At 56.5% G+C, this 70,019-nt stretch overlaps 1 protein-coding gene and 3 pseudogenes across 1 annotated transcript; 3 read left to right on the forward strand and 1 right to left on the reverse strand.

Annotated features, from left to right (window-relative positions):
* Nucleotides 1–7,549: 7,549 nt before the first annotated feature.
* Nucleotides 7,550–12,070, reverse strand: LOC136571070 (Fc receptor-like protein 3; annotated as a pseudogene).
* A 2,590-nt stretch (nt 12,071–14,660) lies between these two features.
* On the forward strand, nt 14,661–31,352 carry LOC136571073 (Fc receptor-like protein 2; annotated as a pseudogene).
* A 2,749-nt stretch (nt 31,353–34,101) lies between these two features.
* LOC136571074 (Fc receptor-like protein 3) lies at nt 34,102–46,522 on the forward strand (annotated as a pseudogene).
* A 3,711-nt stretch (nt 46,523–50,233) lies between these two features.
* LOC136571075 (Fc receptor-like protein 6) lies at nt 50,234–57,094 on the forward strand. Its single transcript, XM_066571449.1, has 12 exons — nt 50,234–50,372; nt 52,139–52,206; nt 53,410–53,491; nt 54,002–54,022; nt 54,111–54,341; nt 54,602–54,868; nt 54,958–55,236; nt 55,917–56,201; nt 56,283–56,369; nt 56,722–56,743; nt 56,830–56,909; nt 56,994–57,094. The coding sequence occupies exons 1-12, from the start codon at nt 50,234–50,236 to the stop codon at nt 57,092–57,094; spliced, it is 1,662 nt and encodes a 553-aa protein (XP_066427546.1).
* The last annotated feature ends 12,925 nt before the right edge of the window (nt 57,095–70,019 follow it).

Consider the following 70,019-nt stretch of genomic DNA (forward strand, 5'->3'; position numbering starts at 1 on the left):
GGAGGGGGTGACACCAGGGGATATTAAGGGACTTTGGGGGGAGGTCAGGGAGGGGCAGGGAGAGCCCAGTGAGGGAAAAGAGGTGCAGAGCTGGGGGGGAGGGCTTGGATAGGTACCCCAAGGAAGGATGGGGGGTTTAGTGAGGGGACACATGGAGAGGGAGATGGGAGGATCCCAGTGCGGGTATGGAGACCCAGAGAGGGTATGGTGGGACTTGGGGACAGTGGGGAAACAGCAGAGAGGGGTGGGGTTGACTCAGAGACGGGTGAATGGACCCAGGGAGGGATGGGGGACCCGGGCAGTAATGGAGGTGCCCAGGAAGGGGACCCAAGTATGCTGTGGGGGCTCCCCGTTCCCATCCCTGCACTCACTGCACACCGTGATGCAGAGCTGGGCACTCCTCTTCCACACGGCCCCCCTCTCAGAGTGCACCTGGCAGCTGTAATTCCCCGAGTGGGAGACCCCCACGGCGGGCACCAGCAGCTGCAGGGACCCCTGCGGGCCCCCCACCACCTGCCCGTCCCGGTAGAACACGTGCAGGAGGGGGGCTCGGGGCCGCAGGGGGCTGGGGGTGCTGAGGCAGCTGAGAGTCAGAGGGGACCCCTGGATGGTCTCGGGGGGAACCTCCAGCACCGGCACAGGGAAGAGCTCAGGGAAGGAGAAGGTGGGGGGATTTGTGAGCCCAAGTCACTAGGGAGGGGCTGTGGGGGTGTCGAGGTCGGGGCTGTGGGGTGCTCACCGTGCACTGTCACTGTCACTGCTGCCGACTTCTCCCATCCCCGTGATACTGTGGATTTCACCCAGCCCCCGCAGCTGTAGCGGCCACTGTGTTGCAGGTGCAAAGGGGACAGGACAGCTCGGTCCTATCGCGGAGCTCCTGCAGTTTCTTCTCCTCGTGGTAGAAGGACACTGAGCTGATCGGGTTGTCCCGCCAGCGCCGGCAGTGCAGTGTCACCGTGTCCCCCTCCAGCAGCGCCCACATCGGCACCTGCAGCACCAATGGGGCTGCGGGACACGGGGGTCCTGTTACACCAAGGGGACCTGGCAGGTCCCAATGCCACCACAACCCCCATATTGGCTCACACGCAGCACACCAGGGATCCCTAATTCCACAAACAGGGTCTGCCGGCACTGGGATGCTCTGGGATGTCCCCAGAGCAGGGGACGGGCTCTGGTCACACAGGAGGTGACCCATGGAGCGGAGTCCACCCAGAGCCCTCGGGGTCCCCGTGGGTGCCAGCCTGGGGACACCTAAACACCCCTCACCATTTGAGACTCTAACGGGGTGGCTGAGCCCAGTGCTGGGTCTGTCACACGTATAGGTGCCTCTCTCAGTGACAGTGAGGCGGTCCTGTCCCTCCTGCCCCCAGCACTGCCCGTCCTTGTACCAGGTGGTGGCACCATCAGTCCTGAACCCTGGCAGGTCAGTGTCACCCGGTCCCACAGCACCACCGGCCTCCAGGGGGGCTCCACCAGGAGCTGGCTGGTCTGGGCACCTGCGGGTGACAGGGGACACCAGCCTGCCAGGGCCAGTGCGGGGCTGGGGACAGCGTGGTGGGGCCATGGCATCCCCTGAGGACTCACCAGCGAGGCCAAGGGTCTGGGCTGGAAGGGAGAAGGGACAGGGCTGGGTAGGGGTGGCACTGCAGGGACAGTGGTGCATGGGGGCACGGGGTGTGGGGGCTGTCCCTGAACCGTCCCCCTGGGGAAATTGGTGTGGCACAGATGTCTCAACAGGGACACTGTGCTAGCACAGGTCTCCCCCGCCAGCCCCACGGCCTCTGTCCCCATGGCTCATCCACATTGTGCTTGTCCTCTTCTCCCTGTCCCTGCATCCCTGCATCCCTGTGTCCCTGTCCCCACAGCTGCCCCAGCCCCAGATGCCTCTCCCCACATTCCTATCCCTCCAGCCCTGTGCCCCCTCTCCTATCCCCACGGCCACCCCATGGCCCCGGTCACTTCATGCACTGGCTCTCGTGACATTGGGGACCTCAGGGGACCCCACAGCCCCCCTGTGCCACCTCCCCACTGTTCTCTGCCTCACCAGCGCCCATCCCAGGGGTGTCAGGCCTGTGCCAGGGGCACTCACCCCACAGGAGCAGCGCCACCATCCCGGTGATCCCAGTGTCCCCAGCCATGTGCACTGGCTGTAACTCGCTGCTGGGGGTGTCTGTCCCCCGTGTGGTGCCTCTTTGGCCAAAGGGGAAGGAAGCGAGGTCACGTCTCGTCCCTGTGTAGGTGGCACCTGGTGGGGGCAGGGTGGCCACAAGCAGGGGACAGACTGTGGGCAGGGTGGGGACAGGATGGGGTCAAGGCTGTCCCTGGGTTGGTGGGACATGGGCTTCCCAGGATCAGGGGGGCTCAGGGGGTTTGGGGAGCCAGGGAAGGGTGTCCAGGGGAATGGGGGGTTCCAGGAATGGGGTCCCTGGGGAATGGGGGTCATGAGGAGGGGGAGTCACAGGGGATGGAGGTGCCATGTGAATGGGGGTCCCCAGGGCTGGGGGGACTCAGGGATGGGAGTCCCTGAACAATGTGGGCTCCAGGGATTTGGTATTATGGTTTTGGTTTGCTAATTTGAGATATTTCAGTTAATGCATTAAATAGTGTAGTGGGTTTAGTGTTGGTTAATTTTTAGTGCATTTATCAGAATGTATTTATTTCTTTTTTGTTTTGACATGAGGCTAGGAGAAAGGTAAAGTAGATTTAAAACTTTAAAAGGGTATATCGAAAAATTTATTAATTGTAATAAATTGTAATAGTAATAAATCCCTCATCAGGGGATGGGTGTACCAGGGATGGGGTGCAGGGGGAATGGAGGGACATGGGAGAATTAAGGTCCTGGGGCAAAGGGGAATTTCAGGGGATGGAATGAATGGGAGAGGGTTCCTTGGGAATGGGGTCGTGGGCCATGGAGATCCTGGGCAATGGCGGCCCCGGGATCAGGGTCCCAGGGAAGGGGAGACAGAAGGAAAGGGGGTCCCATGGTCAGCTACCCAGGGGAATGAGTTTGCCAGGGATGGACAGTGACGGGATGTGCATGTGGGTCACAGCTCCTTCCTGGGTGCCTCAGATTTTGGGGTGACCCAGGGGCTAGCCCTGCCTGCTGGATTGCCTGTGATCTGGCGGGGCAGCAAGAGGGGATTCAGAGGTGCTCTGAGTCTGTGCCCTCCAACCCCCAGGGGCATTTTCCGTTCTTCATTTCCATTTCCTCCCTTTGATACCTCAAATTCCCAAACTCACAGTTCATCCCTTGATGATCCTGGGGAGCTCCTGAGCAGGGAACAGCTTGGGAGAAGCCCAGAGTGGGGGAAGCAGGGGTGAGGGGTCTGCAGGGAGCGCTGGGGAGGCTGTGAGGGATGGGGGTGTCTGACAGTGCCCCCCAACGCTTTCACTTTGTCTCTCATGCAGCAGAAGGAAGAGGCCGTTTGTGCTGAGTGTCACATGGCTGGGGGGGGCAGGTTCTGTCCTGGGGGGGCACATCCAGGGGGCTCCTGTCCTGGGGGGATCCTGTCCCGGGGGGACACATCCTGGACAAGGGGAGGGGCACCTGTCCTGGAGGATGGCAGCTCCGGGGGGGGAGGGGGCGGGAGTTCCAGACTTCTCCATTCTTGCTCGTCCCCTCCAGGATCTGAGCCAGCGAGAGCAGCTGGGGAATGGAGCCCAGGGCAGGAAGGAGCTCCCAAACTCCTGCTCCTTGAAGCCAGTGGCCATCCAAGGGTGGGGCCCAGCCATGGCCCAGCCCCACTGCACAGGGATGGCCATTGCCCAGCCCTGCTCTGCCCAGCCCCAAGTGGCAGCCAGGACATGAGGGTCCCCCCCTGCCCCCTTGGCTTTGATTCTGGCAGCTTTAGAGCTGCTGCAGAGGTGAGAATTCTGTGAGGGAAAAGGCCCTGTCTGTGGTTGGTTTGCTCAGCTCTGCGAGAAGCACAAACCCAAAGGGAGCCCAAGCAGTGGCTCTGAGAGGGCCTTTGATGGTTTTCAGAGCAGGGCTGGCTGGAAACCACCCCTGCAGGGGCAGCTGAGAGGGAACCAGCCTAGAAATACAGCAGTTGATTATCTTGTCCCTTTTCCCAAGGGACTGAGTGAAATCCAGAACTACTGCAAATCCCACACTGATCTGCTCAAAAACCTGACCTGGACCTCCTTCTTGAACAAAACCAGCAGCCTTTTGGAACCTCCCAGAAAGAATGTTTAAGTTCTGTTGTTGCATGCGTCCCTGCCAATTAATAATTAGCACTGACTCCATGATTCCAGAAGGCTGATCTATCGCTTTAATGTACTGTAGTTATTAAGAAACTCATTGCCCTTGGACACAGTCCTATACAGCTTTAACCTAATTGGTCCTTGGAATTAAAACACCATCACCAGTGGCCAATTAAGAAATCACCCACTGGGAAACAAATCTCCATAACACATTTCACATGTTCACAACAATGGGTGCAGCAAGTGAAGATAAGAATTGTTTCTCATTCTTTTCACTGATCTTCTCACAGCCTTCACCAGGACAAGGCCTGGGAAAGTTGTGCTTGCTGCTCTCTGTGACCAGAGAGTGGCTGCCACAGGGTTCTGGCTCAGCTGCCAGGCAAGAGGGAAAAGTGTGGAAATATCGAGCAGGGGCTGTGGGGAATGACCCTATCTGGATTCCAGGTGTCCCCAGAGCTGCTCCATCCCTGCCCTCCTCACCTGCACAGGGCACAGGGAATAGTCAGGGCTCTGCCCCGTCCCTGCCCCGCCCCTTCCAGGGTCCCCCTCCACTTCCCGGAGCTGTGGGGTCCTTACCCTGGCAACGCTCGGTCCCGACACATCGCGACAGTGGCTTTGGACACGCTGCCACAGTCGGTTCGGACACCCCGGGACCGTCCCGGCACTCGCAGCGCGATGGCAGCTGGGCCCCTTCCCGGTGCTCCGGGACCACCATTGCGGTCCCTCCTTTCCGCAGACCCCACCGCAGGGTCTCTGCTCCCCCCTGTCCTGGGGTCTCCCCTCCGCCGTTTCGCTCCCTCCATGCTCGGGGCTCCCCAGTGGGGTCCCGGTCCCTCCATCCCGGCCCCTCCCACCCGCTGCCCCCCGGCCCCTCCGGCCGCGCCCCCCGACAGCCCCGGGGCCGGCACCGGCAGAGGCTGCCGAGCTCCTGCAGGATGAGACGATCTTGGGGCAGCACCGGCTGTGCGGGGCCCGGCTCCCTCACGCTGTCCTTGCCCGCAGCACTCGGGCTCCAGCAGCCCCGGGCTGCTCCTTCAGGATGTGCTGACTGCTCCCGGAGCGCTGCCCTTTGTCAGGAACGAGCCTGGGAGCACCCGAATCACCCCCAAGGCCTGGGCCAGGACCTCCTGTGAGGCTGTGCCCGACCCCTGAGGGGTTTGGGAGCCCGATGGGTGTCACTGCTCTGTCCCAAAATCTGGGAGGAGCAGGAATGGCAAGTGGTGCCCCACCATGGTCCAGCTCCGTGGGGCTCACCTGAGAACCCTGCAGAATTCCCGGTGCTCCTGCTCCACCTGCATGTCCAGGTGCTGTTCCCATGGGTCCCCTGCTCCCGCCGCTCCCACCTCAGCCGCTGCTCCAGCTCAGCTTTCCCTGCCAGCCAGCAGGAAGCAGCGGCCACATGGCACAGGCACTGAATCATCCCCAGCACCAGCAAAAACCTTCCGGGCAGCCAAAAAAGCTCCTTATGGGCAGAGCTGGCAGCATCTGACCCCCAAATTGTGTCTAATGCTGCCTTGTGTTGCCCAAAATCCTCAGGAGTGGCAGCAGGGCCGAGTTTTTGTGCACAGGGATGCTTTAGGAGCACGGCTGAACTTTAGGAACCCCAGCCCTAATTATAACACCTCCTTAAGGGTCTGCAGCTCCCAGAGCAGAACAGGGGCATTGGCCCAACCTGCTCCAATTTTGCCCCATTTTGCCCTCCCAAGGTACTGCTTCCAGCCTGGGCTGTCCCTGTGCCCCAGCTGCAGCTGCAGAGCCCTTGGGGCTGTGGCTCTGCTCTCTTCTTCTTCCTCCTCCTCCCCCTGTGGCTTCTGTGTCGGGACCAGCAGTGGCCCAGGAAGAGCAGGAACTCCAAACGTGCTCTGGAACCCCCTGAGCTCCTCAACATCCCAGAGGAATTCTACATTCCCAGAGCTGCTGTGCCAGGGCTGTAGGAGGAAAGGAGAGTGAAAAACTGAGGGTTAGCAGGAATTATGGCATAAAGCCACCAGAGCTGCTGCTGTTGAGACCTGCCTGGGTCAGGCGCTGCCTTCCTCCCATTCGAGATCATGGAGAGCGGTCACGGGTGATGCGCAAGGCGTGTGCCTGGCCCCGGGACACTGCTACGCTGCCAGTGGGCACTGGGATCCAACCTGCTGCCTTGGCGGCTCCTGCCCGCTGCCGGTGGTGGTGCCGGGACCGACTGGTGGCCGTGAGTTTGCAAAAGGAGCGATTTGCCCTCCTCCCTCCCGGCCGAGGCCGCCATGGCCCCTGAGGGGATGGAGCTGGAGCGGGGCGCCCCCTGCTGGCCAGGAGTGCTCCCTGCAGCGGCCCCTGCTGGTCGTGATCATAACTGCACCAAAGGCTAAAAAGCAGAAGGGAAAATCCTGGTTTTGTGTTGTTTGTTCTCTTCTATTTTATAAATATCCTCATAAATAACAGTTATTAATTTTCATACTCTTTTGCCTGGAGGCCCCATCATTTTTGAAATAAAAATACTTTAAAGATGGGTCTTCTTATTCCAGCAATGTTCCTACTTTCCTTGGTAGATATTTCTCTTGTAAACCAAGACACTTAACAGCTCCTGGGTTTCAGTGGGGATGGGACAGACCCCCCAAATGAAGAGAGGATCAAGGACTTGGCCATCTCATGCTCTGGCTTTTAAGCCAGTTCGGCCACCAAGGATCCTCTCCCCGGGTGGCACTTCTGATCACGTGGCCACTCAGGAGCTGGCTTTGGCAGAGCCTCAAACTGTCCCCAGTGTGCCATGGCTGATGCAATTATGGACAGATGGGGCCCTGTCTCACCAAAAGCATGGCCTGACCCACCCCTGCCACACACAGCTGTTCCAAAATGTCTTTGGACATCAAACTTTTCCTGTCTCTGACACCACACCCTGTGCCATGGCCTGGTCCCGACTGCCCTGGCAAAGGGGGAGGCTCTGGAACCGCCACAGGGATTTTGTGAGATCCTCGTGTGGGGAACACGGCAGAGGAGGGGTTTGGGACAGGGAACAAGAGAATCCAGAGCCTCCTGAAGGCTGCTTTGGCTATCAGAGCAAGGAAGGTCCACGGCCCCTGCCAGGTTTTTCTGGTGGAGGAAACATGCTGGGGGAATCATCTGGGATTTGGCTCTGTTGTGGGAGCTTCCCAGGAAATCATTCCTTTGTGAACCTCTGGACTCTCAACCTTGCTGTTGCTGTTGGTTTTATTCTCTCTGGTTGTTGTTTCAGGAAATTGTTCTTCTCTCAGCCCTTTGGGATCTTTGTGCCCCCATGGGGAGGGAGAGGGGCAGTTTTTAGTGGCAGCACACACACGAGTGGGTACCCATGGGTGGGGACCCCCAGTGCCCCCAGTTCCCCCCCGTGTCATGGCACAATCTCATTGATGTCACTGGACTCCTGTGGTCTCCCGTGGGGTCCCTGCAGCTCCGCATAGGTCACCTGAGGTGCCTGAGGGACAGTGATGCGGGGGAGCCCTGCAAGAGACACTGGTTGTGGAGACCAAGGTGGGGGAGTGACACCAGTGGGTGACGTGTCACTGTCCCCCCCCATCCACAGTACTCACGCTGTGCCTGTTTGGTGCTCATAACGTGGGTGTACAGCACCTCCCCCTCCTGTGGAAGGGCCAGGGGCTCGGGGGGGGGCCTGTGGGGATAAAGGGGATGTGGGAGGGGATGGAGAGTTGTGGGGTGGGGTGGGGGAGTAATGGCTGGACGGCCCTACTCACCTTTCCTGGTGCTTCCTGGCAGCTGCAAAGAAAGAGGGGAGGGGTGACTGTAGGGTCCCCAGGGCCCTGATGCCTCTCAGGATTCCTGACCCCTACAGGACCCTCAATTTCCCTCAGGAGCCCCAAGCATCTCTGGAGCCCCCCAGAACTCATGAAGCTCCCCGGTGCCCCCAACCAACTCAGCATCCAGAACCTAAAGCACACCAGGGAGAGAGACCCCCCCCAGAAGTCCCCAGGGCCCCTGAAAGAACTCCCAACATTCATGCAGGACCCTACAGCACCTCCCCAAACCCTACAGGACCCCCAGCCAAGGTCACAATTCTGGGGCTGTGGGTTCCACCCTATTGCTCCCCAACTCTGGGGGCCTCTACAGCTCCCTGGGACCCCCTGTCCCCCATTGTCACCCACCCACACGGTGCCACGGGTGCCAGGCCATAATGACACCCACGAACAGAAGCAGGAAGAAAAGGGTCCAACCGACCCCTGTGGCCACTGCAAGAAACAGAGGGGGACACATCAGAATCACCCATCACCCTAGGGGTCCTGCATTCCCAGATGACCCTGTGTAACCTTACCTGTATCCCTGTGTCTCCATGGTGTTGCCTTCAGTGTCAGCTCTGGGCTAAGTGCCTGGTGCCCATCCAGCTGGTTGGTGGCCACACACTGGTAGGTGCCTGAATGTCCTTCATCAAAGGCCCCGAGTTTCAGGAGGGGACCCTGGGCCACCTCCTGCCCGTTGTGCAGCCAGGTGAAGTTGACAGGGGCTGAGCCCACCTGCACTGAGCAGTGCAGGGTCATGGAGTCACCTGGGTGCAACTGGTGTAACAGGGGAATGAGGGTGATGGTGGCATTGGCCAGAGGCACTGGGGAGACACAGACAGGGCTGAGGCTGGAGGGAGGTGCTGGCAGCCAGTGTGGAGGGATAGGGATGGGGGGATGGGTGTGATGGGGGATGTCAGGGATGGGGTCACACCACGGAGGGGTGAGGGGACAGAGGGCAGAGGCAGGGGGAACCCAAGAAAGGTGTCTACGGGACATGAAGGTAGCCAGGTATGGGAGCCGTGGAGGCTGTGGGGGCTCCCCATGCCCATCCCCGCACTCACTGCACACTGTGACGCAGAGCCGGGCGCTGCTCTTCCGCACGGACCCCCCTCAGAGCGGACCTGGCAGCTGTAATTCCTCGAGTGGGAGACCCCCACGGCGGGCACCAGCAGCTGCAGACACCTCTACAGGCCCCCCACCACCTGCCCATCCCAGTAGAACACGTGCAGGAGGGGGGCTCGGGGCAGCAGGGGGCTGAGGGTGCTGAAGCAGCTGAGAGTCAGGGGGGACCCCATGGTGGGTTTGAGGGGACCCTCCAGCACCGGCACCCAGACGAGCTTAGGGCAGGAGATGGGGGACTGTGGGCACAGTGACCCCGAGTCCCTGGGGAAGCGCTGTGGGGCTGTCGGGGTGGTGGCTGTGAGGTGCTAACCGTGCACTGTCACTGTCACCGGCATTGATTCCTCCCATACACTGTTGTTCACCCAGGCCTTGCAGAGGTAGCGGCCACTGTGGTTCAGCTGCAGAGGGGACAGGGACAGCTCCGTCCCATTGTGGAGCCCTCTAAGTTCTGTCTCCTCGCGGTAGAAGAACACCGAAGTGACCAACTTGTCCTGCCTGTACCGGCAGCGCAGTGTCAGCGTTTCTCCCTCCAGCATTGCCTGCGCTGGCACCTGCAGCACCACCTGGTCTGTGGAGCAGAGGGGTGCCGTCACATCACAGGGGTCTGGAGGGTCTTGATGTCACCGGGACCCCAATATTGGGTCACAGACAGTGAACCAGGCTTCCCCAATTTCAGCACAAGGGTCCCACAACACTAGGATGCTCTGGGATGTCCCTGTGTGTAGGGCATGGGCTCTGGTCACACTAGAGGGTGACCCATGGGGTGGAGCCCACCAGAGTCCTTGGGGTTCCCGTGGGTGCCAGGCTGGGGACACAAAATGTCCTCACCGTTTGAGACGTTCACGGGGCAGCTGAGCCTACTGCCAGATCTGTCACATGTGTAGGTGCCACTCTCAGTGACAGTGAAGTTGTTGCCTCTCTCCTGCCCCCAGCGCTGCCCATCCTTGTACCAGGTGGTGGCACTGGCGGTCCCCAAGCCTTGGCAGATCAGTGTCACCCGGTCCCACAGCACCGCCGGCCTCCAGGAGGGCTCCACCAGGAGCTGGGTGGTCTGGGCACCTGTGGGTGACAGGGGACACCAGCCTGCCAGGGCCAGTGTGGGGCTGGGGACAGCGGGGTGGGGCCATGGCATCCCCTGAGGACTCACCAGCGAGGCCAAGGGTCTGGGCTGGAAGGGAGAAGGGACAGGGCTGGGTGAGGGTCATGGGGACCCTGTGGACACCCCATGTTTGCACTGGCCACCTCCACCAGCCCTACAGCACCTGTCCCCATGGCCACATCCCCATGGTCCTGTGCCCATGATCTCATTCCAATGGCACCTGTCCTCCCAGCCCATCCCAATGCAACGTGGCCCTTGTTCCTGTCCCTGCATCCCTGTATCCCTGTCCCTGTCCCCACAGCTACCCAAGCCCCAAGGCTCCTTCTGCCACATCCTTGTCCTCACATCTCTTTCCCCCTGTTCCTGTCCCCACATCCCAGTTCCCCTGTTCCTGTCCCTAAAGCCACTCCACAACTCTGGTCACACTGGGCTCCATGCCCTGCTCTGGCTCTGCTGGCATTGGGGACCTCAGGGGACCCCACAGGCCCCCTGTGCCCCCTCCCCTCCCCATCCCCGGGGTGTCAGGCCCGTGCCCGGGGCACTCACCCCACAGGAGCAGCGCCACCTTCCCGGCCATCCCGGTGTCCCCAGCCATGTGCACTGGCTGTCACTCGCTGCTGTGGCCGCCGCTCCCCTGGCTGGCGGCTCTTCAGATGAAGGGGAAGGAAGCAAGGTCACCTCTTGTCCCCATGTGTAGGTGGCCCTTTGTTGGGGGCAGGGTGAGGACAGGATGGGGGCAGGGTGGGGACCTGATGGGACATGGGGGGGGATGGTGGGACATGGTGGGGACATGGTGTTGCCAGAATTTGGAGTCTAAGGCTGTGTAGGGAGCCAGGGATGGGTGTCCAGGGGAATGGGGTGCCCAGGGATGGAGTCCCAGGGAAATGGGGGTCCCAAAGGTTGAGTGGACTCAGATTTGGGGATGAGGGTCCCAGAACAATGTGGCCTCCAGGAATTTGTGATCATGGGATGGGAGCCATGGCATGGGGGTGCCAGGGGAAAGGGGGTCCCTGTGAGAATGGGGGCCCTGGGGAAATCAAGGTCCCCAAGGGAAGGGGTGTTCCAGGGACTGGAATTACCAGGATGGGGCTCCTTAGGGTTGGAGATCCTGGGGAATTGCAGTCCAGGGATGGGGGTCTCAGGGAAGGGGGGACAGAAGGAAATTGGGTCCCAAGGTTGGGGTCCCAGGGGAATGGGGGTGCCAGGGATGGGCAGTGGCTGGGGGGGCCTGGGGGTCACAGCTCCTTTCCTGGGTGCCTCAAATTTTGGGGTGACCCAGGGCCCTGCAAAATCACCCCTGGGGTGCTCATTTCCTGGCCAGGCATTGCATGGGGGTCCTGGGTAGCTCTGCCTCTGTGTCCTCCCCTGGCCCTGACTTTTTCCTCTCTTTATTTTTCTTCTTTCGTTATTCTCATTACTTTTTGTCATATTCCATCAGCCCCACTTCCTGGCTCAGCAATCCTGAGAAGCACCTGAGATGGGAAGGGGTTGGGGGACCCAGGGGAGAGGGGGAAAATGGGGAGCAGGGGACGCAGGTAAGGGCGGGGAGTCTTTGGGGGATGGAGGTGTTGGGCTGTGCTCCCTGAACACTTTCTTTGTCCTGGAGGAGAGGGAGGCCGTTTGTGCTGAGAGTCAGAAGGGAAAGGGGGGCAATCTCTGTTCCTGAGGGAGCACATCCAGGGGGGTCCTGTCCTCTAAGGTTCTGGAGTTCTGTTCCTGTTCTGGAGTTCACCTGGGCGTGTCACCAGTCCAGGGGGTGACACATCCTGGCATGGGGGGGTCCTGTCCCGGGGGGTGGCGATTCAAGAAATGTCCTTGCACATTCCTGGCCGGGTACCTGTCCCAGGGGTGGCACATCCTGGGGACCCCTGTCAATGCAAGGGTGGGGCCCAGCCATGGCCCAGCCCCACTGCACAGGGATGGCCATTGCCCAGCCCTGCTCTGCCCAGCCCCAGGTGGCAGCCAGGCCCTGAGGGTCCCCCCTGCCCCCTTGGCTTTGATTCTGGCAGCTTTCGAGCTGCTGCAAAGTGAGAATTCTGTGGGTGGAAAAAGGCCCTGCCTGTGGTTTGCTCAGCTCTGCAAGAAGCACAAAACCCAAAGGGAGCCCAATCAGTGGCTCTGTGAGGGTCTTTGATGGTTTTCAGAGCAGGGCTGGCTGGAAACCGCCCCTGCAGGGGCAGCTGTGAGGGAACCAGTCCGGAAATGCAGCAATTGATCATTTTGTGCCTCTCAGCAAGGGACTGAGAGAGCCTCAGAGCTACTGCAAAGACTACAACAATCTGTTCAACAACCTGACCTAGACCGTCCTTCTTGAACAAAACCTGCAGCCCTTTGGTACCTCCCAGAAAGAATGTTTGTGTTCTGGATGTGCACACCAGAAGAGACGGGAAAGTGTGGAAATATTGAGCAGGGGCTGCACACGAGGGGCTGGGGAACAGGGGTGTCACAGCAGGAGCAGGGAGTGTCCAGGCAGGGGAATTCAGGGCAGGCTGGAGTGGATTTACCAGGGAATCAGACCCTGAGGCACACAGGGGCATTTCCACAGATTCCTGTGCACTGTCCCAAGGATGGACAGAATTTCTCCCATTTTTGGGAGTGGAATCCATGGGAAGTCAATCCAGTTTCAGGGTGGGAATGAGAAACATGGGGAGAGTTCCTAAATATGGGCCAAGAAAAGGCTTCCTTAGGGGCTGGGTTGCTGCCCAGCAGGCAGGGAACAATCCCATGGAGCTGTTGGACACTCAGGGAGATTCCACCCTCTGTGTTATCCACAAGCCAACACTGCTGCGGGATGCAGCAGGGGGCTGCTAAAGGGAACCAAAAAGTCTCATTTCTTTGCAATTTGGTTCTGATTTTATTATGAGTGACTTGTTGGGAAAGCAACTTTTAAAAGGATTCTATAAACCAAAGCATTTTATACCTTGTCAGGTTGATTTTTGCAGAGTTTATTTTTATTGGGAAAAATGTTGTAGGAATGGTTTTTGCCTTTATTTTTTGGATGTATAATTTGGTCTCAAGCATTTGGGCACCACAGAATTCAACCAAATTTTTCCTGGGATTTACCATCATCAGGGCAACGTTGTAACAGGCACACCTTAAGTTTGGGCAACCCAGAGGTCACAGGCCCTACTGGGGACAGCGGGAATGCTCAGGGCCCCCCCAGGACAGAGGTCCCCAGGATGTACCACCTCTGTGACAGGAATCTCAAAAGACGTGGCTCCCACAGAATGAGGATGACCCCCCTGGAACAAGAGCCTGGGACAAGACCCAGGTGTCACTACAGCAGAGCTGCCCTTTTTCCTCAGGGCTGGACCCCTCTGGATGTGCCCCCCAGGACAGAATCCAGGTCCTTGCTTCAGCAAAAACAAGCTCTGCCTTCTGCTGCAGGAAAGAGAAAGTGAAAGTATTGGAGGATCGCAGCCATAAAGCCCCATCCCCCACAGGCCCCCAGTCACTGCCTGCACCCCCTCCCACCCCCTTTTTCCTCTTCCTGGGATCCCCTGAGCTGTTACCTGCTCAGGTGTTCCTTAGGATGGCTGAACCAGGAAACTGGGGGTGACAGGAAAAAGCCCAGGGGTGTGTGGGGCAGACACCCAGAGCCTACCAGGACAGCCCTGGGGTGCTGCAGGGTGGGGGCTGTGCTGGGCTCTGAGTCACCCCAAAATCTGAGGCACCCCAGGAAGGAACTGTGACCCCCTGCACTCGCAATCCTGGCATCCACACACCATGACCCCAAATTCCTGGGGACCATGTTCCCACAGCACCCCCATCCCTGAATCCCCCCTAGGCATGGAAACCCCAATTCCCCTGGACCCCCATTCTCCTGGACACCCATCCTTGGTTCCCCACATCCCCTGAGCTCCCCACTCCGGGAAACACCATCCGCCATCATGTCCCCAGACTACCCCATCATGTCCGCACACTGGCCAAGGCCTATCCCCACCCTTCCCCCACCAAGGGCCACCTACACGTGGGGACAGACGTGACCTCGCTTCCTTGCCCTTCATCTGAAGAGCTGCCAGCCAGGGAACAGGTGACCACAGCAGTCACTCGCTGCTCCTGTGGGGTGAGTGCCCCAGGCATGGGACTGACACCCAGGAAATGGGGAAGGGAGGGGGCACAGGCGGGCCTGTGGAGTGCCGTGAGGTCCCCAATGCCAGCAGAGACAGAGCAGGGCATGGAGCCCAGTGAGACCAGAGTTTTGGGGTGGCTTTGGGGACAGGAACTGGAGAACTGGGATGTGGAGACAGGAACAGGGGAATAGACATATGGGGACAAGGATATGGCAGAAGGAGCCTTGGGGCTTGGGTAGCTGTGGGGACAGGGACAGGGGAACAGGGTTGCAGGGACAGGAACAAGGGCCAAGTACCATGCAGATGGGCCATGGGGAGAGGTGCCATTGGAATGGGTTCGTGGGCACAGGACCATGGGTGCTGTAGGGCTGGTGGAGGTGGCCAGTGCAAACATGGGGTGTCCACAGTGTCCCCATGACCCTCACCCAGCCCTGTCCCTTCTCCCTTCCAGCCCCGACCCTTGGCCTCGCTGGTGAGTCCTCAGGGGATGCCATGACCCCACCCCACTGTCCCCAGCCCCACACTGGCCCTGGCAGGCTGGTGTCCCCTGTCACCCACAGGTGCCCAGACCACCCAGCTCCTGGTGGAGCCCCCTGGAGGCTGGCGGTGCTGTGGGACCGGGTGACACTGACCTGCCAGGGCTTGGGGACCGCCGGTGCCACCACCTGGTACAAGGATGGGCTGCACTGGGGTCAGGAGGGAGGCAGCAAGTTCACTGTCACTGAGAGTGGCACCTACATGCATGACGGACCCAGAAGTGGGCTCAGCTACCCCGTGATTGTCTCAGACAGTGGTATCATGGGGATGGGAGGAGTCAACACCGGTGACAGTGACAGTGCGTGGTAGCACCTCACAGTCACCACCCCAACAGCCCCACAGCGCTTCCCCAGGGACTCGGGATCATTGTGCCCACAGTCCCCCATCTTCTCCCCTGAGCTTGTCCGGGTGCTGGTGCTGGAGGGTCCCCCCGAACCCACCCAGGGGTCCCCCCTGACTCTCAGCTGCCTCAGCACCCCCAGCCCCCTGCTGCCCCAAGCCCTCCTCCTGCACGTGTTCTACTAGGACGGGCAAGTGGTGGGGGGCCCGCAGGGGTCCCCGCAGCTGCTGGTGCCCACCGTGGGGGTCTCCCACTCGGGCAATTACAGCTGCCAGGTGTGCTCCGAGGGGGGGCTGTGCGGAAGAGCAGTGCCCGGCTCTGCGTCACGGTGTGCAGTGAGTGAGGGGATGGGCATGGGGAGCCCCCACAGCCTCCTCAGGTCCCCTTCCTGGGTACCTCCATGTCCCCCGGTAACCTTTCTTGGGTCCCCCTGCCTCTGCCCTGTGTCCTCTCAACCCTCTGTGGTGTGACCCCATCCCTGAAATCCCCCATCACACCCATTCCCCCTTGTCCCTATCCCCCCACACCGGCTGCCAGCCCCTCCCTGTGCCCTCAGCCCTGTTTCTGTCCCCACAGTGCCTGTGGTCGATGACACCATCACCCTTGGTACCCTGTCACACCAGGTGTGTGCAGGTGACCCCGTTACCCTGCACTGCTCGGTGCAGGTGGGCTCAGCCCCTGTCACCTTCACCTGGCTGCACAATGGGCAGGAGTTGGCCCTGGGTCCCCTCCTGGAGCTCCCCTTTTTCCCCCATGTCAGAAATCTCCATCACCTACCACACATTGTCTTTATCCCCACAGGCCCCCACTGGATCCCCCAGCCCCCCCAGAGGAGGGGGAGGTGCTGTACACCCATGTTGTGAGCACCAAACATGCGCAGTGTGAGTACTGTGGATGGGGGGATGGTGACACATCCCCTACCAGTGTCACCTCCCCGCCTTGGTCCCCACAACCAGTGTGTCTTGTAGGGCCCCCAGGCATCACCGACACCCAATAACCCTGGGTGACCTACATGGAGCTGCTGGGACCCCATGGGCGACTACGAAAGCCCAGTGACATCAATGAGGTTGTGCTGTGACACTGGGGGGAACTGGGGAGCACTGGGGGTCCCCACTCATGGGCACCCACTCGTGTCTGTGCTGCTACTAAAAACTGCCCCTCTCCCTCGCCATGGAGGCACAAACATCCCAAAGGGCTGAGAGAAGAACAATTTCCTGAAACAGCAATCAGAGAGAATAAAACCAACAGCAACAGCAACAAGGTTCAGAATCCAAATTTTCACAAAAAGAACAATTTCCTGGGAATGCCCCCAAAAGGAACAAACCCTGGACACTCTCCCCTGCAGGTTTCTTCCACTAGATGAACCTGTCACGGCCTTGGACCTTCCTTGCTCTGATCGCCAAAGCGGCCTTCAGGAGGCTCTGGATTCTCTTGTCCCCTGTCCCAAACCCCTCCTCTGCCCTGTTCCCCACGTTATGATGTCACAAAGGTCCTGTGGGTGTTCCAGAGCCTCCCCCTTTTTCAGGGCAGTCAGGAATCAGGCCATAGCACAGGGTGGGCTGTCAGAGACAAGAAAGGTTTGATGTCTTGAGACATTTTGTAACACCTGTGTGTGGCAAGGGTGGGTCAGGCCTTGCTTTTGGTGAGACAGGGCCCTGTCTGTCCGTCAGTCTGTCAGCCATTGCACATTAGGGACAGTGTGATGCTCTGCCAAACCCAGGTCTGGTGGGGCTAAGTGACCTGAAGTGCCACCTTGGGAGAGGGCCCTTGGTGGCCCAACTGGCTTAAAAGGCAGAGTCTGTGCTGGTCAAGTCCCTGACCCTGTCTTCTTTTCCCGCTGTCTGTCCCATCCACGCTGGAACCAAGATGTCAGCTGTCTTTGTTTACAAGAGAAATATGTGCAAATGCCAGCAGGATCCTTGCTGGAATGGAAAGAAGACCCACTTTTAAAACTTTTTTTTAATTTCAAAATCTTTGGCCTTACAGGCAAGAGTGTCAGAAAAAGGATAGCAGCTCTTTACAAGGAAATTTATAAACCAGAACAAACAACACAAACCCAGAACTTTCCCTCCTGCTCAGCGCTGTTGGTTTTTGTGGCAGTTATAACCGCGGCCAGCAGGGGCCGCTGCAGGGAGCACTCCCGGCCAGCAGGGGGCGCCCCGCTCCAGCTCCATCCCCTCAGGGGCCATGGCGGCCTCGGGCGGGAGGGAGGAGGGGAAATCGCTCCTTTTGCAAACTCACGGCCACCAATCGGTCCCGGTACCACCACCGGCAGCGGGCAGAAGCCGCCAAGGCAGCAGGTTGGATCCCAGCACCCAGTGGCAGCGTAGCAGTGTCCCGGGGCCAGGCACACGCCCTGCGCAACACCCGCAAACCCTCTCTATGATCCCGAATGGAAGGAAGGCAGCACCCGACCCCAGGCAGGTCTCGGGTCCACAGCAGCACCTCTGGTGGTTTTACCCCACAATTCCTGAAAATCCTCAGCCTTTCTCTCCCTTTTCCTCTTTCAACCCTGTCACAGCCGCTCTGGAAATGTTGAATTGCTCTGGAATATTCAGAAAAGCTGGTGCTCAGTGCTGACTCTGCTGGGGCTCCTCAGGGGGCTCCAGAGCATGTTTGGAGTTCCTGCTCTTCCAGGGCCACTGCTGGTCCTGACACAGCAGCCGCAGTGGGGGGAGGAGGAGGAGGAGAGCAGAGCCACAGCCCCGAGGGCTCTGCAGCTGCAGATGGAGCACAGGGACAGCCCAGGCTGGAAGCAGTGCCTTGGGAGGGCAAAATTGGGCGAAACTGGAGGTGGTTGGGCCAGTGCCCCTGTTCTGCTCTGGGAGCTGCAGACCCTTAAGGAGGTGTTGTAATTATAGCTCAGGCTCCTGAAGTTCAGCCATGCTCCTAAAGCATCCCTGTGCACAAACGCATGGCTCTGCTGCCTTTCCTGGCGATTTTGGGCAACACAAGGCAGCATTGGATACCATTTGGGGGTCAGATACCCCCACCTCTGCTCACAGGGGGCTTGCTTTATTGCCGGGAAGGTTTTTGCTGGTGCTGGGGATGATTCAGTGCCTGTGCCACATGGCTGCTGGTTCCTGCTCGCCGGCTAGGAAGCCCGAGCTGGAGCAGCGGCTGAGGTGGGAGCGGCTGGAGCAGGGGGCCCACGGGAACAGCACCTGGCCATGCAGGTGAAGCAGGAGCGCTGGGAATTCCGCAGGGTGCTCATGTGAGGCCCATGGGGCTGGACCATGGTGGGGCACCACTTGCCATTCCTGCTTCCCCCAGATTTTGGGACAGAGCAGTGACACCCATGGGGCCTCCAAACCCCTCAGGGCTCAGGCTCACAGCCTCACAGGAGGTCCTTGGGGATGATTCGGGTGCTCCCGGGCTTGTTCCCAACAAAGGGCAGCACTCTGGGAGCGGTCGGCACATCCCGAAGGGGCAGCCTGGGGCTGCTGGAGCCCAAGTGCTGTGGGCGTGAGGGAGCCAGGCCCCGCTCAGCCGGTGCTGCCCCAGGAACGTCTCATCCTGCAGGAGCTCGGCAGCCTCTGCCGGTGCCGGCCCCCCCGGGGCTGTCGGGGGGCGCGGCCGGAGGGGCCGGGGGGCAGCGGGTGGGAAGGGCCGGGATGGAGGGACCGGGACCCCACTGGGGAGCCCCGAGCATGGAGGGAGCGAAACGGCGGAGGAGAGACCCCGGGACAGGGGGGAGCAGAGACCCTGCGGTGGGGTCTGCGGAAAGGAAGGACCGCAATGGTGGTCCCGGAGCACCGGGAAGGGGCCCAGCTGCCACCACGCTGCGAGTGCCGGGACGATCACGGGGTGTCCGAATCGACTGTGGCAGTGAAATAAATAGGGCAGGAGATCTTTTTCCTTTTTGATGCCTTTATTAAAAATCAGGTCAAGTGGGAAGAACCGACGGGTCACACTCATGCTGCCACTGCTTCCAGGAGCAGCACGGAGGAGGAGGAAAAGAGCAGCTGTGTCCATTGGTCTGCAAGCAGAGCTACATCTTCCATGCCCACAAGAGCACTAGGAGATTCCCGCATTCTCACTTTGACATTTGAGGTGCTAGCTGACATCTTTTTAGGTTAGGGTGAGGGGTAAAAAGGGCCTTAGTGGATACTGGATTCTGTTCCTCACATCTAGACATCACTTCAATCCTTTAATTCCATGTTGGCTCATTGTTTTTAGGGGATTTTGCTAGGTTTGGTGAGGGGTTTCCTCATTTGCATGCCAACTTCGTTGTCCCCTCCTCTTCACCGTCCCAAGGCGGCGGCCGCGGGGGGGGGGTATGCCATCCTCCAGGAAGCAGCAGGGTGAGGGTGTTACTCGACAAAAAAGGGAATTCCCAGAATTCCCAACCATCAACAACAGGTAGTTAAAAAAAAACTATTAACAACAGGTGATTACAACAACAAACAGTTAGAACTCCACCCTGGCAGCAACTGGCCCAACCTGTGAACTCTGCAGCCTTTTAAAAAAATGGGCAACTTTTCTACTCATATCCCCCCTCTTTTTCTTTGATCGGGCTTAAACTTAAGTTCGCATCACCTTGCAATTTCTGACTCATGAGCATAGAATTTCTTAATTTTTTGTATTGATTATAAATTTCTTGAACACTCTGGTAATCATGGTTACTTAACTTTATTACTTCTTCTGGTTTCTTCAGGTTAATTTCTTCAGAGATCTCTATGTTGGTCTGCACAGCAGATGTTACCAATTTAATTAAGCAGGGAAGTAAGCATGGTAAAAAGAGCAAACTAGCAAGTGTACACACACTGATGAAAGCTACCTTTTTACACCAATCTCCTTTGAAAGTCCATAGGTTATCCCACCAACTGGAATCAAGTGTAGGAGTCTGTTCTTGGTTACTTACATATGCTCATTTTCTTATTTCATTTTACATGTTTCTAATGATTGCATTCTTCATCTCTAATACTGTCTGAAGCCTGATGATTCTGTTTAACATGGATATCGGGGTCCGATAACCCCAGGACCCATCTTGAGCCCAGGTGGCTGGGCTATAAGTCTCGATAATTTTTCTTGGGGTCTGAACCTGGTTCTTACAATTTTGGATTCTTCCAATTTCTATGGTGCTTTGCCTCCTCTGTTTGGTTTTTCTTAAATCATCGTATATAGGAACTCCGAAACTTGATCCAGATTCTTTGGGTAATAAAAAGAAAGCTGGTTTTATCATTCCAATAGTGCAACTGCCAGACCAGTCTCCTGACAATGTAGTGTATGCTGTAGTACCACAGATCTAAAACAGGTGTTTAGGGGCCCCCGAAATGTGTTCTTAGTTTCTGTTGGGCATTCCCAATATTTAGAAATTTCTTTCATTTCCCAAAAGGGGTTTATCCCTTTTTCAGCTCACTCATAAAGTTCATATGCTTCATGGTGGATGCACTTGTTCCCTTCTTTTTTTTCAACAGACCAAAATTTATTTGGATCTCTTGGGATCCACTGGCTAGCAGAGTTTTTTATTACTAAATACCTTTTACAAACCATTCTTCCTACTGGTGTACTGTACCCCTTCCCTTTTCTTAAAATACCTTTTTCTCTTATTCTTCTTGCTTTCAGATCCCATTGTTCTTTTCCCTTCACCTCTGTAACGCTAAATTCTGGGTTATTCTGTATCTAATTTAAGATTTCCAATAGCCCAAAATTGGCCTCTTCCCATGGCCCAATTTTGGTCATCTGGGTACTTCCACAAACCCAACAATTAGTTAGATTAAATTTGTGGCTGATTTTTTACTGTATCTATGAATAGATTCTTACCTTGGGGTATCTCTAAATGGTCTTGTTCTCTTACTGCTTTTACTATCTCTTTCTCTTTGACCAGATCTACCAGGCTTGCTTCAGTAGCATCACGTTCAAAGCACAACCAGGCTTCTCTTACAGGGCACTCTCCCAGGAGTTGCTGCCTAAAAGTGGCGGAATTCTGGACTATCCATTTTCTCATCTTCTTGACAAACGACCAACTGGGAGAGGTTAACACAAGTAGGGTTAAAATTGGTGTGGACTCTCAACAAGGAACTTACTTCTTCTTCCTCATAGAGGGGTTGGTAGCACTCACTGCACAGCTCTCTTGGGCTCCCCAGAGCACCACCAGCAGTGAAAGCCATAATTACTACCCTTCCCAAGAGTCTGGTGTGGGTCATCTTGCACAACCTGCCCACCCAGCCTTGCCTCTTGGGGACTTTACTAAGAAAAAGCCTTCAAGCTCTTTAGAGTTCTTTCTATCTGTTTCTCTGGTTAAACCTCTCTTGGTCCGTCCTTCCTAATTTAGTTTCTCCTATGTGAGTACTCTGTAGAAGATTAACTTGAAATCTTTGGTACTAAGTTGGGAGAACTTAACTAGAATTACTTATTACAGTCTTTAACCTTTTTACAAACCTCTTTTAAACACAAAACTGTCTTAAAGCACTTTAAGATATGGTATGGTTCTGATACCAAACTCTTTTTGTATTCAGTTCATCAGTCTTTTTGGCTCTTCCTTTTGAGAGTCAACTTTAAGTCTTTTGGTCCTTTTATAATGGTATACTCAGGTGAATTAACTCGTGATGTGGTTGAATCTTGTGGGTGAGAGAGATGTGGAATCTGGTCGAATGCCAGAGGGAGAAACTGACGTTGAATCTTGTCCAGTGCCTGGGGGTGAGACTGGTCCTTTTATTCTTGTGATGTGGGTCCAACCCTTTTCTCTGGTCCGCACAGCCAAAATAGCAATTAGGAGTACCTGTAAGGGGCCTTCAAATTTAGGCATTAATGGTCCACTATTCCAGGATTTTATCAAAACCCAATCTCCTGGGTGAATGTTATGTACTTTTGTGTCAAGAGGGGAAGTATCCTCTTTTTCTAAGTCCTTCCAGGGTTCTTCCAATGACTTCTAAATATTTTCTGGTAGCTTCTTCTCCTTCCAAATAGTCTCCTGTGCTATAGGGTGTTAACAAGAACAGCAGTCTGAACATCATTTCATGGAGTGAAACCCCTATATCAGACCGGGGTCTTGTTCTGACGTGCAAAAGCACTAGGGGCAAACACTTCAGCCAATTCATTTTTGTTTCTCCGATCAATTTAGTAATACATTTTTGAGAGTTTTGTTCATCCACTCCGCCCTCCCACAACTCTGGGGGTGCCACAGAGTATGTAATCTCCATTTTATTCCTAGAGCTTCGATTATATTTTGCAATGTTCAGGCCACAAAATGTGGACCTCAGTCTGAGTCTATGGTGTTCACCATTCCGTATCTGGGGATAATATTCTGCAAGATTACTCTTGCCATAACCTGGGCTGTTTCCCTTTTTGTCGGGAAGGCTTCCACCCAATTGGTGAGATGATCTACTATAACTAGTAAATATAGTATCCCTGCACTGGGGGCATCTCAATGAAATCTATCTGTATGCCCTGGAAAGGTCCTAGAGCTAATTCTCTCCCTCCAGGTGCTATCTTTCTCATAACCTTCTGGTTTACTTTTTGACAAATTAAACACCCTTTTGTAATTGCTTTTGCCAGGCCATATACACCTGTGCACAGGTTACTTCTTATGAAATGATCACATAGTCCTTGGACTCCCCAGGGGGTCAATTTATGTAGTTCTGTTAGCACTGTCCAAACAAGTGCTTTGTTTAAAAACACCCATCCATCCAAGGGGAACCACTCCCCTTGTTGCCCTTGGTGTAACTTTAAATCTTTTATAACCTCCAATTCTTTTTCACTAAATATGGGTTCCTCTTTTCTTTCTCCTCCCTCAGGTGTGGTTTCTGCTTCAAAACTTTCACTGGATCCCCTGGTTCTAAAGCTGCTTCCTTTGCTATCTGATCAGCCAGTCAGTTTCTTCTAACTTCAAGATTGTCTCCTTTTTGGTGCCCTTTTTATATGGACCACCGCTATTTCTGTTGGCTTCTGTAGAGATTCTAATACAGACCTGACCAGGTTCTCATGGGCTAAGCTTTTTCCTTTTGAGCTTAGATAACCACGCTCCTCCCATATTTTCCCAAATGTGAGAACTATCCCAAATGCATATTGGGAATCTGTATAAATAGTTCCCCGGTCTCCCTCCAGTAAGTCTAATCCTCTTTTCAGGGCATATATTTCACAACTTTGGCCTGACCAGTTTGGTGTTAGTTTCCCTTTTTCCTCAATTTATAAAGTTTCTCCATCTATGATGGCATAACCTAAAGCTCTTTTTCCATCTACTACCCTCGAAGAGCCATCTATGAACAAGATTCTTCCAATGGCTAGAGGCTGATCTTCTAAATACTCTCTTACTTTTGTTTGAAGGTTAATCAATTCAAGACAATTATGTTCTAAATTCTCTACAGGCTCTCCCATAAGGAATTGTGCTGGACTGAGGGCATTTGATGTGATGAATTCTAAATCATCTGTGTTAATTAGTATTATTTCATATTTTAATATTCTTCCATCAGTTAGCCACTGCTGAGCCCTCTGGTCTGTTTTAAGCTCGTGAGGAGTATGTACTTTCATTTTTCTTTGTAAGGTCAATTTTTGGGTCTCCTCTATCAGGATAGCAGTAGCTGCTCCTGCTTGTATACAAACTGGCCAGCCTCTAGCTACTGGATCTAACAATTTGGAGATGTAAGTCACGGGTTTCCTGCAGCCTCCCCACTCATGAGTTAGTACACCGTAGGCTATACCCCCTTCAGCACTCACAAAAAGATCAAAGCCCCTCCTGAGGTCTGGTAAGCTTAGGACTGGGGCAGAAGACAACTTGTCTTATAAGCTCTCCAGTTGTCTTCTGCTGTCCAAATTCTGGAGCTACTAACTTATTGTATAAAAATTTTACACTTTGCCTGTATTGATCCAAACATAACTTGCAATATCCGAACAGGCCTAAGGGTTTTCTCACATTCCTTTTAGTTTTTGGAACTGGGAGAGATAAAATACCTGAAATTTTGTCAAGGCTTAACTTCTTATATCCCTCTCCTATTATGTGCCCAAGGTATGTTACTTCTGATTGTACAAACTGTAGCTTCTCTTGAGAAAGCTTTAGTCCTTTCTCCCCCAGAAAGTTCAAAAGCTTAATGCTGGTCATTCTGACTTGATCTTTTTCCTTCCCTGACACCATCAGGTCATCAACATACTGCAGGATCTGTACTTCCTCTTCAGGAGCAAACTATTCCAACAAATCCTCCAGGGCTTGTCCAAAGAGGTTGGGGGATTCAGTGAACCCTTGTGGTAATCGGGTCCATCTTAGCTGTTGTCTCCTTTTTGTACTTGGGTCTTCCCATTCAAAGACAAAACAATCTCTACATTCTGTTGCCAGAGTTCATGCCCAGAAAGCGTCCTTCATATCTATAATAGTGAACCAAGCATGTTCTCTTGGAATTCAGCTTAGAAGACTATATGAGTTGGGCACAACTGGATGTCTAGCAATGGTCCTTTTGTTGACCTCCCTCAGATCTTGCACCAGCCTATATTTCCCTTCAGCTTTCTTAAATGCCAGTATAGGGGTATTGTGCGGTGACATACAGGGTTCCAAAATTCCTTCTTGCAACAGTTGTTCAATAACTATGGCAAGCCCCTTCTTTCCTTCTAGGGAAATCGGATACTGTTTAACCCGTATGGGTGATGTACCATCTTGCATTTTTATTGTTATCGATAGAATGTCCAATAGGCCCCGCTTTCCCCCTTCAGCCCATATCTTGGGGTTTATCTCTGTGACATCCCCTTGGGATAACTTCATTATTTGTACCACCATCCTCCCTTCCCTTGGGACAATCCCAACCCCCAAATGAACCTGTAGATCTCTTCCTAACAAACTTTTTTCTAGTTTAGGCAGGTAAATAAAATTAGCTTTACACTCTCTTGAGTTTCCAATTATTTTTACATCTTCAATCACTGAGGCTCTAAATGGTTTTCCTTCAGCCCCTAATACCTCAAAAAATTTTCTACCAATTACCATGCCTTCTGGTACTTTGTTGAGACAGGACTTTTCTGTTCCTGTATCAACCAAAAATTCAAATACTTCATTTAGGGGTCTCACCTCAAAGTTTACCAAGGGCTCCTCTAGATGTTGCATTGGGTCTCTTAAAGTGTAAAGCCCTTGACACCCCTAATCGTCACCTGTAAGAATCTTCTCTAAGTCTTCTTGTTCCCTGGCTATTGCCTCATCGATACTGAGCTTTTTACAAACCCTCCTAATGTGTCCGATTTATCCACAATAATAGCAGCGTCTTTCGCTCAAAGGGACTTGAGGTCTCTCCATTCCCCTTGTACCTGATGGTACTGGCCTATCCTTGCCTACTCCTGGTGGTGGACCCACCCACTCTTTTGATACCTTGGATCGTGGGATAGAGTTGCTTGCCCCTACACTTTCTCTACCTACCACAACCACGATCCTAGCCTTGGCCTTTGCTCTTTCTTCTTAAATACACCTTCAATGCTTCTCTCAGTAACTCATTAATGTCCTTCTCTTGCCAATCTTCAATCTTTTCCAGTTTTCTTTGTATATCAGGCCAAGTTCTGGTAACAAATTGGACCTTTAGTAGCACTTGACCTTCTGTGCTGTCTGGGTCTATTTTAGAGTAAATTGGAAGTTTGCCTTTAGGCGATTAAGCCAAGTAGCAGGAGTTTCATCCTTCTCTTGTGCACCCTTGAATGCTAATTTGGTATTAGTTCCTTTGGGAACTGACTCTTTGATCCCCCAAAATATCAAAGACCTATATTCTATCAAGGCCTTCCTCCCTTCCTCCTGATTAGGGTTCCAATTGGGATCCATTAGTGGCAATTTCTGTTCACCTGATGGCACTTGGGGTGCCGGACAGTTATCTTTTCCCCAAATTCTTATGCTAGCAGCTCTCATCATCCGGACATCTTCTGGGGAAAATAATATATTTAAAATGGAATTCATCTCCCCACAAGTAGATAGTAGTAGATATTTGGACCTAAGAATTGATCCACTTGATTGCCATGCCCACTGGGTCCTCAACTAAATTCCCTAACTCCTTCTTGAATCCTCTCACCTCAGAGGCAGTTAGAGGAGCATTTACAAAGCTAATACCTCCTGCTACTCCTCCCATAGGAACTTTGCTGAGGGGAAAAAGTCTCTCTACCTTGGCGGTCCTGGATCGGGTACCGCAGTATGGCCCATCTTTGGACACAAAACTACTCATTTGAGGGGTATTAGCATTACCCTGGACTTTCTGTAGGTCAACAGCTGTATCTGGTGATAAGAGTTTACCAGGTAAGGAGGCATTTGTGTCCCAACTAGAAGGAGGTAAAGGGACAGCAATAGGAGGGGGAGAAGAGTCTGAGTGCAGCTTAAGTGGAGCTGGAGAAGGGGTGGAGAGTGCAACAGGTGGAGTAGGCACTCATGGGGGTACAGAAGGAACTGGAGGAACTGGAAGGGGGTGGTGAGGGAGTGGCCACCAGGGGAGATACCAGGTCTACCACAGAGGAAGCCAAAGAGGTAGAAGAAGGAATTAGAGGCGGTGGCAATGGGATGGCAGCCGGGGGAAAAGCTGGATCTGCCCTTTGAGGTGCCCGAGGAAGAGGATGATAAGGTGCAGGGGCATTAGGAGGCAAATAGTCTAGGGGGTCCCACCTTTTACTAATCTCTCTAACTCCAGCATCCCCTCTTTCATTCCCCTCTTTCTTCCTCTGCACCTTACAAATTCGCACATCTTCATCCTCAATAGCACTCTTTAGCCAACAAGCCACATATAATAGTTGCTTGGGATCAGTATCTCCTTGAGCTGTCAGATAGTGACTCAGTTGTTGACACATCCACTTGTTTTTTGTCCCACACCACAGCCATTCTCCTTGCATGTCTAACTCTGGCCAGACCTCTACACAGTAAAGAATCATCTTAACCTTATCTAATCCCTCCATGGCCTCTATAGAATCCCATCTCTCTAGCAGTTCACCTAAGGGACTATGGGGGAGTATATTCCTCAGGCTCTTGCCTCTCTTCTTACTATTACATCCTCCCATTTTTTTGGGTCTCACCAGAAAAAAATCACAAAGGTGCCTCTATTCGAAAAGAAGTGCACTGACAGGTAACTCAAGAAAAATCCTATTTGAGGAGTCTCAGCCTCCCCCTCAACTGAAACTCAGATTTGCCTGACCCCTTTCTTCAGGACTTTAAAAAAAAGAACTGCCTGATCTCTAGTTTGCCTAACTTCCCTTGTTAATGCTAGGACTTACATTGTCAGGACTTCAAAAACTCGAGATCCCAGCCTCCTCTGCCGAGACTCATGCCTGACCCCTTTGTCAGGACTTAATTTGCCTGCAGGACTTGTGGGCTTGCCCCAAATCCTTCTCAGGACTTGCAATTTCCCTGACTTCCCCCTGTCAGGACTTTTGGGGTGTGTGCCACTCATACACTATTTCCTCTGCACACCCAGAGGGGGGTCCTCTTTACCCCTTAGGAGGCGACTCCCTCATGCTGATTCCACTCGCTTCCCCCTGTTACCGGCCGGCCCCCTTGCGGGGGTTCGGAACCGTGGTATAGGGGGTCGCCACTCGCTCCGAGGGTCTCAGCTGCCGGCCCCCATCTCACTCACACTCCACTCGCTCAGCCCCACTCCCGCTGCCAGATATTTCTCACCCGTCTGGCGCTCCTCCGCGTCACTGGTCCAAAGCTGATCTTCTCTGGTCCTGATAGCCAGCTTCCTGGAGGTCCAAGATGGCCAGTCCTGGTGTCCTCTTCAGGTGTGGCTATCCCAGACAAGTCCCCAGCTGAAATAAACAAGGCAGGAGATGTTTTCTCCTTTTTAATGCCTTTATTAAAAGTGATCAGCTCAGGGTTGGGAGGCTTGACGGTCTCACTGTTGTCGCTCCCAGGAGTGGCTCGGAGGAGGAGGAAAGTGCAGCTTTGTCCACTAAAGGGTAGAGCTGGGGGTCCCATCCTCAGGAGAGCAATGGGGGTAAATACCATGTTACAATCTTCAGGTTTGCCATCCAGGGTCCTGGCCCCCAGCTGAAGTCTTTGCCTAGGGCGAGGGCCAGCAAAGGTCCTCAGCATCTCTGCAGGCTCTGGACCTTTGACCTAATGTCTAGACATCACTTCGATCTCCTAATTCTGTACTGGCTTGTTGTTTTGGGTTTTTTTTTTCGGTGAGTGTGGTGGGGGTCCTCTCTCGTTGCATTCTGAGTCTGAGGTTATTTGCTTGTACTCCGATGTCTCCTCTTGCACTGTCTGAGAAGGGCCAACAACCTGGCTTTAGGCGGGGCAGGACTGACATAAAAAGGAGAATTCTCAATAACTGAGGGTTTTTGACCGACACTTAACAGGTGATTACAACATGCAGCTAACAAAGAATTCTCCTTGGCCAGCAATCAGCTCCCAACTCAACTTGTAACTCTGCAACCCTTTTTTTAAAAAAAATAAGTAATTCTTTTTTTACTTATAATGTGTGGGGTCCTGTCCCAGAAGGTGGCAGTTCCAGAAATGTGCCTGCACATTCCTGGCCGGGTGCCTGTCCCAGGGGTGGCACATCCTAGGGACCCCTGTCAATGCAAGGGTGGGGTCCAGCCATGGCCCAGCCCCACTGCACAGGGATGGCCATTGCCCAGCCCTGCTCTGCCCAGCCCCAGGTGGCAGCCAGGACCTGAGGGTCCCTCCTGCCCCCTTGGCTTTGATTCTGGCAGCTTTCGAGCTGCTGCAGAGGTGAGAATTCTATGGAAGAAAAGGCCTTGCCTGTGGTTTGCTCAGCCCTGCAAGAAGCACAAATCCTAAAGCGAGCCAAAGCAGCTGGGTGTGACCCAATGCCATCAGGTGTGACAGGACCTCTCTGTCCCCTAGACCCGCTGGTGCTGCAGGTGCCAGCATGGGCGCTGCTGGAGGGGGACATGGTGACACTGTGCTGCCAGGGCTGGCAGAACTGCACGGTCAGTTGTGTGTCCTTCTACAACAATGGGAAGAAACTGGAGGGGCTCCATAAAGGGATCGAGCTGTCCCTGTCCCCCCTGCAGCTGCACCACACCAGCAGCTACCGCTGCAAGGGCTATGTGAGCCTTGTGGTGTCACATTGGAGCAAGTCGGAGCAGGTGACAGTGACAGTGCACAGTGAGTGCAAGGATGGGGACAGGGAAGCTCGACATCCTCAGAGAGTTTCCCCAGCACTGCCTGAATCCTTCATCCCTCCCTTTACTCCAGCCTCGGTCACCCCAAATTTCTCAAGTCCCTCTTGGTTTCCCCCAGGACTGCCCAGTTCCCCCTGCACATCCCTCATCCCTCTCTTTGTCCTCCCCAGCCCTCCCTGGTGTCCCACAGTCCTTCCAAGGTCCCTGATCCACCCTCTGATCTCCCTTCCCTCCCTGGGTCCACCCGCCTATCTCTAAACCCCAAATTGTTCCCTGAGTCTCCTCAGCGTCCCTCGTGGTTCCCCATCCCTGCCTGGGTCTCTCCTCCTTTCCATGGGGTCTCGCCAGGTCCCAACATGCCTCCCAGGATCCCCTTCTGATCACTGGGATCCTCTCCACTCCTCTCCAATCCCCTTATTTCCCCTCCTGTGTCACCCCCCCGGCCGGGTCCCCAATCCCATCTCTGTCCCCCACTCCTGCAGGGGTCCCGCCCTTGGGGATGTCCCTGTCAGTGCAGCCCCAAGGGGGACAGGTGGAATTTGGAGACAGCCTGGTGCTGAGCTGTGCGGTGGCCATGGGGACAGGTCCCCTGTCCTTCTCTTGGCACCAGGAGGGCTCAGGGACACCGCTGGGCACTGGCCCCCACCTGGAGCTGAGGCACATTGGGGACAATGACAGCGGCCAGTACCGGTGCTGGGTCAGCAACGGGGAAAGCGTGGCTGAGAGTGACCCCCTGAATGTCACCGTCCTGGGTGAGCAGGACCCTCGGGCTGGGGGTGACCCCACCCATGGCACCCCCATCCCACCTCGCCAGGGGCCAGCCCCATCTCTGTCCCTGCAGTGCCTGTGGCCAATGCTTCCATCATCCCCAGTCCCCTGTCACACCAGGTGCATGCAGGTGACCCCGTGACCCTGCACTGCTCGGTGCAGGTGGGCTCAGCCCTGTCACCTTCACCTGGCTGCACAATGGGCAGCAGGTGGCCCGGGGTCCCCTCCTGGAGCTCGGGGACATTGATGGGGGACATTCAGGCACCTACCAGTGCGTGGCCACCAACCAGCTGGGACAGGACGGGCACCGCATGTTCCAGGCACTCAGTCCTGAGCTGGTCCTGGTGGTGACACCTGGCTCAGCCTGGGTCACAGGTGGGGTCACAGGGGGCCACCGGGCTGTTCAGGACCCCCAGGGTTCAGGGTGACCTCAGTGTGTCCCCTCTGTCCCCAGAAGTGGCTGTGAATGTTGGCAGGACTCTCCTGTTCCTGCTCCTGTTCCTGGCTGTCATCGGGGGCTGTCCCTGGTGGCACCGCTGGGGTGGGTGACAATGGGGGGGGATGGGATCCTGAAGCCAGGGGAACCCCCCGAGTGGGGGCAGAGATCAGCAGCGCCCAGGGCCCCTGAGCTGGGGGACACTGAGCTCACAGTGACCTCAGGTAGGGGTCCTGTGGAATTTGGGGGGAATTAGGAGAGTCTTGGTTGGGCTCCAGGGCCATTCCTGAGTGGGCTTTGAGGAACATTGGGGTGGAAGTGGGAGCTCCTGGAGAATTTGGGGAGCTCGTGGAGGGCTGTGCAGGGATGTTGGGGGATCTTTCTGGCGTCCTGGGGGAGTTTGGGGGTGCCCCTCCCTGCCAGGCTTGGGGTTCTGGGGGCTCAGAGAGTTGGGGGCCCCTGTGGTGGTGCAGAAGTTCTGGAGGCTTCAGGGGTGCTCAGAGTCTCCAGGAGGAACCAGGGGTTCATTGGAAATTGGGGCTGCAGTGGGGATTTGGGGGTCCCATGGGTGGCTGGAGCTGCTGAGGTCCCAGGAAAGTTCGGGGTCCCAGTGTCCCCATGGTCACCCCCTCCCCTTTCCCTTGCAGTTGCCAGGAAGCTCCAGGACAGGTGAGTTGGGGGGCTCTGGCTGGGACTCCCCTTCCCCCCTCCCCAGACACCACCCAGACCCCCTTCCTTATCCCCACAAGACCCCCCGGAGGAGGGGGATGTGATGGACCCCAACATCAGGGGCACTGAGTGGGCAGTGGGAGAATTCCGGGGTAGGACAGGGACACATCACCCACATGGGTCACCCCCCACCCAGCTCCCCCCAACTCCTGTCACTCTCACAGCCCCCACAGGTGTCCCCCAGCCCTGCCCCACCTCAGGATCCACAGGTGACCACCATGGAGCTGTGGGGACCCTGTGAGGGACAGCGGGACCCCCATGACTAGAATGATGTGCTGTGAAACTGGGGGGCATCAATTCCCCTCAGGGGTCTCTTCTTCCTCTTCACAGCACCCTTCCCCCTCCTAGAGGCAGGGGGGCACAAGACATTTTTCACTCTTATTGTATCCAAAATGATGCTTTTTGGTTAAACTGTGTGAGAAACAAGGCTCACTCTTTAAAATTTTAAAATGTTTATTAAGGAATAAAAGGGACAGTAAACAGCCATCTGGGTGCTTGGCAACTGCCAGAGGCCCACAGTTAACTACAATTCTTCTTACATACCTTTTCATTGTATGGGTAAATACATACTCAGGAGAGTTATACATATTCAAACATTCTTTCCAGTTCACATGTTCCAGGAATCCTTTTGGTGGTTTGACCCTTGATTCATTTTCATAAATGAAATACTGCAGATTAAATTTATATATTTTATGTACTCACAAGGTTCCCCTGTTCTGTGGATTGACAGTTCTTGATAACTGAAGGATCAGTGGTAAATTCCTCTTTGCATTCTTTCTTTTGATGTTTATTTACATGCTAATTTTCAATGTGTTCTTATCATACAGATGAGACACTCCACCAGTACATTAAATCAACATTAGCTATTTCACAAAATTATCTGAGTCATTCTCACCATTGTCACTTAGTTACACAAATAAAGGCATTAGCTACTTCTGCAACAGTTAATGTTGTAGTACACAGCACATTGTCTCTATCTTGATATTTTGACTGAGCTTAAACAGTAACATATTTATCACACTAAAATATATGGTCTACACAGGGATTAAAGTAAAAAGGCTGACAAACTGTAGTGTATCAAAAACAGTTAAGAAGGAATTAGAAATTGTATTATATCGAAATAATTTGGAAAAACCAATATAATCGTGAAAACCAATGAGCACATTGTTATTCACAACAGGTAAAAGGTATACTGATGTTTATTTGATTTCTCCTTATCCTGCTCTGATTTTGTCAGCAATAAATTCAATTCATATCTCTAATTCCGAGGCACTTGTACCCGTGACAGGATTTGATGAGTGATCTCTCCTGGTCCTTGTCTCAACCCAGGAACCTTTCATTCAATTTTCTCTCCCCATCCAGGTGTGGAGGGCAGTGAGAGAGCGGCTGTGGTGGGCGCGGGGCATCCGGGCACTGTCCATCCATGGCAAGGCAGGGAGGAGGAAGAGGGTCCAGGTCAGGTTGTTGAGCAAAATGGTGTGGGATTTGCAGTAGAGTTCTGGGGCTCTCTCAATCCCTTGGGCAAAGGGACAAAACGATCAGTTGCTGCATTTCCAGACTGGTTCCCCCTCTCAGCTGCCCCTGAAGGGGGAGTTTCCAGCCAACCCTGCTCTGAAAACCATCAAAGGCCCTCACAGAGCCACTGATTGGGCTCCCTTTGGGCTTTGTGCTTCTTGCAGGACTGAGCAAACCACAGGCAGGGCCTTTTTCCATGCACAGAATTCTCACCTTTGCAGCAGCTCAAAAGCTGCCAGAATCAAAGCCAAGGGGGCAGGGGGGACCCACCTGGGGCTGGGCAGAGCAGGGCTGGGCAATGGCCATCCCTGTGCAGTGGGGCTGGGCCATGGCTGGGCCCCACACTTGCATTGACAGGGGTCCCCAGGATGTGCCACGCCTGGGACAGGCACCCGACCAGGAATGTGCAGGCACATTTCAGGAACTGCCACTCCCTGGGACAGGATGCCCCATGCCAGGATGTGTCACCCCCTGGGACAGGATCTCCCCAGGACAGGATGTGCCACCCCAGGACAGAACCCCCCCTTTCGCATCCGAAACTGAGCGCAAACAGCCTCTTCCTTCTTGTCCAGGAAAAGGAAAGTGAAAGTGTTGAGGGTGCACAGCCCAACACCTCCATCTCCCACAGCCTCCCAACCCTTTCCTGCACCCCCACACCCCCTATTTCCCCTGCCCTGTGTGCCCCCAATGCATTCCCTGCTCAGGTACACAATTGGATTGCTGAGTCAGGAACTGGGGGTGAGGGGAGAGGGCACAAAAGTGAGGAAAATAAGGAAATAAATAAAGAGAGGAAAAAGTCAAGGGCAGGGGATGGCACAGAGGCAGAGCTACCCAGGACCCCCATGTGAAACCTGCCCAGGAAATGAGCACCCCAGGGGGGAAGTGCTGGGCCCTGGGTCACACCAAATCTGAAGCACCCAGGGAAGCAGCTTTGACCCCTGTGCCCACCCAGCCATTGCCCATCCCTGGCACCCCCATTCCCCTGGAAACCCAACCATGGGACCCCCATTGCCTTGGTCTCTCCTCCCTGGGGACCCCCATCCCAGAACTGCCATTGCCCAGCACCACCATTGCCATGGGCTGCTTCTTCCCCCAGAACCCCTATTCTCAAGGGTCCCCTTCTCCCCGCTGCACTCCCAATGCTGGCACCCTCTGCCGTGACCCCAAATCCCTGGGGACCATGATCCCACAGCACCCCCATCTGTGAATGCCCCCAGGCATGGAGACCCCAATTCCCCTGGACACCCATCCTTGGTTCCCCACACCCCTGAGCCCCCCACTCCTGGCAAGACCATCCCCCACCATGTCCCCAGACTATCCCATCATGTCCACAGCCTGTGCCTAGCTTGTGGCCACCCTGCCCCCACCAAGGGCCACCTACACATGGGGACAGATGTGACCTCGCTTCCTTCCCCTTCATGCAAAGAGCCGCCAGCCAGGGGAGTGGTGGCCACAGCAGCGAGTGATAGCCAGTGCACATGGCTGGGGACACCGGGATGGCCAGGAAGGTGGCACTGCTCCTGTGGGGTGAGTGCCCCGGGCACGGGCCTGACACCCAGGGATGGGGACGGGAGGGGTCATGGGGGGGGCTGCGGGATCCCCTGAGGTCCCAATGCCAGCAGTGCCAGTCCATGTTACCCACAGTGGACCTTGGTGTGACTGGGGATGTAGGGTGGCTTTGGGGAAAGGAACAGCAGACAGGAATTTGGGGATGGGGGGACAGGAATGTGGGGACTGGCACCTTTGGGCTCAGGTAGCTCTGGGGATAGGGACAAGGGAACTGGGATGCAGGGACAGATAGGGACAAGAATGGTGAGGACATGGCCATGGGGATGGGATCATGAGCTGGTGGGGGTGAGCTGGGCCAGCATAGGCTGTGTCTGTGGTGTCCTCATGCCGAGGTGTCCATGGTTGTCCCCATGTTCTGCCTCAGCCCAGGGTGGCCTCGGTGTCCCTGTTCCCTGATGTTGTTCAATTTCTAGAGTCCAATACTGTTGTTATCAGATTTCTAAAGTCCCATACCTCCTCGGTGCATTCTTATGGCTGCAGATCTTTACAGCACAGACTCCTTCTTCTGCATGTTAATCCTTCTCAGTTCTGGACTCCTCCAAGGCTCTCCCTGAATGGCTAACCCGCCCCCTTTTATCCCAGTTATCTTCATTAGTCACAGCTGCAGCCCATCAAGGACAACTGGGACCTCCCGGGGCAAAGCCTATATACAGATATTCAAGTACAATACTTCTATTTTGCTAGGACTCAAAGGCCACCTCTACTATAGTTCCCAAGGTGTCTGTGCCACATGGATATGGTGCATGGGTGGCTGTGACACAGACATGTTCTCCTGCCTAGCCAAAACTTTTGGGGACCACCATCCCACACGTTCTCACAAGAACTGCTGTCCCCACAGGGACAGTTTGGGGACAGCCCCCACACTGCCTGTAGTCCAGGTGTTGCTGTCCCTGCAGTGCCACCCCCACCCAGCCCTGTCCCTTCTCCCTTCCAGCCCAGACCCTTGGCCTCGCTGGTGAGTCCTTGGGGGATGCCATGGCCCCACCCCACTGTCCCCAGCCCTGCAGTGTCCCTGGCAGGCTGGTGTCCCATGGCACCTACACGTGTGACGGACCCGGCACGGGGCTCAGCCTCCCCATGAGAGTCTTAAATGGTGAGGGAGGTTTGGGTGTCTCCAGCCTGGTACTGTGGGGACCCCAAGGGCTCTTGGTGCACTCTGCTCTATGGGTCACCTCCTCTGTGACCAGAGCCTGTCCCCTGCTCTGGGGATATCCCAGAGCATCCCAGAGTGGGATAAACCATGCTGGAATTGGGGATCCCTGGTGCGCTGTGTGTGACCCAATGAGGGAATCTCCATCATATGGGGATATTATGGTTTGACAGGACCCTTCTCTCCTGCAGCCTGGTTGGTGCTGGAGGTGCCGGCGTGGGTGCTGCTGGATGGGGACATGGTGACACTGCGCTGCCAGCGCTGGTGGGACATGTCAGTCACCAAGGTGCAATTCTACCATGGGGACAAGGAGGTGGGGAGGTCCCTCAGTGGGACCGAGCCATCCTTGTCCCCTCTGCCACTGCACCACAGCAACCGCTACTGCTGTGAGAGCTGGGGGGGCTCTGAAGTGTCATCGTGGGTGCTCTCGGCGCCAGTGACAGTGCAGGGTGAGCACCCCCACAGCTGGAACTCCAATCTCCTGACACCCCCAAAGCCACTTCCCAGAGGAATCAGAGTCACAGTCCTCACCTCCCCTCTCCTTCCCTGAGCTCTTCTCGGTGCCAATGCTGGAGGGTCCCCCCGAACCCACCCTGGGGTCCCCCCTGACTCTCAGCTGCCTCAGCACCCCCAGCCCCCTGCGGCCCCAAGCCCCCCTCCTGCACATGTTCTACCGGGACGGGCAGATGGTGAGGGACATGCAGGGGTCCCCGCAGGTGGGGGGGGTGTGTGGGGGTCTCCCGCTTGGAGAATTACAGCTGTCAGGTGCGCTCTGAGGTGGGGGGGGGCTGTGCAGACGAGCAGCACCCGGCTCTGCGTCATGGTGTGCAGTGAGTGCGGGGATGGGCATGGGGAGCCCCTACAGCCTCCTCGGGTGCCCTGCCTGGGAACCTCCATGTCCCCCTGAAACCTTTTTTGTGTTCCTTTGCCTCTCACCTGTGTCCCCTCACTCCTCCGTGGTGTGACCCCATCCCCAAAATCCCCCATCACATCCATCCACCTCATCCTTGTCCCCCCACACCGGCTGCCAGCCCCTCCCTGTGGCCTCAGTCCTGTCTGTGTCCCCACAGTGCCCGTGGCCAATGCCACCATCACCCTCAGACCCCTGTCATACCAGGTCTGTGCAGGTGACCCCGTGACCCTGCGCTGCTCAGTGCAAGTGGGCTTAGCCCCTGTCACCTTCACCTGGCTGCACAATGGGCAGGAGGTGGCCCTGGGTCCCCTCCTGGAGCTTGGGAACATCAATATGGGACATTCGGGCACCTACCAGTGTGTGGCCACCAACCAGCTTCGGCACCGTGTGTTCCAGGCACTCAGCCCTGAGGTGGTCCTGGTAGTGACACCTTGGTCACCCTGGGTCACAGGTGGAGTCACAGGGGGTCATCGGGCTGTTCAGGACCCCCGGGGTTCAGGGTGATCTCAGTGTGTCCCCTCTGTCCCCAGCAGTGGCTGTGAATGTCGGCAGGACCCTCCTGTTCCTGCTCCTGCTCCTGGCTGTCATTGGGGGCTGTCACTGGTGGCACTGCCGGGGTGGGTGACAATGGGGGTGGACGAGGTCCTACAGGAACGGGGGCCAAGCCCCACAGACTGGGGAGCCATTAGGACATCACCCAAAGCTCCATATGGGGGGGGAACCTGAGCCCCCCTTGACCTTTGCTTTGGGTGCTCACAGGTTTGGGGACATTTTGGAGGGTCCTGGGCTGTCCCAGGAAGGGCCTTGAGGAATATTGGGGTGACACTGGGATTTCCTGGGTGCTTTTAGGGAGATGTTGGAGAGTTGTGCAGGGATGTTTAGAGCTCTTCAGGGATCCTGAAGCAGTTTGGAGGCTTCCCTGCATTCCATTCTTGTGGTTCTTTGTGGTGGTTTGACAGGAAATGTGTTTTCTGGGATGCTCTGGTCAGGCCAATGGATGTTCAGATTTTAATATTGGCATCTAATCTGGCCATTAGGACATTGGATCCACCTCTGAGAACACAGAGTTAAAAGTAGAACTCTCGCCTGGGAGTCTCTCTTGGGTTCCGGTGAGGAAAGAGTTCGGATCTCTCCCCTGTCCAGCTGCTCCTGCTGGGCAGGGAATGGGAAGCCATGCGGCCGGGTGAGGTAGGCCGAGGCTTTGACCGAGAGGGGAGGTGAAGAGGCCCCGAGGATGGAAGGGTGGGAGAAGCACCAGGAGGCATTGGGAAACAACCCCCAGGGGAGAGAGAGAGTACAGCTTGTGCTTGGGACTGTGCTACCTTGAAACTTGATAACATGTGCCGGCAGCACGGCTGAGAAGGAGAAGCGGAGGCGGGGGGGAGGATGCAGCGAGAAGGTGTCCGGCTGCTGTGGGAGTTCCTGAGAAGGCAGAGCCCAAGTTTTCGAGTTTTTAACCCTTTTCGGACAATGAAAACTTTACAGAACATTGACCTTTCCTAGAAGAGAGATAGAGTGGAAGATGAGGAAGGAAATGGGCAAGTGTGAGAGAGGTCTGGGCGAGTGAGAGATAGTGGAAGAATAGAGAAGAATCTTAGTGGGAAGAGATGATGGAGTGGCTTTTGCTGGACTCTTTTTGTACAGCCATGGACAGAACCATGTTCCTTGTGATACAGAGACTGCATCTAGGGGGAGGCAATGCCTCAGAACCAAGAGGGTTCAGTATTGGTACCCCTTGGCCCCAGGGGGTGAAAATATATGAGGGGGACAGGTGTCCCAAAGGAGAGACTGTGCTCTTTTTGGAACGGGACAAAGCATCCTTAAAAGGACGACCCTAGAAGCAGCCCTGGTCCATGTTCAGTGGTGAGAACACTGGACATGAAAGGAAGAGGTCACGACGGCAGATGTACTCTGGGCAGTGCCGCAAGTGACACGGAAACACATGAGGCTTCGACTGTGTTTCCAGGGGAAGCCCATGGTACAAGAAGGACTCCTCTCCTCTTGATGAACTGAGGATTGATTGTCTGAAGGGTGGTGCTGGACCAAGAGTTGGTGATTTGGGGAATAGATGTATTGTATTGGAAATTTGGTGGGGGGAGGAGGAAATGTATTTGTAAGGTTTTCATTTTTCCTGTGTGTGTTCCTTTTTATATATAGTTGTAGTGTAGTTAATAAAGTTTTGTTCTCTTTATTTCTAAGTGGGAGCCTGCCTTGCTTATTCCTGGTCACATCTCACAGCAGAAACCAGGGAGAGGGTATCCTCATGGGGGCACTGGAGGCTTAAGGGGTGCTCAGGGACTGTGTGAAGAATCAGGGTCCCAAGGCAGTTCAGGGGTCCTGGGAAGGGGGTCAGAGTATCTGGATGGCTCAGGTGTTCTGGGGCTCCTCAGGGGTGATTTTCGGTGCAGGGGCCTGGGAGTCCAGTAGAAATCAGTGTCTGGTGGGGGCTCAGGGGTCCAGTGGGCATTTAAAGGTCTCAGGTGGGGTTGGGGCCCAGGGGACCCCATGATCACCCCATCCTCTTTTTCTTGCAGCTGCCAGGAAATCCCAGGACAGGTCGGTGGGGAGCTCCAGCCATGGCTCTCCTTGACCCCCTCCCCAGACCCCTCAGACCCCCCCTTATCCCCACAGGGCCCCCCCAGATCCCCCTTATCCCCTGGAGGAGGGGGAGGGGCTGGACACTGAGGGGGCAGGGGGTGAGTATGGAGGATGGGTGGGGACACAGACATGTCACCCATGGGTGTCACCCCCAGCCAGGTGTCCCTTACTGTCCCCCCCAAGGACCCCCAGGTGATGCAGGCAGAGCTGCCAGGACCACATGGGCAACTGCAGGACACCAGTGACATCCATGGGAACGTGCTGTGACACTGGGGGACACTGGGAGTCCCCATCCCATGGCTCCTGTGGTGGCCCATCCTGCCTGGGGTGATGATCACGAGTCAGGGGGGGCTGCACAGGGCCCCAAGTGCTCCCCTTCCCCCTCCCAGTGCTCCCAGTCCACCCATGGCTCCGCAGGCTCCTCCCAGTGCCAGGGGGCAGAGGAAGAATTTCCTTCTTATTTGGTCCAAAATGCAGCTTTTTGGTTAAACTGGCAGAGATGGTGTTTGTTCTGCTTTGTCAGGCTTTAGGAATGGGATTCTCCAGTTCAGGGCTGTCACTAAAAACCAGGGGCTGCTGCCCTTCACCCTCCCGGGTGGAGGCACAAAGATCCCAAAGAGCTGAGAGAAGAACAATTTCCTGAAACAGCAATGAGAGCATAAAACCAACAGCAACAGCAACACGGTTCAAAGTCCAAACTGTCACACAAGGAACAATTTCCAGGGAAAGCCCCCAGTAAGGAACAAACCCCAGACATTTCCCCCAGCACGTGCCCTTCACCAGAGGAACCTGGCAGGGCCCTGGACCTTCCTTGCTCTGATGGCCAAAGCAGCCTTCAGGAGGCTCTGGATTCTCTTGTCCCCTGTCCCAAACCCCTCCTCTGCTGTGTTCCTTACACGAGGATGTCACAAAGGCCCTGTGGGGGTTCCAGAGCCTCCCCATTTTCAGGGCAGTCAGGATCAGGCCATGGCACAGGGTGGGGTAATCCTGACTCCCTGCTGGGCTAATTTGCCCCTGAGCAGGCAGTACAGGCCAGATAGCTCATTCCTTCCCGGGACAGAGTGTCTGAGTACCCAGGCCACTCTCAGCCATTGGCTACTTTAGCAAGCTTATTGGATATCAGCTCTTTAGTGATTATCAGCTCTTTTGTGATTCCAGCTCTTTGCTTGCTAAGGTGCCTTGCAGGCTAGTCAGGAAGCAGACACTTTCGAGAGAGGGGAAGAAAACGTCCTGGGATTCCAAAGCAATGGTTTTATTGAGGGGTCTGTGAAGGGTTCCAGAGACGGCTCTTATAACCAGAATGGGCAAAACCAGCCCCTTTTTATAGGGTATAAGGGGATCCAAACTTGTCCAATAGTAGGGGTTAGGGGAAAGTGACCTATGGGGGTACAGAGATAAGTTGGGGTCTGAAAGGCGGAAGACAGGAGCTTCTTTTGCTATTTCATCATGACTTAGCAATGCTTATGGTTGAGCCTCGGCCCTCCATGGGGCCCTAGCCAGACAGGAAAAGTTTGATGTCTGGAGACATTTGGGAAGACCTGTGTGTGGCAGGGGTAGGTCAGGCCTTGCTTTTGGTGAGACAGGCCCCATCTGTCCGTCATTGTGTCAGCCATGGCACACTGGGGACCGTGTGTCACTCTGCCAAAACCAGCTCCTGAATGGATGGTGACAAGAAGTGCCACCTAGGGAGAAGGACCCTTGGTGGTCGAACTGGCTTAAAAGGCAGAGTATGAGGTGGCCAAGTCCCTGACCCTGTCTTCTGTTGGGGTGTCTGTCCCATCCACACTGGAACCCAGGAGTTGGTGTCTCATCTAAATGAGAAATATCTGCCAAGGAAAGTTGGAACATTCCTGGAATGGAAAGTAGACCTATGTCAAAAACGTTTTTTTAATTTCAAAATGATGGGGCTTCCAGGCAGAAGTGTAGGAAAAGTAATAACAGCTTTTTAGTGGGAAATTTTTAAACCAGAACAGAAGAAACAACACAAACGCAGAACTTTCCCTCCCGCTCAGCGCTGTTGGTTTTTGTGGCAGTTATAACCGCGGCCAGCAGGGGGCGCTGCAGGGAGCACTCCCGGCCAGCAGGGGCCGCCCCGCTCCAGCTCCATCCCCTCAGGGGCCATGGCGGCCTCGGGCGGGAGGGAGGAGGGGAAATCGCTCTTTTTGCAAACTCACGGCCACCAGTCGGTCCCGGCACCACCACCGGCAGCGGGCAGAAGCTGCCAAGGCAGCAGGTTGGATCCCAGTGCCCAGTGGCAGCGTAGCAGTGTCCCGGGGCCAAGCACACGCCCTGCACAGCACCCGTGATCACTCTCCATGATCCCAAATTGAAGGAAAGGCAGCGCCTGACCCCAGGCAGATCTTGGGTCCACAGCAGCACCTCTGGTGGCTTTACACCACAATTCCTGCAAACCCTCAGCCTTTCACTCAGGTGAGGAGGGCAGGGATGGAGCAGCTTTGGGAACACCTGGAATCCAGACAGGGTCACTCCCCAGAGCCCCACCACAGCTGTGGGCAGAGCCACTGCTCGGTATTTCCATACTTTTCTCTCTTATCTACCTGGTGGCCACAATCTGAACCCAAACATTCTTTCCCTGAGGCTCCAGAAGGCTGTAGGTTTTATTCAAGAAGGAGCATCCCAGGCAGGTTGTTGAGCAGAGTGTTGTTGCCTTGGCAGTAGTTCTGGGGCTCTCTCACCAATAGGAACAAATGATCAATTGCTGCATTTCTGGACTGGCTCCCTTGCAGCTGCAGCTTCCAGCCAGCCCTGCCCTGAAAACCACCAAAGGCCCTCTCAGAGCCACTGCTTGGGCTCTCATCAGGGTTTGTGCTTCTTACAGGGCTGAGCAAACCACAGGCAGGCCTATTCCCCCCACAGAATTCTCACCTCTGCAGCAGCTCCACAAACCCAGAGCCCCTCAGAACCGAGGCTGCCGGCACCTTGTGGGGGCTGTGCTGGCTCTGGGTCACCCCAAAATCTGAGGCACCCAGGGAAGGAGCTGAGCCCCACTGGCCCACCCAGTCACTGCCCATCCCTGAGATCTCCATTCTCCTGGAAATCAAATCATGGGACCCCCATTCCTTATGTCCCCTCCTCTGTGGTACTCCTATCCCAACACTGACATTCCCCAGGATCTCCATGGCCTAGGACCCCATTCCCAAGGAACCCTCTCCTGTTCATTTCATTCCCTGCAATCCTCCTTCCCCAGGACCTTGATTCTCCCAGGACCCACATTCCCATGGGAGCCCCCATTCCCCCAGCATCCCCATCCCATGACCCCAAATCCCTGGAGCCCACATTCCCCCAGAACTTCCATCCTTGAGTCTCCTCAGCCCTGGGTACCCACATTCCCATGGCACACCCATCCCCAGTGACATCCCCTCTTCAGGACCCCCATTCCCAAGGGACCCCCATTCCCCTGAACCCCCCTCCCTGTGTCCCCAAACCCCCCTGAGCCCCCACTACTCCTGGGAACCCCATGTCCCACTGTGTCCCACCCAGGCTTGTCCCCATCCTGTCACCACCCTGCCCACAGCCTGTCCCCAGCTTGTGGCCACCCTGCTCCACCAGGTGCCACCTACACATGAGGGCGAGACCTGACCTTGCTTCCTTCCCCTTTGGCCAAAGAGCCACCACCCAGGGGACAGCCACCCCCGTCAGTGAGTGACAGCCAGTGCCATGGCTGGGGACACCAGGATGGCCGGGAAGGTGGCGCTGCTCCTGTGGGGTGAGTGCCCCGGGCACGGGCCTGACACCCTGGGGATGTGGAGAGGAGAGGGCACAGGAGGAATGCAGGGTCCCCTGAGGTCCCCAGTGCAAGGAGAGCCACTCCATGTTATCCACAGTGGACACTGGTGGGACTGGGGATGTAGGGTGGCTTTGAGGAAAGGAACAAGGGGCAGGAATTTGGGGATGGGGATGTGGGGACAGGAATGTGGGAACTGGCACCTTTGGGCTCAGATAGCTCCGGGGACAGGGACAAGGGAACTGGGATGCAGGGACAAGAATGGTGAGGATGTGGCCATGGGAATGGGATCAGGGGGATGGGATCATGAGCTGGGGGAGGTGAGCTGGGCCAGCATGGGCTGTGTCTGTGGTGTTCTTGTGCCTGGGGTGTCCATGGTGTCCCCATGTTCTGCCTCAGCCCGGGGTGGCCTCGGTGTCCCTGTTCCCAAGGTGTCTGTGCCACACAAATGTGGTGAACAGGTGGCTGTGACACAGACATATCCCTCTGCCTCTCCAAATCTTTTGGGGACCACTTGCACACACTTTCCCACAAGAACTGCTGTCCCCATAGGGACAGTTTGGGGACAGCCACAACACCCTGTACTGTGGTGGCGCCATCCCTGCAATGCCACCCCCACCCAGCCCTGTCCCTTCTCCCTTCCAGCCCAGACCCTTGGCCTCGCTGGTGAGTCCTCAGGGGATGCCATGGCCCCAGCCCTACACTGGCCCTGGCAGGTTGGTGTCCCCTGTCACCCGCAGGGTCCCAGCCCACCCAGCTCTTGGTGGAGCCCCCCTGGAGGCCGGCGGTGCTGTGGGACCGGGTGACCCTGACCTGCCAGGGCTCGGGGACTGTCGGTGCCACCACCTGGTACAAGGATGGGCAGCGCTGGGGGCAGGAGGGACACCACCGCCTCCCTGTCACCGAGAGAGGCTCCTACACGTGTGACAGACCCGGAACCGGGCGCAGCCCCCTGTGACAGTCTTAGATGGTGAGGGGGGATCTTAAATAATCAGGGTGGCCCCTGAGAAATCAGGCATCCACTCCATGGGTAGCCTCACCCCTCGTGTGGCAAGATCCTATGCCCTGCACACAGGGACGTCCCAGTGCGTCCCAGTGCACCCCAGTGCTATGGGCACCCACCTCAGACCGGTCTCATCAGTGAAATGTAATCCTCCTGTCCCACAGACCCACTGGTGCTGCAGGTGCCAGCATGGGCACTGCTGGAGAGGGACACAGTGACACTGCGCTGCCGGTGCCGGCAGGAAAACCATCTCAGCAGGGTGCGCTTTTACCGGGAGGAGAAGGATCTCGGGGGGGTCCCTTAGGGGAACTGATCTGTCCCTGTCCCCCCTGCAGCTGCACCACAGCGGCCGCTACTGATATGAGGGCTTGGTGGGTTCCTGGCAGTCAAGGTCAGCACCAGTGACAGTGACAGTGCACAGTGAGCAACCCCATGGCTGGAACTCCAATATCTTGACAACCCCAAAGCCACTTTTTAGTGCAGTCAGAGCGACAGTCCTCACCTCCTCTCTCCTTCCTTGAGCTCTTCTCAGTGCCGGTGCTGGAGGGTCCCCCCACGCCCACCAAGGTGTCCCCCCTGACTCTCAGCTGCCTCAGCACCCCCAGCCCCCTGCAGCCCCGAGCCCCCCTCCTGCACGTGTTCTACCGGGAGGGGCAGGTGGTGGGGGGCCCGCAGGTGTTCCCACAGCTGCTGGTGCCTGCCATGGGGGTCTCCCACTCGGGGAATTTTGGCTGTGAGGTGCAATTCGAGGGGGGGTCCGTGCGGAAGAGCAGCGCCTGGCACCACGTCACGGTGTACAGTGAGTGCGGGGATGGGCACGGGGAGCCCCCACAGCCTCCTTGGGTACCCCACACTGCCTGGCATCGCCCAGCCCTCCCTGATGCCTGCTCTGGGGTACCCAACCTTTCCCAGGTCCCTCCCTTGCTCCCACCATCCTTTCTTGAGTCCCTCTACAGAACCCCCATCCCTTCATGGGTACCCCCATCCTTCCCTGACACCTTTTCCATGTCCTGCCATCGCTGCCCCTTGTCCCTCCCAAGGTCCCCTATTCCTGGCTCGTGTTTCCCTCCATCCCTCATCGGGTCCCCTCACCCATCCCTGGGTCCCTTCACCCCTCTCTGAGGTCTCCACACATTGCCCAGGTCACAGGATTCCCTCCTTGGGTCTCCATACCCTTCCTGGTATTGCCCACCTCCTACTCAAGGTGTTCCCTCCCTGTTCCCCCCATCATCCCTCGAGGTTCATTTTTAAGCCCCCCCACCCCAATCTCTGCGACCCCTCTCCCTCACTGGAGTTCCCCTGCCCCTCCCTGAACCCCCTGGGTACCTCATTCTTCCCTGGTGTCCCTGTCTCCCGCAGGGGTCCAACCCTTGGGAGTGTCCCTGTCAGTGCAGCCTCCTGGGGCAAAGGTGGCACTCGAGACCGTCTGGTGCTGAGCTGCGAAGTTGCCATGGGGACAGGTCCCCTGTCCTTCTCCTGGCACTGGGAGGGCTCGGGGCACCGCTGGGCACCGGCCCCTGCCTGGAGCTGCGCCACCTTGGGGACAATGACAGCGGCCAGTACCGGTGCCGGGTCAGAGATGGGGACAGCGTGGCCGAGAGTGACCCCCTGAATGTCACCGTCCTGGGTGAGCGGGACCCTCAGGCTGGGGGTGACCCCAACCGCAGCACCCCCATCCCACCTCGCCCAGTGCCAGCCCCATCTCTGTCCCCGCAGTGCCCGTTGCCAATGCCACCACCACCCCCGGTTCCCTGTCACACCAGGTGCACCCAGGTTACAACGTGAACTTGCGCTGCTCAGTGCAGGTGGGCTCAGCCCCTGTCACCTTCACCTGGCTGCACAATAGGCAGGAAGTGGGTCAGGGTCCCTTCCTGGAGCTTGGGGACGTTGAAGTGGAACATTTGGGAACATACAAGTGTGTGGCCACCAACCATCTTGACGGGCACCGCATGTTCCGGGCAGTCAGCCCAGAGCTGGCACTTGAGGTCACCCCTTGCTCACCCTGGGTCACAGGTGGTGTCGTGCAGGTGGGGTCACCAGGGAGTGCAGGACCCCTGGGGTGATGGGTGACCCTGATGTGTCCCCCTCTCTTTTTTGCAGTGGCCGCAGGGGTTGGTGGGACCCTTTCCTTCCTGGTCCTCCTCGTGGCTGTCATTGTGACCTGGCACTGGTGGCACCGTGTGTGTGGGTGACAGTGGGGGCAAGGGTAGTCCCAGGGAACTCTAGAGGCACCCAGAATTGGAGAAACCATAGGGAACAACCCACAGCCCCACAATTGTGACTTTGGCTGGGGGTCCTGTAGGGTTTGGGCAGTTGCTGGAGGGTCCTGCAGGGATGTTGGGAGTTCTTTATGGGGCCCTTGGGGTGTTTGGGGGATCTCTGTCCCTGCTGGGCCTTGGGTTCTTGAGGGTGAGTTGGTTGGGGCCACTGGAGAGGTTCATTGATTCTGGGGGGCATCAGGGATACTTGGGGGTCCTGAGTAGGTTCAGGAATCCTGAGAGGGTTCAGCGCCCTGGGACCACACAGTCATCCCTCCCATCTTTCCTTTGCAGCTGCCGGGAAGAACCAGGAAAGGTGAGTGGGGAGCTCGAACCACACTCTCCCATTTTACCCCAACCCCCAAGACCTCCCATCCCCTCCCCCACATCCCCTTTATTCCCTCAGGGCCCCCCCGGATCCCCCAGCCCCCCCAGAGGAGGGGGAGGTGCTGTACACCCACGTCGTGGTCACCAAGAGGGCAGAGGGTGAGTACGGGGGGGACACACACAGAGGGACACGTCACCCACGAGTGTCACCCCACCCAGATCCCACAGCCCGTGTCTCTCGCAGCGTCCCCCCGTGCCACCACCCTCCAGGATCCCCAGGTGACCAACGCGGAGCTGCGGGGACCCCAGGGGCAACCACGGGAACCGGGTGACATCTACGGGAATGTGCTGTGACACTGGGGGGAACTGGGGGCACTGGGGGTCCCCACCCATGGGCACCCACTCGTGTCGGTGCTGCCACTAAAACTGCCCCAATCCCTCCCCGTGGGGGCACAAAGATCCCAAAGGGCTGAGAGAAGAACAATTTCCTGAAACAGCAATGAGAGAGAATAAAAACCAAGAGCAACAGCAACAAGGTTCAGAGTCCAAATTGCCACAAAAGGAATGGTTTCAAGGGAAAACCACCGAAAAGGAACAAACACCAGACGCTGTCCCCAAAACATTTCTTCCACCAGAGGAATTTGGCAGGGCCCTGGAGCTTCCTTGCTCTGATGGCCAAAGCGGCCTTTAGGAGGCTGTGGATTCTCTTGTCCCTTGTCCTACACCCATCCTCTGCCATATTCCCCACACAAGGATATCACAAAGGCCCTGTGGGAGCCTCCTCCTCTTCCAGGGCATTTGGGATCATGCCATGGCACAGGGCAGGGTGTCAGAGACAGGAAAAGTTTGATGTCTGGAGACATTTTGGAACAGCTGTGTGTAGCAGGGGTGGGTCAGGCCATGCTTTTGGTGAGACAGTCTGTCAGCCATGGCACACTGGGGCAATGTGATGCTCTGCCAAAGCCAGTTCCTGAGTGGCCAGTTGACCAGAAGTGCCACGTGGGGAGAGGGCCCTTGGTGGCCCATCCAGCTTCGAAGGTAGGGCATGTGGTCACCAAGTCCCTGACCATGTCTCCTCTTGGCATGTATGTCCAATCCACACTGGAACCCAGGATTGGGACACTCATTTAAATGAGAAATATCTACGAAGTGGAATGTTCCTGGAATAGAAAGAAGACACATGTCTAAAACGTTTTTTAATTTCAAAAATTATGGGGCTTCCAGGCCAAATTGATGAACAGGAGTAATAGCTCTTTACTGGGAAATTTATAAACCAGAACAGAACAAACAACACAAACGCAGAACTTTCCCTCCCGCTCAGCGCTGTTGGTTTTTGTGGCAGTTATAACCGCGGCCAGCAGGGGGCGCTGCAGGGAGCACTCCCGGCCAGCAGGGGGCGCCCCGCTCCAGCTCCATCCCCTCAGGGGCCGTGGCGGCCTCGGGCGGGAGGGAGGAGGGCAAATCGCTCCTTTTGCAAACTCACGGCCACCAATCGGTCCCGGCACCACCAGCGGCAGCGGGCAGAAGCCGCCAAGGCAGCAGGTTGGATCCCAGCGCCCAGTGGCAGCGTAGCAGTGTCCCGGGGCCAGGCACACGTCCTGCACAACACCCGCAACTGCTCTGTATGATCCCGAATGGAAGGAAGGCAGCGCCTGGCCCCAGGCAGGTCTCAGGTCCACAGCAGAACCTCTGGTGGCTTTACACCACAATTCTTGCAAAGCCTCAGGCTTCCACTCCCTTTTCCTCTTTCTTTCAGCCCCGGCACATCAGCTCTGGTGTAATAATCTGTGTGTCTCGGGCTGCTGTTTGATTCCATTCCAGCTAGCTATGGACCCTGGCCCACACGGACTTACATGGACAAAGCAAAAGACGAGAAACGCTCTTCCCCATGTGGGGATGTGTGGCATTGTGTGTTTTACATGGGTTTTGTTGTAAAGTTGGTTATTTTTTATAAGTTAAAATTTTGGTTTGACCCTCGGTTCCCCCCATGTTCTCCCTCTTAATGGTTTGTTCCTCCCACCTGTTACCTGTCAATCATTGTAACCGTCCCCTCTCATGTGGAGACTCTTTTATGTCAATCATCCCTCACCTAGCATATGATTTGTCCCCTGAGCCTTTTCCCTCCCCTGGGCCCTTCCTATTGGTTCAGTTGTGTCCCTCGCTCCTCCCCTGGGTTTTGTTCATTGGTCCCTCGGTTCTCCTTGTGTCGCGCCCTTCCCCTTTATAAGTGCCTCCCTAACGGTTTTGGTTTTTCCCTGACACCGTCACTGGTCCTGCCTGGGTGAAATAAAGCGCCTTGGCATCCACACGTGTGTCTGCTCCTTCATTCCTTTACCTCAGTTCTTTGCAGTCCTGCTCTCGCCTGTGTCATCGTGCCGCAGATGGAGCCACTACTCAGGGTTCTCGTAGAGAACCTGGAAGTGGCGGGACCCGTAGTCTCCACCAGTCACTCCGAGAGCAGCTAGCCAGCCTGTCAGCTCCAGTGGCCACAGAAGCGAAACTGCAGGGATGAGTGTCCTGTTTATTGGCTTGGGAAGAGACACTTCAGGCTCTAGAGACCTCCCAGGTGGAAAATGAGCACGTGACATTCTTGCAGGGGACCTTTATAGCCGAGGGGATGGGGGTGGGGGAAGATAACATTAGCCAATGGGATACCATTGAGGAGGGGCGAGGGGAGGGGTAACTAGGGGCCACACCACCAGGGGTGATAGCAGAGGGGTGCATGAGGGAAAGACCATGTGATGGGAGAAGAGAAATAGCAATCTACGTGACATAACATACTCAGTACAAATTTCCAATCACTCAGTGCAAAACAACAACTAAATAAACTATTTAGTGCAATACAACACTCTGGAAATGTTGAATTGCCCTGGGATTTTGAGGAAAGCTGGTGCTCGGTGCTGACTCTGCCTGGGCTCCTCAGGGGGCTCCCGAGCATGTTTGGAGTTCCTGCTCTTCCTGGGCCACTGCTTGTCCCAACACAGCAGCCGCAGTGGGGGGAGGAGGAGGAGGAGAGCAGAGCCACAGCCCCGAGGGCTCTGCAGCTTCAGTTGGAGCACAGGGACAGCCCGGACCGGGAGCAGTGCCTTGGGAGGGCAAAATAAGCCAAAACTGGAGTTGGTTGCGCCAATGCCCCTGTTCTGCTCTGGGAGCTGCAAACCCTTAAGGAGGTGTTATATTTAGGGCCGGGGTTCCTCAAGTTCAGTCGTGCTCCTAAAGCATTCCTGTGCACAAACACATGACACCACTGCCTCTCCCAGGGATTTTGGGCTACACAAGGCAGCATTGGATACCACTTGGGGGTCAGATGCCCTCACCTCTGCCCACAAGGAGCTTTCTTTACTGCGAGGAAGGTTTTTGCTGGTGCTGGGGATGATTCAGTGCCTGTGCCTTGTGGCTGCTGCTTCCCGCTGGCCAGCCAGGAAGGCCAAGTTGGGGCAGCGGCTGAGGTGGGAGCGGCTGGAGCAGGGGACCCACGGGAACAGCACCTGGCCATGCAGGTGGAGCAGGAGCACTGGGAATTCCACAGGGTTCTCAGGTGAGGCCCTTGTGGCCGGGCCGTGGTGGGGCACCACTTGCCATTCCTGCTTCCCCCAGATTTTGGGACAGAGCAGTGACACCCATCGGGCTCCCAAACCCCTCAGGCCTCAGGCACAGCCTCACAGGAGGTCCCAGGGATGATTCGGGTGCTCCCGGGCTCATTCCCGACAAAGGGCAGCACTCCGGGAGCGGTCGGCACATCCCGAAGGAGCAGCCCGGGGCTGCTGGAGCCCGAGTGCTGCGGGCAAGGACAGCGTGAGGGAGCCAGGCCCCGCTCAGCCGGCGCTGCCCCAGGAACGTCTCATCCTGCAGGAGCTCGGCAGCCTCTGCCGGTGCCGGCCCCGGGGCTGTCGGGGGGCGCGGCCGGAGGGGCCGGGGGGCAACGGGTGGGAGGGGCCGGGATGGAGGGACCGGGACCCCACTGGGGAGCCCCGAGCGTGGAGGGAGCGAAACGGCGGAGGGGAGACCCCGGGACAGGGGGGAGCAGAGACCCTGCGGTGGGGTCTGCGGAAAGGAGGGACCGCAATGGTGGTCCCGGAGCACCGGGAAGGGGCCCAGCTGCCATCGCGCTGCGAGTGCCGGGACGGTCCCGGGGTGTCCGAACCGACTGTGGCAGCGTGTCCGAAGCCACTGTCGCGATGTGTCGGGACCGAGCGTTGCCAGGGTAAGGCTCCCACAGCTCCGGGAAGTGGAGGGGTCCCCTTGAAGGGGCGGGGCAGGGGCGGGGCAGAGCCCTGTCTATTCCCTGTGCCCTGTGCAAGTGAGGAGGGCAGGGATGGAGCAGCTTTGGGAACACCTGGAATCCAGACAGGGTCACTCCCCACAGCCTCACCATGGCAGCAGGGCACAGCCACTGCTTGATATTTCCATCCTTTTCTCTCTTGTCTCACAAGTGAGCCTGAACCCAAAAATACTTTCTGGGATGGTCTAAATGGCTGCAGGTTTGAGACAGGAAAACGGAGGAGGGTCCTGGTCAGATTTTTTGAGCAGATTGTTTTTGTCTTTTTAGGATTTTTGGGTCTCTCCCAGTCTCTTGCCTAGAAGGACAAAATGCTCAATTGCTGCATTTCTGGACTGGTTTCCCCAAAGCTGCCCTTGTAGGGGGAGTTTTTCAGTCAGCCCTGCTCTGAAAACCATCAAAGGCCCTCGCAGACCCACTGCTTGGGCTCCCTTTGGGTTTTGTGCTTCTTGCAGGGCTGAGAAAACCACAGCCAGGCCTTTTTCCCCTACAGAATTCTCATCATTGCAGCATGTGAAAAACACATTCAGTCTCCTGTGAAAATTTTAAAAGTTTAATAAAGGACAATAGGAGACAAGGACCATAGAGCAAAGGTTGTTATGGGTGGGAGCATCTTGGCACTCAGCCAAGAGCACACTTCTCTTCGGGGATACCACTTAGATACCTTTTCCCTTACATCAGCCTGTTGCATATTCATAGACTCTTATGCATAGTAAACTTTTTCCCCAAACTAATTTGCGTTCCAAGAATTGTTTAGCATGGCTCCTCCTTAGATCTGCCTTTTTAAAGCATTATTCCTTGGTTGTGCTTTTAGTCGTTTCTTATCATCATCTTCATTTCTGGGCCTTGGTCCACACTGTCTTCAGAGGATGGGTGCTGATAGTTGGCATATCTGTAGCAGGTGTCCTCGTCCTGTGTTATCAGATGTTATCCTATCCAAGCAGGCATTTTAACACAAGCATACTTAAATCAGCTATTTCACAAGGCTTAATTAACAACAGAAATAAAAACTATATCTTTGTAACAAAGTTACTTTAACATTACATATAAAAATTCCATTTTAATATATGTGAAAATCCAGTAATATAATATGTATCTATAACACGTGGTGAGAGGGACAAAGTGATCAATTGCTGCATTTCTGGACTGGTTCCCTCTCAACTGCCTCTGCAGGGGCGGTTTCCAGCCAGCCCTGCTCTGAAAACCATCAAAGGCCCTCCCAGAGCCACTGCTTGAGGTTTGTGCTTCTTGCAGGGCTGAGCAAACCACAGGCAGGCCTTTTCCCACACACAGAATTCTCACCTCTGCAGCAGCTCTAAAGCTGCCAGAATCAAAGCCAAGGGGGCAGGGGAGACCAACCTGGGGCTGGGCAGAGCAGGGCTGGGCAATGGCCATCCCTGTGCAGTGGGGCTGGGCCCCACCCTTGGATGGCCACTGGGGCTGGGCCCCACCCTTGGATGGCCACTGGCTTCAAGGAGCAGGAGTTTGGGAGCTCCTTTCTGCCTGGGGCTCCATTCCCCAGCTGCTCTTGCCAGCTCAGGTCCTGCAGGGGACGAGCAAGAATGGAGAAGTCTGGACCCCCTCCAGGAGCTGCCATGCCCCAGGACAGGTGCCCCTCCCCTTGTCCAGCATGTGTCCTCCCTGGGACAGGATCCCCCCAGGACAGAAGCCCCCTGGATGTGTCCCCCCAGGACAGAACCTGCCCCCCGTGTGTGACACAGCACAAACGGCCTCTTCCTTCTGCTACAGGAGAGAGAAAGTGAAAGTGTTGGGGGGCACTGTCAGACACCCCCATCCCTCACAGCCTCCCCAGCCCTCCCTGCAGACCCCTCACCCCTGCTTCCCCCACTCTGGGCTTCTCCCAAGCTGTTCCCTGCTCAGGAGCTCCCCAGGATCATCAAGGCATGTACTGGGAGGTTGGGAATTTGAGGTATCAAAGGGAGGAAATGGAAATGAAGAACGGAAAATGCCCCTGGGGGTTGGAGGGCACAGACTCAGAGCACCTCTGAATCCCCTCTTCTTGCCCCCCCAAATCACAGGCAATCCAGCAGGCAGGGCTAGCCCTTGGGTCACACCAAAATCTGAGGCACCCAGGAAGGAGCTGTGACCCACATGCACATCCCATCACTGTCCATCCCTGGCAAACTCATTCCCCTGGGTAGCTGACCATGGGACCCCCTTTCCTTCTGTCTCCCCTTCCCTGGGACCCCGATCCCGGGGCCGCCATTGCCCAGGATCTCCATGGCCCACGACCCCATTCCCAAGGAACCCTCTCCCATTCATTCCATCCTCTGAAATTCCCCTTTCCCCCAGGACCTTAATTTTCCCATGTCCCTCCATTCCCCCTGCACCCCATCCCTGGCACACCCATCCCCTGATGAGGGATTTATTACTATTACAATTTATTACAATTAATAAATTTTTCTATATACCCTTTTAAAGTTTTATTTTACTTTACCTTTCTCCTAGTCTCATCTCAAAACAAAAAAGAAATAAATACATTCTGATAAATGCACTAATAATTAACCAACACTAAACCCACTACACTATTTAATGCATTAACTGAAATATCTCAAATTAGCAAACCAAAACCATAACACCAAATCCCTGGAGCCCACATTGTTCAGAGACTCCCATCCCTGAGTCCCCCCAGCCCTGGGGACCCCCATTCACATGGCACCTCCATCCCCTGTGACTCCCCCTCCTCACGACCCCGATTCCCCAGGGACTCCATTCCTGGAACCCCCCATTCCCCTGGACACCCTTCCCTGGCTCCCCAAACCCCCTGAGCCCCCCTGATCCTGGGAAGCCCATATCCCACTGACCCAGAGACAGCCTTGTCCCCATCATGTCCCCACCCTGCCCACAGCCTGTCCCCTGCTTGTGGCCACCCTGCCCCCACCAGGTGCCACCAACACATGGGGACGAGACGTGACCTCGCTTCCTTCCCCTTCATCCAAAGAGCCGCCAGCCAGGGGAGCGGTGGCCACAGCAGCGAGTGACAGCCAGTGCACATGGCTGGGGACACCGGGATGGCCGGGAAGGTGGCGCTGCTCCTGTGGGGTGAGTGTCCCGGCACGGGCCTGACACCCCAGCAATGGGCCCTGGTGAGGCAGAGAGCAGTGGGGAGGGGGCACAGGGGGGCTGTGGAGACCCTGAGGTCCCCAATGCCAGCAGTGCCAGAGCATGAGGTGACCGGGGCCATGGGGTGGCCGTGGGGATAGGAGAGGGCGCTCGGGGCTGGAGGGATAGGAATGTGGGGAGAGGCATCCTGGGGCTAGGGCAGCTGGGGGGACAGGGACACAGGGATGCAGGGATGCAGGGATGCAGGGACAGGGAGAAGAGGACAAGCACAATGTGGATGGCTCATGGGGACAGAGGCCGTGGGGCTGGTGGGGGAGACCTGTGCTAGCACAGTGTCCCCATCGAGACATCTGTGCCACACCAATGTCCCCATGGGGACAGTTCAGGGACAGCCCCTATGACCCATTCCCCCATGCACCACTGTCCCTGCAGTGCCACACTCACTGAGCCCTGTCCCTTCTCCCTTCCAGCCCAGACCCTCGGCCTCACTGGTGAGTCCTCAGGGGATGCCATGGCCCCACCACGCTGTCCCCAGCCCCACGCTGGCCCTGGCAGGCTGGTGTCCCCTGTCACCCACAGGTGCCCAGACCACCCAGCTCCTGGTGGAGCCCCCCTGGAGGCCGGCGGTGCTGTGGGACCGGGTGACACTGACCTGCCAGGGCTCGCGGACCTCTGGTGCCACCACCTGGTACAAGGATGGGCAGCGCTGGCAGCAGAAGGGGCAGGACCGCCTCACTGTCACTGAGAGAGGCACCTATACGTGTGACAGACCCGGCACCGGGCACAGCCCCCCCGTGAGAGTCTTAGATGGTGAGGGAGGTTTGGGTGTCCCCAGTCTGGCACCTGCAGTGACCCTGAGGTTTTGGTTGTGCTCCGCTCCATGGGACACCTCCTGTGTGACCAGAGCCCGTCCCCTGCTCTGGGGACATTCCAGAGCATCCCAGTGCCGGCAGATCCTGTTTGTGGAACTGGCGATCCCTGGTGTGCTGTTTGTGAGCCAATATGGGGGTCGTGGTGGCATTGGGACCTGCCAGGTCCCCTTGGTGTAACAGGACCCCCGTGTCCCGCAGCCCCATTGGTGCTGCAGGTGCCGATGCAGGCGCTGCTGGAGGGGGACACAGTGACACTGCGCTGCCGGCGCTGGCGGGACAACCCGATCAGCTCAGTGTCCTTCTACCACGAGGAGAAGAAACTGCAGGAGCTCCGTGACAGGACCGAGCTGTCCCTGTCCCCTTTGCACCTGCAACACAGCGGCCGCTACAGCTGCGGGGGCTGGGTGAAATCCACAGTATCACGGGGATGGGAGAAGTCGGCAGCAGTGACAGTGACAGTGCACGGTGAGCACCCCACAGCCCCGACCTCGACACCCCCACAGCCCCTCCCTAGTGACTCGGGCTCACAAATCCCCCCACCTTCTCCTTTCCAGAGCTCTTCTCTGTGCCGGTGCTGGAGGGTGCCCCCGAGCCCACCCTGGGGTCCCCCCTGACTCTCAGCTGCCTCAGCACCCCCAGCCCCCTGCGGCCCCGAGCCCCCCTCCTGCACGTGTTCTACCGGGACGGGCAGGTGGTGGGGGGCCCGCAGGGGTCCCCGCAGCTGCTGTTGCCCACCGTGGGGGTCTCCCACTCAGGGAATTACAGCTGCCAGGTGCACTCTGAGAGGGGGGCCGTGAGGAAGAGCAGCGCCCGGCTCCGCGTCACGGTGCGCAGTGAGTGCGGGGATGGGCATGGGGAGCCCCCACAGCCTCCTCGGGTCCCCTGCCTTGGTACCTCCATTACTGCCCGGGTCCCCCCATCCCTCCCTGGGTCCCTTCACCCATCTCTGAGTCAACTTCCTCCCCTCTCTGCTGTTTCCCCACGGTCCCCAAGTCCCACCATTCCCTCTCTGGGTCTCCATACCTGCACTGGGATCCTCCCATCTCCCTCTCCATGTGTCCCCTTACTAAACCCCCCATCCTTCCTTGGGGTACCTATCCAAGCCCCCCCCAGCTCTGCACCTCCTTTCCCTCACTGGGCTCTCCCTGCCCCTCCCTGACCTCCCCCCAAAGTCCCTTAATATCCCCTGGTGTCACCCCGTCCTGCAGGGGTTCCACTCTCGGGGGTGTCCCTGTCAGCGCAGCCTTGTGCTGAGCTGCACGGCGGCCACAGGCACAGGTCACCTGTCCATTTCCTGGTACCTGGGAGGGCTCAGGGGCACCGCTTGACACTGGCCCCGCCAGGAGCTGCACTATACTGGGGACAAGGGCAACGGCCACTACCAGTGTGGGGACAGCGTGTCCCCCTGAATGTTACTGTCCTCTGGGAGCAGGCCTCTCAGACTGGGGGTGACCCCACCCATGGCACCCCCATCCCACCTCATCAGGTGCCAGCCCTGTCTGTGTCCCTGCAGTGCCCGTGGCCAATGCCACCATCACCCTCAGTCTCCTGTCATATCAAGTGCGTGCAGGTGACCCCGTGACCTTGCACTGCTCGGTGAAAGTGGGCTCAGCCCCTGTCACCTTCACTTGGCTGCACAACGGGCAGGAGGTGGCCCAAGGTCCCCTCCTGGAGCTTGTGGCTGTCGATGTGCGACATTCGGGCACCTACCAGTGCATGGTCACCAACCAGCTGGAGAGGTACCAGGCACTCAGCCCAGAGCTGGCCCTGGAAGTGACAACACAGGAACAGGGCACAGGTAGGGTCACACAGAGTCACATGGGGGGTGCAGAACCCCCGGGGTTCTGGGTCACCCTGATGTGTCCCCCTCTGTCCCCAGCAATGGCTGCATTGGTCTGTGGGTCCCTCCTGTTCCTACTTCTGCTCCTGGCTGTCATCGGAGGCTGGCGCTGGTGGCACCACCTGGGTGGGTGACAATGAGGAGGAATGGGGATCCCAGGGATTGGGGTGAAGCCCCCCTCAGAGTTCAGGGTCCAGAGGGTGGCACCAACAGCTCCTGACTTGGGTGAAGCTGAATCCCCAGAGGTCTCAGCTGGGGGTTTTGGGGGATTTGGGGAGGTCCTGCAGGGTTGTGCAGGGATGTTGGGAGTTCCGTCAGTGGTTTGGAGGAGTTTGGGGCCTCAGTGGATTCACGGGGCGATTCAAAGATCTTTAGGGGCTTCAGGGATGCACCAGGCTCCCAGGGGCAGTCAGAGGTCTCAAGGGTGTTCAGGGGCCCTGAGGACTCCACCATCACCCCTCCCCCCTTTCCTTTGCAGCCCTCAGGAAACAGCAGGAAAGGTGAGTGGGAGGCTCCAGGCCTGAACCCCCATTTTATGTTCATTACAACCCCCCACATCCCCACAGACACCCCCTTATCCTTGCAGGGGCCCCCCAGGGCCCTCGGCCCCTCCAGAGGCAGGGGAGGTGCTGTACAGCCAGGTCGTGCGAACCAAGAAGGCAGGGGGTGAGTACAGGTGGGGGGACAGAGACATGTCACCGTAGGCGTGTCACCTCCCATCCAGGTTCCCCCAACCGGTGTCTCTTGCAGTGCCCCCCTGTGCCACATCCCCCCAGGTGACCAATGCAGAGCTGCCAGGACCCCATGGGCAACAGCAGGACTCCAGTGACATCTACGAGAACATGCTGTGACACTCTGGGCACTGGGGGCACTGGAGTTCCCTGCCTGAGGGCACCTCCCACTGTGTGTCCTCCCCCCAGTTCCCGTGGATGCCCACCGTGCCATGAGGGGGTGGCCACGAGTGTGGGGTCCCCTATGGGGCTGCCCAGAGCTCCCCGTTCCAGTGCTCCCAGTGCTCCCAGTATCCCCAGGAGCTCCCCATTCCATCCCCCAGTGCCAGGAGGCACAGCATCCCTGTCCCTCTTATTGGACCCAAAATGCAGCTTTTTGATTAAACCAGGAGAAATGGTTTTTGTTTGTTCAGCTCTGCCCTGTTTGGCTCAGGAAGGAGGGACCCGGTCTGGTTGTTGCACAGATCAGTGTGGGATTTGCAGGATTTTTGGGGCTCTGTCTTGGCTTGAAAAGGCAGGTGTCTGTTAAGGAAGGCAGAAACTTCTCTGGAAATGGAAAATATAAACCTCTTCCCTCTGAATTATTAAATTTTTGGAATTAAGGGGCTCTCAGGTAAAGATATGGGAGTAGGAATAACAGTCCTTTAATAGGGAAATGTAAAAATAAAAATAAAAATTGTTATAGATGAATAATGAGATGATTGGCTCTAACAATTAAGGAATGAATATTGTGTGAATATTAAGAGAAGCTTTATTGATGTATAGTTATGTTATTGTGGTTTATTGTTTAGATGTCCTCTGTTCTCCTCACAGTCCCCTTTCCCCATCCTCTGCGTTGTCGCCACTGGACAGCCTGGGTTATTTAGGACAGGTAAAAGGAAGGCATGTACGTGTGCCCCTCCTACAGGGCAGTTGAGAATGAAAAAGCTCATTGCTACTGGAGGGCACAGCATGACAACACCTGACCCACTAACCAAGTTGCAGGAAAGCAATCTCCACCAATAAACAGCCAAGAAGAGTTGACTGACAGACTTTGGGAGGGGCCAGGGTTGGCTGATGCAATCCCCAGATGTATAAAAGGCGAAGCGCCCATCTCAAAGATGAGCCATGTGGTAAGCAGCCATGAAGGAGGCTCCCAGGTTTTTCCATATTTAATCCTTTTGTTGTATTTTTGTTAAGATTTAATAAAACTGTTAAAATTTTTAAAGTGAGCAGTTGTTAAAAATAAAAAATAAAAATTAAAAAGAAATAAAAATTAATAAAAATAAAAATAAAGCATAGTTATATAAAAGAACACTGACAGAGCTAGAATATGACCCAACACCCTGTGGGTCAGGGTGTTGGCAGCAGTCCCATTCAACGGTGGCTGCAGTCTTCCTACAGTGACAGGTGTGGTTCTGTTGGAGCAGTGATCCGGTAGAAGGGTGGAGTTTTCCTCTGAAGGTCCAGTGGTGGTGTAGATGGGCCTGGTCTTCCTCTGCGAAGCCAGTGGAGAAGAAAGCTGCTCCTCAAGGAATCCAATGGGAAAACGCTGGCTGTGGTGTTACAAATGTCAGATTATATCCAGGTAGGAATGCTTGGCTCCTCCCCCCTGGGCGGAGCATCTCACAATGGGCTGATATCATTCTATTAGTCCTGCGGTGGGTCCATTAAACAGAAATGGCTCCTGGAGGGAGTTATCTCTGAGTCAGGTGGCAAGGCATTGATGGGCCCATTAGAGGAGATAAGGAAAAAAATTATGCCCCTCCTGGTTTCGGCAGCTCTTGAGGATGGGAATAGAATACATCTTTATATTGTAACCTAGGACATAATCCACCCCTTATTCTATTACCATCTATACCCAAACCAATATCCACTTACATATATATATATATATATATATATATATATATATATATAAAATACAGAATGAAACTTTACACACAGTTCTCACTTAAAATTAGGTCTCCTTGTGGTACACAACAGGTTTCTCCATCCTTCTGCATTACCCACCAAGTGTAACCAGGTCCTTGAGCAAGAACAATCCCATGGATGGGTTTGCTTCTGCCTGCAGTGGGATTAATCCAGTCTTTCCTAAAATACCTTCATGTGTATCACAGGGATTTTGTCTCCATCTATTGTGTGCAGGGGTTCAGACTGGGCAGGACCAGCTCGATTGATGGACCCTCGGGTCTTGAGCATCCAGGTGGCTTTTCCTAAGTTCAATTCCCAGTTTCTTAAAGTTCCCCCGCCAAGTGCCTTCAGGGTAGTCTTAAGTAGTCCATTGCACCATTCAACTTTCCTGGCAGCTGGTGCATGATAAGGAATATGATATATCCATTCAATACCATGTTCCCTGGCCCAGGTTTTTATAAGGCCGTTCTTGAAATGGGTTCTGTTGTCCGACTCAATTCTCTCAGGGGTGCCATGTCTCCACAGGACTTGCTTTTCTAAGCCTACGATGGTGTTCCAGGCAGTAGCATGAAGCATGGGGTAGGTTTCCAACCATCCTGTGGTGGCTTCTACCATGGTCAGCACGTAGCGCTTGACTTGGCAGGTTTGGGGAAGCGTGATGTAGTCAGTTTACCAGGTTTCCCCATACCTGTACTTCAACCATCACCCACCATGCCACAGAGGCTTCACCTGCTTGGCCTGTTTGATTGCAGTGCAGGTCTCGCAGTTGTGGATGACCTATGAGATGTTGTCCATAGTAAGGTCCACCCGTTGGTCACAAGCCCATCAGTATGTTGCATCTCTCCCCTGATGACCAGATGCATCATGGGCCCAATGAGCTAGGAATGATTCTCTCATGTGCTGCCAGTCTAGATCCACCTGTGATACTTTCACCTTGGCAGCTTGGTCTGCCTGCTCATTGTTGTGATGCTCTTCATTAGCCTGATTCTTGGGTGCGTGCGCATCCACATGTCAAATCTTCATGGACAGCCTCTCTACTCAGGTGGCAATGTCTTGCCAAATCTCGGTGGCCCAGATGGGTTTCCCTCTGTGCTGCCAGTTGGCCTTTTTCCAGCAATCCAGCCATCCCCACAGAGCATTAGCTACCATCCATGGGGCAGTGGATAGAGCCTCAGCCACTTCTCTCCTTCGGCAATATCCAAAGCCAGATTGATCGCTTTAAGCTCTGCAACCCGACTTGATCCACCTTATCCCTTGGTAGCTTGTGCAACTTGTCATGTGAGGCTCCATGCTGCAGCTTTCCATTTCCGGTTAGTGCTTAGAATTCAGCAGGAACCATTAGTGAAGAGGGCATATTGTCTGTCAGTCTCTGGTGGCTCATTATATGGTGGGGCTTCTTTGGCACGTGCCACTTGCACCTCTTCTTCTTCAGAAGATAATCCAAAACTCTCCCCTTCAGACTAGTTTGTTATAATTTCCAGAATCCCAGGATGATTCAGATTTCCAATACAGGCATGCTGAGTGATGAGAGCAATCAATTTGCTCCATGTGGTGTCAGTGGCGTGATGTGTGGAAGGAACCTTTCCTTTAAACATCCACCCCAGCACTGGTAGCCAGGGTGCCAGAAGCAGCTGTGTTTTGGTGCCAATTACTTCTGAGGCAGTTTGAACTCCTTCATAGGCAGCCAAGATTTCCTTTTCTGTGGGACTGTAGTTCGCTGCAGAGCCTTTGTAGCTCTGGCTTCAGAATCCCAGTAGTCAACCTTGAGTCTCACCAGGCACCTTCAGCCAAAGGCTGCAGGACAAACCATGGTTGCAACCCACAGAGTAGAGCACATTCTTCACTTCTGGTCCCATCCTGACTGGGCCAAGGGCTACTGCATGAGCGATCTCCTGCTTGATCTGAATGAAGGCTTGTTGCTGTTTAGGACCCCAGTGGAAATCCATCTTCTTGTGGGTGACCAGGTAGAGAGGGCTCACAATCTGACTGTACGCAGGAATACACTGATCTCTATCACCCCCTGAAGCATCTAAGACTCTCACAGGGAGGCTGAGCCAACTTCCAGGTCTGTCACACATGTAGGTGCCATTCTCAGTGACAGTAAAGTGGTCGCATTCCTCCTGCCCCCAGTGCTGTCCGTCCTTGTACCAGGTGGTGACACTGGTGGTCCCCAAGCCTTGGCAGGTCAGTGTCACCCGGTCCCACAGCACCGCTGGCCTCCAGGGGGGTTCTAAGAGGATCTGGGTGGTCTGGGTGCCTGCTGGTGACAGGGGACACGAGCCTGCCCGGGCCAGCGTGGGGCTGGGGACAGCAGGGTGGGGCCATGGCATCCCCTGAGGACTCACCAGCAAGGCTGACCAGGAAGGGAGAAGGGACAGGGCTCAGTGAAGGTGGCACTGCAAGGACAGCAGCACCTGGGTGCAGGGTGTGTGGGCTGTCTCCAAACTGTCCCCATGGGGACAGCATTTCTTGTGAGAAAGTGTGTGGGGATGGTCCCCAAAAGATTTGATGAGGTAGATTTGGCACCCCCACAGCTGGAACTCCAATCTCCTGACACGCCCAAAGCCACTTCCCAGTGCATTTAGAGTCACAGTCCTCACCTCCCCTTTCCTTCCCTGAGCTTTTCTCAGTGCTGGTGCTGGAGGGTCCCCCCAAGCCCACCAAGGGGTCCCCCCTGACTCTCAGCTGCCTCAGCACCCCCAGCCCCCTGCGGCCCCGAGCCCCCTCCTGCACATGTTCTACCGGGAGGGGCAGGTGGTGGGGGGCCCGCAGGGGTCCCTGCAGCTGCTGGTGCCCACCGTGGGGGTCTCTCAGGGAATTACAGCTGCCAGGTGCGCTCCAAGGGCGGGGCCGTGCGGAAGAGCAGCACCCGTCACGGTGTGCAGTGAGTGCGGGGATGGGCACGGGGAGCCCCCACAAACTCCTTGGCTCCCCAGCCTTGCCTGGGGACCCCCAGCCCTCCCTGACGCCTGCTCTGGGGTACCCAACCTTTCCCAGATATCTCCCTGGCTCCGCCCCCTCCTTTCTCAGGTCCCTCCCTGGGTCCCCGAGCCCTACATGGATACCCCCATCCTTCCCTGGCACCTTTTCGGTGTCCTGCCATCACTGGCCCGGGTCGCTCTCCAGGTCCCTCCATTCCTGGCTCCTGTCCCCCCATTCCTCACTGGGGCCCCTGACCCCTCCCTGCATCCCCCCACCCCTCTGTGAGGTCCCCACACATTCCCCAGGTCACAGCATCGCCTCCCTGGGTCCCCATACCCTCCCTGGTGTTGCCCACCTCCCTCTCCAGGTGTTCCCTCCCTGACCCCCCCCCATCCCCCCTGATTCCAAGCCCCCTCTATCTATGTGCCCCCTCTCCCTCCCTGGGGTCCCGCTGCCCATCCCCAAACCCCCGGGTCCCTCACTGTTCCCTGCTGTCCCCCACTCTTGCAGGGGTCCCTCCCTCGGGGGTGTCTCTGTCAGCAAAGCTCCCTGGGCACAGGTGCCACTTGGGGACCCCATAGTACTGAGCTGTGTGTTTGCCATGGGGACAGGTCCCCTGTCCTTCTCCTGGCATCAGGAGGGCTCAGGGGCACTGCTGTGCACCAGCTCCCACCTGGAGCTGAGCCAGGCTGGGGACAATGACAGCGGCCAGTACCGGTGCCGGGTCAGAGATGGGGACAGCGTGGCCGAGAGTGACCCCCTGAATGTCACCGTCCTGGGTGAGCGGGACCCTCAGGCTGGGGGTGACCCCACCCATGGCACCCCCATCCCACCTCGCCCAGTGCCGGCCCTGTCTCTGTCCCTGCAGTGCCTGTTGCCAATGCCACCATCACCCCCAGTCCCCTGTCACACCAGCTGTGTGCCGGTGACCCCGTGACCCTGCACTGCTTGGTGCAGGTAGGCTCAGCCCCTGTCAACTTCACCTGGCTGCGTGACCGCCAGGAGGTGGCCCAAGGTCCCCTCCTGGAGCTCGGGGCTGTCGATGTGGGACATTCGGGCACCTACCAGTGCATGGCCACCAACCAGCTGGGACAGGACGGGCACCGTGTGTTCCGAGCACTCAGCGCAGAGGTGGCACTGGAGGTGACACCTTGGTCACCCTGTGTCACAGGTGGGGTCACACGGGGTCACCAGAGAGTGCAGGGCCCCGGGCGTGATGGGTGACCCTGATGTGTCCCCCTCTGTTTCTTGAAGTGGCCGCAGGGGTCAGTGGGACCCTTTTGTTCCTGTTCATGCTTGTGGGTGTGATTGTGGCCTGGCACCAGTGGCACTGTGTGGGTGGGTGACAATGGGGGACAGGGGGTCCCACGGAGCTGTAGAGGCCCCCAGAGTTGGGGAGCGATAGGGCAGCACCCACAACCCCAGAAATGTGAAATTGGCAGGGGGTCCTGTAGGGTTTGGGCAGTTGCTGGAGGGTCCTGCAGGGATGTTGGTGGTTCATTCAGGGGCCCTGGGGGTGTTTGGGGGGTCTCTGTCCAGCTGGATTTGGGTTCTTGAGGCTGACTTGGTTGGGGCCACTGGAGAGGTTCACAGATTCTGGGGGGCTTCAGGGATGCTTGGACATGCCATGGGGATTCACCAATCCTGTGATGAGTCAGGGCCCTGGGGACCGCACAGTCACACAGTCACTCCTCCCCTCTTTCCATTGTAGCTGCCAGGAAGCACCAGGAAAGGTGAGTGGGGAGCTCAAACCACACTCTCCCCTTTTAGCCCAAACCCCCAAGACCTCCCATTCCCCCCCCCCCCCAATCCCCTTTATTCTCTCAGGGCCCCCTCGGATCCCCCGGCCCCCCCCAGAGGAGGGGGAGGTGCTGTACACCCACGTCGTGGTCACCAAGAGGGCAGGGGGTGAGTACGGAGGGGACACAGGCAGAGGGACACGTCACCCACGAGTGTCACCCCACCCAGATCCCACAGCCCGTGTCTCTCGCAGCGTCCCCCCGTGCCACCACCCTCCAGGATCCCCAGGTGACCAACACGGAGCTGCGGGGACCCCAGGGGCGACCGCGGGAACCCGGTGACATCTACGGGAATGTGCTGTGACACTGGGGGGAACTGGGGGCACTGGGGGTCCCCACCCATGGGCATCCACTCGTGTCTGTGCTGCCACTAAAACTGCCCCTCTCCCTCCCCAAGGGGGCATAAAGATCCCAAAGGGCTGAGAGAAGAACAATTTCCTGAAACTGCAATGAGAGAGAATAAAACCAAGAGCAACAGCAACTAGGTTCAGAGTCCAAAGGCCTTCCAGGGAAAACCCCCATAAAGAACAAAGCCCAGACATTTCCCCCAGCCCATTCCCTCCACCAGAGGAACCTGGCAGGGCCCTGGACCTTCCTTGCTCTGATAGCCAAAGTGGCCTTCAGGAGGCTCTGGATTCTCTTGTCCCCTGTCCTACACCCCTCCTCTGCCCTGTTCCCCATGCAAGGATGTCACAAAGGCCCTGTGGGGATTCCAGAGCCTCCCCCTTTGCCAGAGCAGTTGGGATCAGGCCATGGAAGAGGGTGGGGTGACAGAAACAGGAAAAGTTTGATGTCTGGCGACATTTAGGACTACTTGAGTGTAGCAGTGGTGGGTCAGGCCTTAGTTTTGCTAGAGACAGGTAAGGTATGTCTGTCCATCAGTCTGTCAGCCATGGCACACAGCAACAGTGTGATGCTCTGTCAAAGCCAGCTCCTGAGTGGCCGCGTAACCAGAAGTGCCAGCTGGGGAGAGGGGCCTTCGTGGCCCAGCTAGCTTAAAAGGCAGAGCATGAGGTGGCCGAGTCCATAAACCTGTCATCTCTTTTGTTTTCTGGCCCATCCATGCTGGAACCCAGGAGTTTCCAACCCATTTAAATGAGAAATATCTGCCAAGGAATGTGGGAACATTCCTGGAATGGAAAGAAGACCCATCTCTAAGATTTTTTTTAATTTCAAAAATGATGGAGTTTCCAGGCAGAAGTGTAGGAAAAGGAATAAGAGCTCTTTACTAGGAAATTTATAAACCAGAACAGAACCAACAACACAAACCCAGAACTTTCCCTCCCGCTCAGCGCTGTTGGTTTTTGTGGCAGTTATAACCGCGGCCAGCAGGGGCCGCTGCAGGGAGCACTCCCGGCCAGCAGGGGGCGCCCCGCTCCAGCTCCATCCCCTCAGGGGCCATGGCGGCCTCGGGCGGGAGGGAGGAGGGGAAATTGCTCCTTTTGCAAACTCACGGCCACCAATCGGTCTCGGCACCACCACCGGCAGTGGGCAGAAGCTGCCAAGGCAGCAGGTTGGATCCCAGTGCCCAGTGGCAGCGTAGCAGTGTCCCGGGGCCAAGCACACGCCCTGCACAACACCCGCGACCGCTCTCCATGATCCCGAATGGAAGGATGGCAGTGCCTGATCCCAGGCAGGTCTCGGGTCCCCAGCAGCACCTCTGGTGGCTTTACACCACAATTCCTGCAAACCCTCAGCCTTTCACTCCAGTGTGGAGGACAGGGATGGAGCGGCTTTGGGGACACCTGGAATCCATACAGGGTCACTCCCCAGAGTTCCACCATGGCCGTGCAGCAGCGCCCCTGCTTGGTATTACCACACTTTTCCTTCTTATCTGGTGGCCAGATCCTGAACCCAAACATTCTTTCCTTGATGTCCCAGAAGGCTGCAGGTTTTGTCCAAGAAGCAGGGTGCAGGTCAGGTTGTTGAGCTGAATGTTGTGGGTTGTGCAATAGTTTTGTGGTTCTCTCAGTCCCACACCATGCAGAACAAATGATCAATTGCTGCACTTTGGACTGGTTCTCCCACAGCTGCCCCTGCAGGGGCAGTTTCCAGCCAGCCCTGCTCTGAAAACCATCAAAGGCCCTCGCAGACCCACTGCTTGGGCTCCCTTTGGGTTTTGTGCTTCTTGCAGGGCTGAGCAAACCACAGCCAGGCCCTTTCCCCCACAGAATTCTCACCTTTGAAGCAAGTCCACAGACCCAGAGCCCCTTGGAATCTGTCTGGAGTGACCGCCAGGCCACTGGCACCTTTGGGGGCTGTGCTGGTCCCTTGGTCACCTCAAAATCTGAAGCACCCAGGGAAGGAGCTGAGACCTATGGGTCCATCCAGCCACTGCCCTTCCCTGGGACCCACATTTCCCTGGAAATCAAACCATGAGAGCTCCATTCCTTAGGTCCCGCCTTGCCTGGGACTCCCATCCCAGTACTGACATTCCCCAGGATCTCCATGGCCTAGGACCCCATCCCCAAGGAACCCTCTCCTGTTCATTTCGTCCCCTGAAATTCTCCTTCCCCCAGAACCTTGATTCTCCCAGGACCCAAATTCCTACAGGAACTCCCATTCCCCCAGTATCTTCATCCTATGACTCCAAATTCCTGGAGCCCATGTTCCCCTGGGACTCCCATACCTGAGTTCCCCCTGCGCCGGGCACCCCCATTAGCATGGCACCCCCATCCCCAGTGACTCCCCCTCCTCAGCACCCCCATTCCCACAGACCCCATCCCTGGGATCCCCCATTCCCCGGACACCCTTTGCTGGCTCCCCAAACCCCCTGAGCCCCCCACTCCTGGGAACCCCAGGTCCCACCATGTCCCACCCAGGCTTGTCCCCATCCTGTCCCCACCCTGCCCACAGCCTGTCCCCAGCTTGTGGCCACCCTGCCCCACCAGGTGCCACCTACACATGAGGGCGAGACCTGACCTTGCTTCCTTCCCCTTTGGCCAAAGAGCCACCACCCAGGGGACAGCCACCCCCGTCAGTGAGTGACAGCCAGTGCCATGGCTGGGGACACCAGGATGGCCAGGAAGTGGCGCTGCTCCTGTGGGGTGAGTGCCCCGGGCACGGGCCTGACACCCTGGGGATGTGGAGAGGAGAGGGCACAGGAGGAATGCAGGGTCCCCTGAGGTCCCCAATGCCAGCAGAGCCAGTCCATGTTACCCACAGTGGACCTTGGTGTGACTGTGACTGATGTAGGTTGGCTTTGGGGACAGGAACAGGAGACAGGAATTTGGGGGGATGGGGATGTGGACACAGGAATGAGGGGACTGGAACCTTTGGGCTCAGGTAGCTCTGAGGATAGGGACATGGGAACTGGGATGCAGGGACTGAAGGAGACAAGAACCGTGAGGATGTGGCCATGGGGATGGGATCATGGGGATGGGATCATGAGCTGGTGGGGGTGACCTGAGCCAGCATGGGCTGTGTCCGTGGTGTCCTCATGCCCGGGGTGTCCACAGTGTCCCTGTTCCCAAGGTGTCTGTGCCACACGAATGTGGTGCATGGGTGGCTGTCACACAGAATGTCCCCTGCCTCTCCAGATCTTTTGAGGACCACCCCCACACACTTTCCCACAAGAACTACTGTCCCCATGGGGACAGTTTAGGAACAGTCCCCACACCCTGTACCCCTGTGCTGCTATTCCTGCAGTGCCACCCCCATCCAGCCCTGTCCCTCTCCCTTCCAGCCCAGACCCTTGGCCTTGCTGGTGAGTCCTCAGGGGATGCCATGGCCCCACCCTGCTGTCCCCAGCCCCACACTGGCCCTGGCAGGCTGGTGTCCCCTGTCACCCACAGGTGTCCAGTCCACCCAGCTCCTGGTGGAGCCCCCCTGGAGGCCGGCGGTGCTGTGGGACCGGGTGACCCTGACTTGCCAGGGCTTGGGGACCACTGGTGCCACCACCTGGTAGAAGGACGGGCAGTGCTGGGGGCAGGAGCAATGCGACAATGTCAGTGTCACTGGGAGTGTCACCTACATGTGTGAGAGACCCGACACCAGGTGCAGCCCCCCCATGACAATCTTAAATGGTGAGGGGGTTTTGAGTGTCCCCACGCTGGTACCTGCGGGGACCCTGATGGCTCTGGTTGGGCTCTGCTCGATGGATCACCTCCTGGTGTGACCTGCTCCCCTGCTCTGGGGACATCCCAGAGTATCTCACAGTGGGGAGAATTCTCCCTCACAATGGGTGGCTCCTGGTGCCTCCCAGTGCCACCATGACCCTTCTCATGGCCCTGGTGTGAAAGGTCCCCTCTTCCCTCAGACTGGCTGGTGCTGCAGGAGCCAATGCAGGCATTGCTGGTAGGGAACACGGTGACACTGCACTGCTGGAGGAGGCAGAACAAAGTGCTCAAGGCTGTGTACTTCTACCGTGAAGAGATGTATCTGAAGGGGCCCCAGGACTGGACCAAGCTGTCCCTGAAGCTGCACCACAGCGGCCGCTACCTCTGCAGGGGCCAGGTGGTGTCACAGTGGAAGGAGTCGAGCTGGTTACAGTGACAGTGCACAGTGAGTGCAAGGATGGGGACAGGAAAACCCGACATCCTCAGAGGGTTTCCCCAGCACTACCTGAGTCCTTCATTCCTCCCTTTACTCCTCCCTGAGTCACACAAAATTTCCCAAGACCCTCTTGGTTTCCCCCATGACTGCCCAGTTCCCCCTGCACATCCCTCATCCCTCTCTTTGTCCTCCCCATTCCTCCCAGGATTCCTCACCCCTTCCAAGGTCCCTGCTCCACCCTCTAGTCTCCCTTCCTTCCCTGGGTCCTCCCGCCCATCTCTAAACCCCAAATAGTTCCCTGAGTCTCCTCAGTCTCCCTCATGGTTCCCCATCCCTGCCTGGGTCTCTCCACCTTTCCACGGGCTCTTGCCATTGTCCCCAGGTCCCAACATGCCTCCCAGGGTCCCCTTCTGCTCACTGGGATCTTCTCTGCTCCCCTGCAAACACCTTCTTTCCCGTCCCTTGGCCCCCACCCCTCCTGGGTCCCCGATCCCTCCTGTGTCCCCTGCAGGGGTCCCGCTCTTGGGTGTCCCTGTGAGTGCAGCCCCCTGGGGGACAGGTGACACTTGGGGACCGCCTGGTGCTGAGCTGTGCTGTGGCCATGAGGACAGGTCCCCTGTCCTTCTCCTGACACCGCGAGGGCTCAGGGGCACCGCTGGGCACCGGCCCCCGCCTGGAACTGCACCACGTTGGGGACAATGACAGCAGCCAGTACCAGTGACGGGTCAGTGACGGGGACAGAGTGGCCGAGAGTGACCCCTTGAATGTCACCGTCCTGGGTGAGCAGAAACTTTGGGCTGGGGGTGACCCCACCCACAGCACCCCCATCCCACCTTGACCGGTGCCAGCCCTGTCTGTGTCCCCACAGTGCCCGTGGCCAATGCCACCGTCACCCCCGGTCCCCTGTCACACCAGGTGCGTGCAGGTGACAACGTCACCCTGTGCTGCTCAGTGCAGATGGGCTCAGCCCCTGTCGCCTTCACCTGGCTGCACAATGGGCAGGAGGTGGCCTGGGGTCCCCTCCTGGAGCTCAGGAACATCAACGTTCAGGCACCTACCAGTGCATGGCCACCAACCAGCTGGGACAGGACAGGCATCGCATGGTCCAGGCACTCAGCCCTGAGCCGGCCCTGGAGGTGACACCTTGGTCACCCTGAGTCACAGGTGGGGTCACACGGGGTCACCAGGGAGTGCAGGACCCCTGGGGTGATGGGTGACCCTGATGTGTCCCCCTCTGTTTCTTGCAGTGGCCGCAGGGGTCAGTGGGGCCCTTTCCTTCCTGCTCCTGCTTGTGGGTGTGATTGTGGCCTGGCACCACTGGCACCATGTGGGTGAGGGATAAAGGGCACGCAATGGTCATGGAGAGGGGTGGGAAGGCTCCCAGAGAAGGGGGGCCCTAGGGCAGCACCCACAGCCCCTGACTTGGGAGGGGCTGAGCCCCCAGTGACCATGGCTCAGAGCCCTGGGGAGCTGTTGGAGGGTCCTGCAGGGATGTTGGGGGTTCTATCAGGGGTTCCCCTCCCTGCCAGGTTCGGGGTTCTGGGGGCTCAGGCTGTTGGTGCAAGTGGGGGGGTTCAGGGATACTGGGGGGCCTGGGGAGGATTGTGTGTCTGGTGGTGGTTCAGCATTCCCAAGGGTGGATGGGGGCCCCTGGGCCTCCAAAGTCACCCCTCCAGTTTTCCTTTGCAGATGCCAGGAAGCACCAGGAAAGGTGAGGGCAGGCTCCAGCCATGATACACCTTTTACCCAAATCCCCAGCACCTCCCATCCCCTTCCACACACCCCCTTATTCCCACAGGGCCCCCCAAGACCCCCTGGCACCCCCGCTGGAAGATCCTCAGGTGACGTACATGGAGCTGCAAAGGCAACCATGGGAGCCCAGTGACATCTATGACAATCTACACCAAAAGTTGTGATGCTCTGGGAAGCGGGAGGCA

This window comes from Molothrus aeneus, unplaced genomic scaffold (genome assembly GCF_037042795.1).
Source record: "Molothrus aeneus isolate 106 unplaced genomic scaffold, BPBGC_Maene_1.0 scaffold_60, whole genome shotgun sequence".
Lineage (NCBI taxonomy): Eukaryota > Metazoa > Chordata > Aves > Passeriformes > Icteridae > Molothrus > Molothrus aeneus.

Bases quoted from the DNA above. Each gene is read 5' to 3' on its own strand.
- LOC136571075 (XM_066571449.1), top strand. From the start codon at position 50,234: ATGGTGGTCCCGGAGCACCGGGAAGGGGCCCAGCTGCCATCGCGCTGC. The intron at 50,373-52,138 runs GTAAGGCTCCCA...GTGTCCCCCCAG, and splicing joins CGGGACCGAGCGTTGCCAGG to GACAGAACCTGCCCCCCGTG. The intron at 53,492-54,001 runs GTGGCGCTGCTC...TCTCCCTTCCAG, and splicing joins ACACCGGGATGGCCGGGAAG to CCCAGACCCTCGGCCTCACT.